Source organism: Sorghum bicolor, chromosome 2 (assembly GCF_000003195.3).
Source record: "Sorghum bicolor cultivar BTx623 chromosome 2, Sorghum_bicolor_NCBIv3, whole genome shotgun sequence".
Lineage (NCBI taxonomy): Eukaryota > Viridiplantae > Streptophyta > Magnoliopsida > Poales > Poaceae > Sorghum > Sorghum bicolor.
The window spans coordinates 10733483-10805571 of NC_012871.2; the positions used below are offsets into that span (position 1 = coordinate 10733483).

General features: G+C 44.2%; 3 protein-coding genes across 4 annotated transcripts; 2 read left to right on the forward strand and 1 right to left on the reverse strand.

Annotated features, from left to right (window-relative positions):
• LOC8054463 lies at positions 24922–37766 on the forward strand. Its single transcript, XM_021453374.1, has 7 exons — positions 24922–25213; positions 34640–36467; positions 36548–36811; positions 36902–37012; positions 37105–37189; positions 37275–37367; positions 37478–37766. Exons 1-7 carry the CDS (start codon positions 25105–25107, stop codon positions 37673–37675), a joined length of 2688 nt encoding a protein of 895 aa, XP_021309049.1. The 5' UTR covers positions 24922–25104; the 3' UTR covers positions 37676–37766.
• Positions 40170–41244, reverse strand: LOC110432614. The gene is made up of 3 exons (XM_021453376.1): positions 41218–41244; positions 40806–40892; positions 40170–40520 (listed from the first exon to the last, which is right to left on the reverse strand). Exons 1-3 carry the CDS (start codon positions 41242–41244, stop codon positions 40170–40172), a joined length of 465 nt encoding a protein of 154 aa, XP_021309051.1.
• Positions 40248–48850, forward strand: LOC8054464. 2 transcript variants are annotated; one of them, XM_021454541.1, is made up of 12 exons: positions 40248–40263; positions 41234–41309; positions 45180–45343; positions 45417–45558; positions 45632–45869; positions 46332–46424; positions 46503–46601; positions 46676–47011; positions 47101–47790; positions 47879–47918; positions 48026–48092; positions 48543–48850. In XM_021454541.1, the coding sequence occupies exons 5-11, from the start codon at positions 45672–45674 to the stop codon at positions 48043–48045; spliced, it is 1476 nt and encodes a 491-aa protein (XP_021310216.1). In that variant the 5' UTR covers positions 40248–40263; positions 41234–41309; positions 45180–45343; positions 45417–45558; positions 45632–45671; the 3' UTR covers positions 48046–48092; positions 48543–48850. The 2 variants fall into 2 exon arrangements, with proteins under 2 accessions (XP_021310216.1, XP_021310217.1); XM_021454542.1 differs by lacking the exons at positions 40248–40263; positions 41234–41309; positions 45180–45343; positions 45417–45558 and adding an exon at positions 46041–46243 and having other exon boundaries at positions 45767–45869.

Genomic DNA, 72089 nt, shown 5'->3' on the forward strand with positions numbered 1-72089 from the left:
AGGGTGACCCTTTAGCACCGGCGCGTGTTACCAGCCGGTGTTAAAGACCCTTTAGCACCGGTTCCAGCCACGGACCGGTGCTAAAGGGTCTGCCTCTATATATGTGCGCAGGAGCCCTGGATCTGAACAGTTCCTTCGTCTTCGTCGAGCCGAGCCCTTCGTCTTCGCCGCCGCCGTTCGTTCGTCGAGCAGAGCGACGCCGCCGCCGTCCACCACCGTCTCCAGCGCCGCCGTCGACCACCGTCGACCACCGTCTGCGCTGCCGCCGCGCGCCGCCGTCCGGCCCCACGTATACACTGCACGCTCTCTCCTAATTAAACCAAGATCATCACTGCATGCGCGCAGTGTATATATATATATATATATGGCACTACTAGTACTGCTGCGCAGTTTTTATATATATATATATGGGACTCTACAATTTATTTAGTGATTTGCATGTATATATATATATACACTAAAAATAATAATAAAATGCTAGTATATTAAGTATATATATACATAAAAATTATAGAGTATACATGTGATAGTAATGTGAATGCTAGCTAGTATATGTAATAGTTTTAGTATATTATTCTAGCTAACTGTTATAGTATACATGTGTAATGTTTTGAATTGTTATAAATTATAGTATATTTGTAGTATATTAATATTATTCTTGTATTATTTTGTAGTATTATATTTTAGTAAATACTTTATGAATTAGATTTAGATTATTCTAGTCTATTACTTGGCTTAATATATTCTAGTAGTGTTTACCTACCAAATTTATTCTAGTAGTGTTTTGTATATATTATTGTTTGTACTATATTATTCTAGTATTGTTTTTTAGTATATTATTCTAGTGTATTACTTGGCTTAAAAGATTCTAGTATTAATTTTTAGAGCACTCCATTCTAGCTAGTATACATTGTAGTGTTTTGAATTGTTATAAATTATAGTATATTTGTAGTATATTAATATTATTCTTGTATTATTTTGTAGTATTATATTTTAGTATATACTTTATGAATTCTAGTCTATTACTTGGCTTAATATATTCTAATAGTGTTTACCCACCAAATTCTAGTCTAGTAGGGTTTTGTATATATTATTGTTTGTACTATATATTATTCTAGTATTGTTTTTTATTCTAATGTATTACTTGGCTTAAAAGATCCTAGTATTATTTTTAGAGCACTCCAACACTTTCATTTGTAGTAGTATTAGTGTATTTCTTATCTTATATAGAATATATATATATGTATGGTTGCAGACATAGAAATGGCTGATCGTCCTCATGATGATCCTGATTATATGGAAGATGCCATTCAAAATATGATCGACGACGGTAGTCAGTACTTTGCTGATTACCACGACATCATGCAAGGTAATCCTACTGAGCAACAAGAGGGCAATGCCCCTGAGCAACAACTTGTCGTGCAACAAGAAGAAAATACTGGCGAGGTATGTAAATGTAAACATATATAAATAATGCATCTCTTACATTAGGTTTTAGACTTATTACTTGGTTATTAATTTAGTATTTTTGTTTCTATATGTACGTGTAGCCTTCTGGATCGACCTCTACGGGGAGAAGCGTACCTCCACGAGGACCAAAGAAGCCGTTGGAGGGCCGCTATGTAATCTCTGAGTTTGAGATAGCTACAGGCAGACCACTTGGTGAGCATGCAAATAAATATGTTAATCACTGTGGATATCTTGTGAGAGATCAAATACCGATCAGTTGTCGTGAATGGAGAGAGAAGCGAGGTGCTCCTGAGATCAGTTTTGTCTCTGATCGTGACAAGGAGTTAGTTTGGAAAGCCGTCACAGACGTTTTCACCTTCGACACCAACGATGAAGAGTTGAAGGTGCGAATTTATGACTGGACTATGAAGAAGATGGCAGTACTCTTCCAGAATTGGAAGAAGTCTTTGTACAATAAATATGTCAAGAAAAACGAGACTCCAGATTTCAACCTCAAGCAATATGTAAAGCTGAGGGCCTTCTGGGATGACTTTGTGCAGTACAAAACATCAGAAGAGGGCGAGGAACGAGCCAATAGAAACAAAGAGAATGCCAGTAAAAAGGCATACCACCATCATATGGGATCAGGTGGTTATAAGAGTGCTGCTCCCAAGTGGGACCGAATGGAACAGGAGATGCTTGCTAGGGGGGTCACACCCGAGACAATAGCAAAGAATTGGAGCGAGCGCTCCAAGCATTGGTTCTACGGTCATGGGGGAAGCGTGGACCCAGACACCGGGGCGCTAGTTTGGGGCCAAGAAATCTCTAGAGCAGCAGAGAGACTAGTCCGTGCACGTGAGGCGGTTCAGTCTGGTGAGTTCAGGCCTAACAGGGAGAAGGATGAACTCACCTATGCGCTTGAAAATCCTGAGCACGGTGGGCGTACGAGAGGCTATGGGGCAGTTCCGTGGCTGCAATCATTCCAAGCCGATCAAGATACCTACAGAAGCCGCCAGAGAAAGAAGGATGAGGAGGCAGAGCGGATCCGCCGCCTGGAAGCTTTTGTTCTGCAGTCACAAGAGCGCGAGAAAGCTCGTGAAGAATGGATGCAGGCAGAGATTCAAAGGTAAGTGCAAGCAGCACTTAGTCAAATGACGAAAGGGCAAGGTACATCACAGCCTGAGGTCAATGTTAGCCCCCCAGGCCAGTTGAAAAGCAGCTGCGCATCCACGGAAGTACCAACCATTCAGGATGACACGAAGCTACACTTCCCCGTGGATGATGTCACAGAGGCTTTTACTACCTGTGAGCTGCATGTACCAGATGGGAATGCCACCAAAAAGGTGGCTATCGCTGTTGTCAACCCTATCGACCGAACGGGCACTCCAAGAATCCATAATCGACCAGTACCTGGTGGATATGCTAGCGTCTCGGTTGATAGGGTTGAGAAAGGTTGTGGCAATGTGCCACTAGACATAGAAGGGGGAGACGGAGAGAAGACCTTAGGTGAAGCTGAGAAGACATTTATTTGTTGGCGCAAGCGCTTCATAATTATTCCTCAGCATAGGTTTGTGTGTGATTTTACTTCTTATATTATTTATTATGTATTGAAATTTAAAAAAAGTTTACTCACAAAACTTGTAATTGTTTTCTTTGCAGGGACTCCTCCAACCTAAGTCCAGTTCTCTCCCCAGCGCATCATAGTGCTGCGGGCGGTGACAATGCTGGATCTCCTCCAACACCTGCGGCGGCCACACCGACCCCGCCACCGCCTCCACCACGGTCTCCACCTCCTCCACCGAGGTCTCCAACTCCTCCACCGCGTTCTCCAACTCCTCCACCGCGTTCTCCAACGCCAAAAAGATCGGCCCCACCCCCTCCACCGCCTGCACCGCCCTCTCCAAAGAGTGCACGGTCGGTCCCCTCGCCTCCAAAGCGAGGTAGTAAGAAGCGGTCCGTCCAAGAAGGACCGAAGTCATCGGTCCCACCTCCAAAGAAGGCTGCCTCAGCAAAGAGAGCTAAGACGCCAGAAAAATTACCTTACGAAAAGAGTGAAGAGGAGGTAATTGCTACATCTAAAGCTGAGGTCCAACAATTTTTTGATAAAATAAAGGAGGAAAGGAAAAAACGGCTTAACCCAGAAAAGCCGTACTTTTATGTGAAGCCATCGGAACTGAGGCAGAAGGTGGCGGACCATCAAAAGAAGCAACGCGAAGCTCAGAAAAAGCCAGCACTTTCGGACTATGAGCGGTCTCTGGTCAAGTCTTCACAGCCTACTAAGAAGAGAGTAGGAAAGGGGGTCCCACAGCTCGGAGAAGTATCAAAACCGGTGCCCCCTTTGATTGTGCCAAATCAATACGGCTCAAATGAAGACTTGATGCCAAAGAAATCCTTAGCGTTGTCTGAGCTAGACTCGCTTGAGAGTTACTTTGGACAGAGCGGTTTAAATATAGAAGAAATTATCGCCATTCTTGGATGTCATACATTTGAAAAAGCCGAGGTAGTTGATCAATGGAGGGCAAGATATGAACCGGGCAGGAGTCTATTCGACCCTAAGCGTTTACACGAGCTCGGCACACAAATGTTTGCCATAAACAAATGGTGCATTGAGGCGTCTAAAAGGGGAGAGAATTGGATTTCTGTTCGTATTAGACAACATCACTACTTCCGTGGAGATGACCTCATATACGTGCAGTTCGAAGAATTGCACCAATTATGCCACCTCGACGCTCTTGACAAATCTCTTGTCAGCTGCTTTTGTCTGTAAGTATTTTTCCTTTTTATTATACTTCTAACTTCTTTAATTACATGTATATAATCCTTACACACTTAGGATTTGTATGTATATATGCAGGCACCAAATAAGAGAGCTCAGAATGAGAAATGACAATAGTATTGGGTTCGTTGACCCTTATATTGTTTTCAAGGCTCCGCAGGCAGTGTGGACAGCAGATTATGAGACAGAAATCTGCACCAATCTTATGAGGTTCTTTGTAAACCAAAAAGAAAAACAAAAAATACTCTTCCCCTTCAACTTCGAGTGAGTTATATAGTTATTAAGTGCATGCATATTTTATTTTACATTATAGGACTGACCCTATATATGTGTGTGTAAACAGCTTTCACTGGATACTCATGGTCATTGAAATTCCCAAGAACCGATTGATAATCTTTGACTCAATGAGAAAACCACAAGAAAATTATCAACAAATGGTAAACATTATTCAAAGGTACGTAATGTCGATCTCAGCTACAAAAATATCATAATATGACTCTGTAATTATTAGTTCACGATCCACAATGGCTGTGTATAGGGTTTGGGAAAGATTCATTGACCGTGAACATCTCAGTGGATGTAAAGCGCCGCTTAACATAATACATCCACAAGTAAGTTCTACTAGCTAACAAACTTTCGCTAACTTTTAGCCTTCTTATTGTCGTGGTTATGAATATTTTTATATATATATACATCGTACAGTGGTGTTTAAGACAAGAAGGAGGGAACAATCTATGTGCATATTACGTGTGCAAATTCATGATGGCACAAGTCAATCAAACACCCACAGAGACGCTCAGAGTACGTTACATGTCTCTTTTCATTATCTCCTGAATTATATTGAATAACTTAGATAACTAATATCTTTTTTATTTATTTCAAATTAAAGACGGAATGGCTGAGGGAAAAGGTCCTACAACAAGACCGAATCAAAGCTATCCAAGAGACGATAGCAGGATTTCTCCGCGACCAAGTGATCAATCCAAACGGCGAGTTTCACTTCAACGGCAACGAAACTCTTATACCAAACAACGATGATCATTTGTATCGTTTGTAGACATTGGGAGAACAAACTCTATGTATATATGTGTTACGAATTTTGTACATATTAAACTATATATATATAAAGCTTTTTACATATCTATTTAATTTTTGATGTGGTCTATTCATTTTATTATAGGCAAAGCTTAACTATTAAGCTTAGCCTATAATTTTCATTTATATATGCTTAATATGCGTGTAATATAAATATATTATTGTATCAGCAAAACATGTATTGAAAAACCTATTATTATATATTATATATAAACAATAAACAGAACCGAAGAAGTGAACTAAAAAAAGAAAAAGAAACCCTTTAACACCGGTTGGCCGAACCGGGACTAAAGGGTGGGCCTTTAGTCCCGGAAGGGCAGCACCGGCTCGGGAACCGGGGCAACAGGCCCTTCCCGACCGGTGCTAATGCCCGATCATGCAGCAGTGCGAGTCCCAGCGTGCGTGCTCGTCAAACACAGCATCACGAGAGACGATCACACGGGCACGGATGGGATCATAGAAGCGGTATGCCTTGCTTCCTGCTTCATAGCCGATGAAGACAGCCTTGACTCCACGATCTTCTAGCTTGCCTTGGTGTGGACGGAGGTGCTTGACGTAGGCAATGCACCCGAACACCCTGAGGAAATGCACGGGTGGTTTCTTGCCCTACCAAGCCTGGAACGGAGTCATGCCGTCGAGTGCATTTGTAGGCGATCGGTTGAGGAGGAACACAGCGGTGTGCACCGCCTCTCCCCAGAAATAGCCTGGCATGCCCCTCGCGCGTAGGATGCTCCTCGCTGTGTTCACGACCATCTGGTTTCGGCGCTCTACGATGCCGTTTTGTTGTGGCGTATAGGGCGCCGATTGATGACGTTGGATGCCTTCTCCTGCACAATATTCGCCAAACTCAACTGAGGTGAACTCACCACCATTATCGGTGCGAAGCACCTTTAGCTTCTTGCCGGATTCTCGCTCGACGCGCGCTTGGAACGCCATAATCGCCGCTGCTGCATCCGCCTTCGAGCGCAGCAGCGTGAGCCACATGTATCGGCTCATGTCATCGACAAGTAACAAGAAGTAGAGGTTCCCCACAGGCGTTGGTGGCGAGATCGGGCCGCACAGATCGCCATGGACCAGTTCGAGCTCCTCCTGAGCCTGGTATTTGGCAGCCTGCGGGAACGGCGTCCGCTTTTGCTTCGCCAGGACGCAGTTCTCGCAGACTTGGTTCACATGGTCGATCGGCGGCAGTCCTCGCACCATGTCCGCGCGCCTGAGTTTGCGCAGCGCCTGGAAGTTGAGGTGGCCGTAGCGCTCGTGCCAACGCCACGCCACGTCACCGACCCGTGCGATGAAGCACATCGGAGCAGTGATGTTCATGTCGAGGAGGTAGAGCCGGCTCGGTGTTCGGTGCACCTTCGCCAGCAGTTGCCGCTGCAGATCGTACAAGCGCAGGACGCCTGCTTCGATGTCGATCTTGAATCCGTCCTCGTCCATTTGGCCGAGGCTGATGATGTTGGTGGTGAGCCGCGGGATGTAGTAGACGCCGTCGAGCCGGCGGTGTTCGCCAGATTTGCAGGCAAACAGCACCGTGCCCTTGCCTTGGATTTCCATCAGGGACCCATCTCCGAACTTGACGGTGCCCGTCACGCCGGAGTCCAGCTCGGCGAAGACGTTGTGCGAGCCCGTCATGTGGTTCGTCGCCCCGGTGTCAAAGTACCCAGCGGTGAGGCACCACGGCCGCTTGCTCCTGCTCCTGGCTGAGGTGGAGTAGTACCTTGGGTTCGGTGATGTGGACATGCCCCTGCATCTCAGCTGCAAACGCCGGAGAACTGGAGTGGCAACGTGACACGGGTGGCCTGATTACCTCCATGTCTGCGCTGATGTACATGCTCATCATCCTCCTCGGCCTGCGCGACGTGTGCCGTGGCCTTCTTCTTCCCGCGGCAGTCCTTGGTCCAATGGCCTTTCTTGTCACAGCTCTTGCAGCGGTCACCAGGGGGTGGGCGCCCGCCACCGGCGTTCCCGGTTTCAGCGGTTTGGCCGTCGCGCGACGAGGAGCCAGAGCCACCACGGCCGCGGCCACGTCCTCCGCGCTTGCTGCGATTGTTGGAGCCACCGCTGCCACCGGAGCTCTCCTGCTCACGGCGGGCCTTGCGACGCGCCTCCCAATCTTCCTCGCAGAGCATCAGGCGCCCCATGGCATCCGTGACCTCCTTGGGCTTCCCGCGCTCCTCGAACACGCGCAGCCGCCCGATGACCTCCTCGATCGACACCTTGTTCAAGTCGAGGAACATCTCAAGGGAGACCGCGGCCTGAGACAACCGGTCTGGGACAACCTGCAACAACTTTTTCACTACCTCGGCGTCCGTGATGTCGTCACCGAGGGTGCGGAGGTTGGTGGCGAGCGCCGTGATGCGGATCCCGAACTCGGTGACGCTCTCGCCCTCCTTGAAGGAGAGGGCGCTGAATTCACGGCGGAGTTGCTGCGCGCTGGCGTCGCGCGCACGATCGTCACCAATCCGCAACACCTTGACCGCGTCCCACGCCTCCTTCATGGTCCGCTTCCGGGCGAGGGTGCTCCACATGTCGGAGGGAACCAAGCGTAGGAGCCCCGCCATCGCCTGGCGGTCGTCGTGGTACTCATCGTCGTCGGAATCTTCGTCGATGCCGATGTCGACGGCGTCCCAGACGCAGAGCGTTTGGAAGTTCACCTCCATCACCAACGCCCACTCCGGGTAGTTCGTCCGTGTTAGCATCGGCCACACGACGTTCGATGATGGTCGCTCGATGATGCGCTCGACGACGCGCGACCCAGCGTCCCGGGTGCGCGATGGATGGCGGCGGTCGTTAGAGCGGCCACGATGACGTGGTGGCGAACGCGACGGCTGGACCTTCTTCTCGCCGGAGCCGTCACCGGTCTCAGCCTTGGTTGGCGACTTCGACGACATGGCGGCGGCGAGACTAGGCTCTGGTACCAAATGTTAGAATTCAGATGACAGTAATTCACGAACGAACGTAGAGAGTTTTGGTGCTGCTAATGTGGCAGCGTTTTCTGTTGTTCTCTATTTCTATATAAAGAAGATACATGCAGTATTACATGGTAACTAAATCACGGCACGCTCGTGATCGGCTACTGCCATCCCAGCACCCTGGGCCGTGCCGTGAAGGACGCGCGACATGCGCGGCGTGCGCGAGCACCTGGAAGGCGATCGCGTGCTAATCTACTTGCTAAGAATAGAAAAGCTAATCTTGGGCTTACTATAACACACTGTAGATGCCATCCATCACTACTAGAAGCAGATAAAATATAAGGAATGGAAGAGATAAGGCATGTTGGTCCCACAGTTCGGGAGAGGTCAGCCACACATTTGTTTGAAACAGTAGCATGAGACGGAATATTTTGGTTCTTAGGGTGCAGTAGTTTTTAGGGATGAAAAACATGATCCACCTCTACAATAAAATCTGTTTTCTGAGGGTGTGTTATGAAAGTCTATTTCTAGAGGCGGTCCGGTTGGCGGAACCCACGCACCTGGATGAATCACTGGCAGAGAGCCGACCTTTGCCGTGTGTCCGTCCGTTTGCCGTGAGCAACACACGGCAAAGGTCAAGTTTGCTGTGTGTCTAATCCAAGCACACGGCAAACGCTAGGCACACGGTATACCTGTCCTTTGCCGTGTGTTGCACACGGCGAACTCAAACTTTTGGCGTGAGCAACACACGGCAAAAACAGGGCACACGACAAAAGCTAACCCACGCTAACGCCCACCTCCAGCCGTCAACGTTTGCCGTGTGCGGCCGTTAGGCACACGGCAAAGCCTGGGTTTGCCGTGTGCTTGAGGCTAGCACACGGCAAACACAAACTTTGCTGTGTGCCAGGGGTGCGACACACGGCAAACAATTTATTTTTTTTCTAGTTTTTGCCCTCCAAATTTTTTCTCCTCTACACATTCACCATTTGTAACTCCATACTCAAAGTTCATAAAATTTGAAACATGTTTGCTATATTTTTGCAATTAACATTATTTATTTTCATTTTTCCGGTTACGTTCAAATTTGAACTACGAGTCAGTGAAATAGTTGGAAAAAAATATCAAAAAAATGATATTCATGTTACCCAACCCTGAGAACACACATTCGAAACGGAAATGACTTTTGAATGCCGTGGTTAGGAGATACGACGCGGAACGTGCGTCGGTACATTTCGAAAATTCTAATAAATGCTATTTTATTCGGTAAATCCTGAAACTTATACATATGTCATGTTATCAAACATAGAGACCATAAATAAAGTTTGGAAAGATTTCAAACAAGTTGTCATGTATGATGTATAAAAACCAGACAATCTTCGAAGAAGTTCTATAGAGATATGAGTGAAAAAGCATGAGTTGGAGTAGATTTGACTTTTATATTTGAATTTGAGTTTAAAACTTCTTCTATAGGCACTGCACCATATAGGTTGTGTCGTGTCCAAGTTTAGAATTTTTTCGGAATTGTTTACTATTTCTTGATTATTTTCAGCATTTTAATTGAAAATTTTAAAATTTCAATTTTTAAAATAACCTCGGATGGAAAAACTCTTTAAATAAACTTTGTAGATCTCAAAAAGTTATGAAACTTTGTAGTTGACAACTTTTTATTTTGGAATCATCTTGTCATGCAAAAACTACGTTTGAATTTCTCAAATTTAAAATTCAAATTTTGTAAACGACCTCGGATGGAGAAACTCCCTAAATGAAAATTGTAGATCCCAAAAAGTTATGAAACTTTGTAGTTGACAACTTTTTGATTTGAAATTATTTAGGAGCTCAAATTATCAATTTACACATAATTTGATATAATATTTGAGCAACCGAAATGCAATATAAACACAAGTCATAGTGTGGTGCAGTGCCTAAGAGTGAAGAAACGCGAGAGGGAGGTCATGGGTTCGAATCCCATGGGCTGCATAAAAATTCAGAAGTTTAGATTTTTTTCGTTGGGGTTTGCCGTGTGCTCAACCCTGGCACACGGCAAACATTGAGACTTTGTCGTGTGTCTACATGGTGACACACGACAAACCCTACTGTTAGGCCGTCTCCCGCCGTTCGTTATCGCCGTGTGCCCATAATTTGGCCGTGAGTAAAAATAGGGTTCACCGTGAAAGAGTTTGCCGTGTGTTCTTTGCCGTGAGCAACACACGGCAAAGTCTTGGCCGTGTGTAATTTGGGACTTTGCCGTGTGTCTACATGGTGACACACGGCAAACCCTGCCGTTAGGCCGTCTCCCGCCGTTCGTTATCTTTTCTTTGCCGTGTGTCAAGATTGACTCACGGCAAAGTTTCGCCGTGTGCCCATAATTTGGCCGTGAGTAAAAATAGGGTTCACCGTGAAAGAGTTTGCCGTGTGTTCTTTACCGTGAGCAATAAATGGCAAAGTCTTCGCCGTGTGTAATTTGGGCTTTGCCGTGTGCGCCAGACACACGCCAAACCCCTGCTATCCGGTAGTGAATGTCTATACTGATTGATATGTCTCAGCAAAACATGAAAATACAAATAGTTTTAAGAGACAACATCTTCAATTAATAGGGCTGGTGAAACACTGTTACTGTCTCCCAAAGTATATATTTCAATAATTTTCAAAAAATAAATGGTGCATTTATGGATATAGCGAAGAAACATCTATTCTCTATAAATCATCTTTTCAGAGGTGGGTATCTTAAGATGTCCACCTTTGTATATGGGGGCTATATGGTAGACACCCTATGAGTCCCGCCTCAAGAAAAAGCCCAACCCATTATACTGTTAAGAACAAGTATTATGGTGGGCTGTAAGCTGGCTAAATGCTGATGTGGAGGAGAGAAGGGAGGAGAGAGAAGAAGCAGGCTGTAAGCTTACAGTCAGCTTAGACATAAAAACCAAGAAACTTTGTGAGAGAGATAAGTGGACCATATATTAATAGTGAATAGCTAACTATTGTATGGGTGGGCTGGAAGAAGACTGTAAGAAACCTTACAGCCAGCTTGCTGGCTGTATTATTAAACTTGCTCTAAGTGTTAACGCAAACTGGCCTCCTCAGACTAACCCATTTCACCGCCCGATGCATGTGCATTGATCTCTCTCCCTCTCTCATATGCCTCCGCATCTAGTACCTATGTATGGCCTACTCTAGATAATAGATCTCCAGCACACAGAGGCCACTACATTCAAACATTGCTGTGAGAACCCTAATGGATGCCCATCGAATTGGCATGGAGGCCCAGATCTGGTGTGGAGGCCATGGAGTGGGGGCATCTACGACATTCTTGCGGTGGGGCATGCATGGTGGCCTTAATGTAGATCCATTCATGGCTCTTATCTTGGCACCTACAGCGGTGACGTGTCCATGGTGGCCTCACCGTGGATCCAAGTGTGGCATCTTCTGCGCGCTCGGTAGAAGATGCAGACAGGGCGTCCAAAATAGCACGGCAGTGAGAAATGATCTTGGTGGCTGCTTTTTTAAGTTTTTTTATTTAATTAATAGAGATAGGGATTTGGGCCATCCTATCATATATAGGCTCCATTAGGCCCTGTTTAGTTTCCTACCTAAAAATTTTTCATCCATCCCATCGAATCTTTGGACACATGCATGAAACATTAAATGTAGATAAAAAAATAAACTAATTACACAGTTTGGTTGAAAATCGCGAGACGAATCTTTTAAGCCTAGTTACTCCATGATTAGCCTTAAGTGCTACAGTAACCCACATGTGCTAACGATGGATTAATTATGCTTAATAGATTTGTCTTGCAGTTTCCTGACGAGATATGTAATTTGTTTTTTATTAGTTTCTAAAAACCCCTCCCGACACATCCGATGTGACACCCAAAAAATTTTCATCCCCAATCTAAACAGGGCCTTAGGTGGACTTGCTCAGTATGCCAGTCTCTGAAGTTGATTTTATTAGTAGTGAAATATATGAAATGTCTTTGAAGAACATTTTTGAAGTAGTATTGTTTTCTCTCTCATTTCTTAGAGAAACTACAACGTTTTTGCTATTTTTGTTGTGGAGGCTATTTTAGAATTGGGGCATTTGGCTACCGGACATGCAAAGTGGCGCGCATTAGCTGAAAGACACTTTTTCATGTAACACTCACCACCAAAACAGTTGCCAGTTGTAAACCATAAGGCCAATGCATGACTATGAAATTTTAACAGCAACAAGATATGATAGTTATCTATAAATCATCTAATACTCACTTCCATAGAAAATCTTGTTAAGGACATGAAATCATGTCCACCAGCAACCTTAACAGCCATGATTTGCTGGTGGACATGATTTCGTGTCCTTAACGAGATTTTCTATGGAAGTGAGTATTAGATGATTTGTAGATAACTATCGTATCTTGTTGCTGTTAAAATTTCATAGCCGTTGGCCTTATGGTTTACAAATGGCAATTGTTTTAGTGGTGAGTGTTACATGAAAAAGTGTCTTCCAGCAATGGTCACCACTTTGCATGTCCGGTAGCCATTTTTCCCTTGTTTATATTTGTATAGCTGAAAGTAGACTCCAACAGATGGGTTATCTAGTTTTGTAATATAGAAAGTTGGTTATCCCTTAATTTTTGGTAGCCATATATAGCCAAGCATTGACACTATATTTTGTAAATAACAGAGCTATTGCGAACCTCTTCTTTTTTAAAAAGTTTTCTACTTTACAAAATAGCTAAATAATGGAATTTAACTACTAATAGTAATGGATTGATTGATTTACAATTCTAATAATTCTTCAATAATCACTTTTAGTGAGTTCAGTTAATAAAGCGGAGGATACTTTGGTAGGAAAGGACCACAATATATATAAGCATGATCTGTAATATATGGATTACTATTGAATGGATGCATATAATTTCTCGTCTACTGAAAATAAATATGCAACAATTCATTTGTAAAACAAAAGTAACAATGTGCCATGATTTTTTTCTGTCCACTATATAACAAGCCACGATTTCTTGAGTGGACATCAAATTATCACAATAGATGACCTTATCTCAGTTCCGAGTATTATGTGATGTGGAAGAACGCAAGGAGACGATGATAGTCATCGAGGAATAAAATACTACTGTATTTTTCTTGCAAAGCTCGCCTAAAATGAGAACAGACTTTTGATCCTAATGTTTAGTCCCGCTCTAAATTGAGCCCAGGACTAAAAGACATTTAGTTCCGGTTGGAACCACCGACCGGGACTCAGGGCCGTCCCCGACAAAATGGAGGCCTTGTACGGAACTAAAAAATGTGGCCTATTAGCCTAGAAAAAAATATAGCCAAATGTATAATATGAAATAGAATAATTTGACTAATTTCTCTAGTCTCTGTTTTTTCTTACGCTTTTCTCAACCCGATTCAAATTTTCTAGAACAATCTGCGTAAGACATAGCTTTAATCTTTGAACACAACTCCAGTACGTGTCTAGTCTCTAAATGAAAGAAATCAAAAAATAAAATTTAGTGATCGACTCACCAGGCACCACTCATAGTTCGATGCTTTACGCTGTGATTGTGAATGAATTGAAAAAAAGAATGATTAACATTACCTTAGGGCCTCAGCAGGGGCACCTCGCTATGTGTTGACTGTTGTCGTCAGTTTCTCGTGGTTGATGATCGCGGCCGGAGCCTGGCGGCAGAACTGGCGGCGATAGGAGATGATAGACGAGAGGCGAGACCTAACTACGACCTGTGAATTTGGATCGTCAAAACAAATTGATGCCGGTGCCCACCGTCCAGACAGTATAGCGCTAGCGGCTGGCCAACAAGTTATTGGGTTGTAGTGCCGTATGCTGCATAATTTGGCTTGCTAATGGACCAAAGGTCGTAGTTAATGATGTGCTTATCTATATAAAGTATTATATATTTAGAGGCCTACAACATTTGGAGGCCGTGAGCCGTCGCTCATGCTGCACTTGCCCGGGGACGGCCCTGCCGGGACTAGGATCTCCTGCCCAACGGATAGTGCAACAGACTTTTGCAGTACGGACTTTAAGGGTGACCTTTTAAGCCCGGTTGAAGTCACCAACCCGGATTAAAAGTCTCTAACATGGGACTAGAGGTCCCCCACGAGTGAATTCAAAGGGAGAGTGTCCAAGGCATTGTCACATGTGGTGTGTAATTGAGCTGGTAAGGAAGATACGCGCGAGACAAGAGGTCTTGGGTTCGAATCTCACGCATGTAAGAGGGAGGTCTGCAGGATTTAAATTATTTTTAAGTTCCCAAAATGGGTTTTAATCCCGGTTGCATGACCCGGGACTAAAAGCGTGGTCCCAAATTCCCAATCCCGGTTCGAAAAAATCGGGACTAAAGGGGTTTCTTAACCGGGATTACGACCCATCTATCTACTAGTGAGGCATTTTTTAAGGTGTCCATAAGCTCATCATGCAACAGATACAGCCTACAGATGTCTATCCCATGTCCAGTCAGTTGATCTAATCAGCCTGCGGCACATGATCAGTAGCAGCTTTGATATACAAGAGCTGAATCATCTGCATACTTCTTGTAAGTGGCACCACTGCACGTGGTGTTTTTCCATCTACGTGCTTTGAGTTTTGTCTGCTGGTCCTGGTTTACTCGGCCGGCTTGGTCTTCGGATGGGCCAGCCACTCTCAGTCTGTGGGTGGGTGCTTCTTTTGAGGTCGTACACTTGCTGACTATATATCTTTCCCTTGGCTTGCTGTCTCCATTCTTCTTTTATGTCATCACCTCAACCACTTCCTCTGTTCCCAAGCTGCGCTCTTAGGTCATCCGCAATGGTTATCAAATAGCTAGCTAGAAGGAATTCTATTGGCTCTCAATAGTACTTTACAAATAGCTAGTGAGATGACGTATAAAAATAATAAAAAAGTAGCACTCTCATTGGCTATCGAGGAGAGAGATCAAATAGCTAGCGACTTCCTAATAGCTAGCGACTCATAAATAGCTAATCTAGCACGGTCTTCTAGAAATAACTCTCTCACAATACTCTCCACAATAGCTAGTGACTTTCTAATAGCTAGCGACTTTTTAAGCTAGCTATTTGCAAATTGCCATTGAGAGCCAATAACATTCTTTCTAGAGATCAAATAGCTAGTGATTTGAACACCATTGTGGACGCCCTTAGTTGCATCGATTGTGGCCTTCAACCCCTCAAATAAATGTGATCAATGTTGACAGCTCAAATAATTGATTATTAGGCAGAGTATAAATATTAAAATACAATACATTAATAAGAATTATGAGGTGCATGCCTTTTTTCAGTTGCTGTAATGAGCATCTTATTACAATTAAACGAATATGACAACAATAGATTAAATTTGTTTTTTAGTTCATTCGATCTATTCTGCATCCATGCTTTTTGTTTGGATATGTCTAGCTCACCAGGCGGCCAAGACACTGCTTGCAGTTTTCGCAGATCACGCCAAAACAGAATCTGACCATGAAATTAATTCTTCCACCAATTAGATCACAAAACATTGGCTATGTCCTTACCACCTCAATTCACGTGTGTTGGTGCCAACCGTTTTACAACAACACATTGTCTGCATTCAACCTGAAGCAATGACTGATGTATGTGGTGGTACAGATGCTAGTGTGCCTCAACATGGAAGAGGTGTGAGCTGAAACCCACTATCCGACAATGTGGGTTCCTGATGCTGCTCAATCGTCAACCCCTTTATTGAGAAGATACTGCTGCATTTTGGCACCACCTTTTGCTAGCCAGCAGAAATTAACCTCCTACCTTGAGTAGTAACTGGTCCATGTGCAGTTGCTTGGGTTGTCACAACCTAATGATCCTGAAACTAGACTAGTGTTTTACAAAATTGCCAACAAGGATAAACAATTGCTGTCAGTTTTTACACTTTTCCTTGTTGGATAGGATGCAAAGAAGAAAGTGAACAAATCTGGATAAAGGTTGTATCCCTGTGCGTTTGATACTGACAGGGAAATTATTTCTGATGGTGAACTCACAATGAAATTAAATTTCCCTATCAAGCTAACCCTGTTGGTATTTTTTGTCGGTTTGCCATCAGAAAATGGTTTCTCTATCAGTATTCGATTTTTGTGTCAGTATATTCCTCAGTAGGTTCAGTTTTGGCGTTGTGGCTTCCTGATGCTTCTCAGTCCTGAATGTACTATTTAATTTATAGGTCTCTTGCATGCTCCATGCATTCTGCTTCATCATTTCATTTACTGGCTAACAAACAGGCTAGTATACCATATAGGAACTCGTCTATGGGCTCAGCTTGGCTTGTTACAACACAACCTAACTGTCCTAAAACTACACTAGCTAAATATTGATGCTTGAGCTTGTACACACAGGTATCATTTTTATAGGCTTGTTTGGTCGACATCCTTACGTATAAATCAACTATTGTTGGTACTTTACATTCAAAAAAAACTATTGTTGGTACTTTGCAGTTATAAAAGTAAAAGAGTGAACTGACACTAACTTTGCAGTTATTAAAGTCCTCATATCAGGGAGCACAGCACATGCTACTGCACATCCATTTCCGACCTAAATTGAACACACTTCTGCTTCTTGTCGGTGAAGTGAAGAAACTGCAAACTTGTATATGATCCCTCGCTGATACGGTGCCATTTGTGATGCAAACTTTAGTATAGTTGCAGCCTAAAACTTATTGGATTTTCCATGAAGATCGCACATAGTTTGACTGTATCAATCTTAACTGAAGTCTCAAGAATTAATTGCAGCAGGAAAAACATGAACATCTGATAAGAAGTAATATTTCTTTGTCTAACTAGTAAGGGCACTCACAATGCAGACTCTATCATAGAGTCTAAAGTTATTTATTACCTCGAATAATGTGGACTTGGAGTCTAAATAAGATTTGGAGTCTTATTTTTTCTACCTCTTTCTTCAATAAATATGCTGCCACATCAGCAAAATATCATAAATAATATAGAATTAAGTGTCTTGAACTCTGTGATAGAGTCTTGCGTTGTGAGTGCCCTAACTGGTCTATGTACTCTTATGCAATGTGTAGTGAGAGGTCACAGGGATCCTCAAACTAGACACACCAGTAGTGCTTGGTCTAGACGGTTAAGCCAATTAAATCCAAACATAAGCTCCGCACATGCTCAACAGTCATGATACTGCACGTCCATATGCCATATAAATTGAGCACACTACTGCCACCTGTGGTTGATATGAATGTAGTAGGTAGCTCCATAACATAAATATGATCCCTAACTTTGAGTTGTCTGTGAAGCTAAGTTTCAATAGATGATGCCTGAAACTTATTTGAGTTCACGATGATCCCACGAAGGTCGTATGGCTTGAAGAAATGTGAAGCTCTAATATGAGAAATTTTTGCGACCATGCTTGACCACATTTCATATTAAAAAGAAAAGAATGTTACTAACACATGATCCTACTAATCCTAAACATAACCGGACCAACACCACCAACCTTGTGACACTAACCTCACATGGTTTACACACAAAATTCAAGATCAAACTACATAAAAACCATTTGCAATGTGTCCAATTTCAAAACTAAGAGAAACAGCTACTACAATAATATAACACTACACAACAACTCTTTTGCAAGGCATTTTGAAATTATTTTTGGAGGCAGACAGCACTTCCAACCGTCTCGGTTAATGTTTGAATTAACTGAGGTAGTTATTTTTTTATTAACCGAGGTGGCAAAATAACCGCCTCCTAAAGTCCATTTACCGAGGTGGTCATTACAAGAGGCCCGCCTCCAAAAATACCACTATTTTTGGAGGTGAGCCTCTTACAAAGGACCGCCTCGGTTAATATCGGCCGAGCCTAGTTAATATTGGCGAAGCCCATATGAGCCTAGTTTCTGTCTCTGAGTATATGAACGAAGGAAAACCCTAACCCACTCACCTTCCCTCCGTCTCCTAGCCGCACTCAACCCTCTTCCCCACTCAACACTCGCTCCCCACGGCATCTCTGGTGTGGAGCGGCACCTCCCTCCTTACTCCTTTCCTCTCTCACAAGCGCATCCCTCCTCACTCTTCCCTCTCTCCCTGGCGGGCTTCCTCAGCCCGGCGCGTGGGCTTACCTACCCATGTTCAGTGCACGGGCACCATATCAGCGGCGGGCGAGCCATGGCGGGGCACACGGTGCACCCACGGTGGCTCTCCGACGCGTGGGGGCTTTGCCGTTAGCAGGTGGACGATGGCGGCCCTGCAGGCGAGTGGCGCCCATGCGTGCAAGGTGTGCTCGGGATGGCAAAGGTGGTGGCGCCCCTTCGCTCATCGACCATGGATCCGATGAGGTGCTTGGGACGGCAATGGTGGTCGCCCCTCCCTCACCAGGGAGCGGACCACGATAGGGTGCTTAGGGAGGCCGAGCTCCTCCAACACCGGTGGGTTCGGCAAGGAAGAGCAGGATCCGGTGGGGAGGGCTTGTGTGGCAGTGGCGGCGGCACGAGGCCTAGATCGAAGCACTATCTAGATTTGGGATTTTTTTCTTTTTTTTAATTTCATTAACCGAGGAGGACAACTAATGCGCCTCGGTAAATCAGTGATTTACCATGACCTTATGTGGGTGGCGGACAGGTTGCCTACCGTAAACCCTTTTTGCCCGCCCTGCAAAAAGCTTTATGTAGTAGTATAACAAGCATCTACACTCCTAGCAATAAAGACTGCGTCTCATTGCCTATCAAACGAAGCTTGCTCAAGTGAAGCAGCAACCAACCTTCGTGTGACCATGGCACATCATGATGACCCAATGAAGACCCAGCCTCATCTCAAAGCGTGGAATGTTGCAATACTTATTTTCAAATGGAGATTGTCTTGATGTTGGTGCCTTGTCCGCCCAAAAAGGTCCACCAACCTTGTTCGAGGCCCCGACCAAGGCAACCTAGTTGAAAAGAAGAGACGAGAACAAAAGGTGAGGGCAGCTTAGCTGTGACCTAATGTGAGACGTCACCACTAGGAACTATGACCAAGATGGATCCAGTGCTCCCACTGCCACCTCAAGGCATGGCACAACAGCAACAGTGTGATAGTGCTCCCACTGCCACCTCAAGGCATGTCACCACTAGGAACTATGACCAACATTGTAAAGCTCGATTTCCTTGTGTGATAATGCTCTCAGATCACCTTACATACCAAATAAATATGAAGCATCACCTCTAGTGTGATACAGACGCCTAACATGGGAGATCACACAACACAACAAAGACTCAAGATTTGTTAACAACACATTTGGCCAAAGCCAACATCCTCTAGGCATCATAAGACTACTCTTCCCTGAAATCGCAACACCGGCTGCTCAGGGCACCTATGAAAGCTACCGGCAGCCCCCGCAAGCCAGTCACTTTGCGTTGCTTCTCCTCATATGTTTTGTTACAGGTGCAGCCCCCTCCTCCCTTTATACAGGATCTAAGTTACAAGAGCAAACACCTAGCTCTACCAACCCTATACTCCGATTTACAACACAACCTTTTTGGTGATTCGCAATCAATTAAACATGATGGATAGTATTCTGACTCCAAAGCAGGCCACAACACAGTGATGTCTAGGTTATCGAACTATGCTGACTGGGATGGGAGCTGCATCGACCACGACCATGCTAGCGGCGACAGAGTGAATGCTGTAGGGCCTAATAGCGGAGCAGCTCTCTGCATGACAACGATTTAGTTTCATGATGATTTAATTTGAGCTTGCGAGGTTTATTTGGTGGTGATAGCATCGTTTAGGCACCCACATTGTTAAAATTCAGTTTTGTACCGTGGCAAACTCAGTCCCATATATCATTATTTCATTTGCATTGAACTTGTTTTTCATTGGTTTGTAAGCTGGAACAAAGGTATCAGCCAGTTCACCTGATGATGAGGCTCCCGCTTCAGTTTTCTCTGTAATCGCTCACCATTCACCAAGCCCGACAAAAAGAAGACCAGACATGACAGAGTTAATTTCATGGACTTGTAACTACACCAACCCAACAATCACACGGCCGGTGTGCATGCTGGGCGCGCACTGCACACCCTCGGCATGCATGGCGACCTGGAATCTGACAACCAAATGAGCTGCCTTCACCTCTTGTAAATATGGAAGCGAAGCTACTTTGCCTTGTCGTCAAAGATTTCGTCAAGTTGAAGGGATACTGACAGTACTGTGGGTTCCTCATGCCTCTCAAACATAACTACTATTTCCTTGCTGCATTTTTGCTTCAACAATTCCTGGCAATAATTAAGCCAACTGGGACCTGGTAGCAAACCATCTATGTGCTCACACACGGTATGCAGTGCCTTTCGCTTGTTGCAGCCTGACAATGCTCAAACTAGAGGTGCTTGAGCTTGTATAAATCGTTTTATATAGGCATGCATGCCTTGCATCGTACAAACCAATTATTATTGGTACTATTCATACAGTCATACATGAATCTAGCTAAAGAGCGAACTACCACTGTGTGAAAAAATGGCATTAGGCCCTGTTTAGATTGCTGATAAAAATTTTCTGGGTGTCACATCGAATGTGTCGGAAGAATGTCGGGAGGGGTTTTTAAAAACTAATAAAAAAACAAATTACATAGCTCGTCAGGAAACTGCAAGACAAATCTATTAAGCATAATTAATCTATCATTAGCACATGTGGGTTACTGTAGCACTTAAGGCTAATCATAGAGTAACTAGGCTTAAAAGATTCGTCTCGCGATTTTCAACCAAACTGTGTAATTAGTTTATTATTTTATGTATATTTAATGTTTCATGTATGTGTCTAAAGATTCGATGGGATGGATGAAAAAATTTTGGGTGGGAAACTAAACAGGGCCTTACAGTCGCGCCTTACCTGATATGACAGATGCTCCTGAGTGCGTCAGTGATATAAAGTCTGTGATAAGTATTTAATAAGACCTTAATACTGACGCACTTCTAACATCTGTATGTAAGTAACACATAGACACGTCTGTAGCTAGTAAAGCTTTTCCAGCGACGCCTATCTAGAACACACGTCATTAAGGTCCAGCTCGTCAGTACAAAATTCTAACTGCAGACGCTTCTTCAGGAATAGGAGTCTGTAGTAAGGATTAAGCCACAGACGCATTATCCAGAGACGCGTCTATAGTATGAATTAAATTGTAACAGTACCATCGGCATATCTCTGTACTAAATACCTCAATGAAACGACATAAATACACATCAACATCTCATTAATTAGTACACATCTTTAACACAATCAAATACAGATCAAAGTTTAATCACTAAATTAAATGTGTAGCTCTAATAAATTACGTTATATATAGAGAGAGAGTATACTCTGTAGCTAGCTACAGAATATTTTATTCTGTAGCCATCTTCATTTACGATAATTTTATATACTAATTTACGATAATATGTATACATATTTACGATAGTTGGGTTCCTATAATACATGGGCATATTTACCATAATGTTATAGTAAACCACTTAGTAAGGAGTTACTATAATCTTATAAATTAATATAGTAATTATCGTTACTCAAAGTGGCTACAAAATAAGTTATTTTGTAGCCAGCTATAGAGTATATATATATATATATACGGCAAGTCAAAACTGAGCAGAAAAAATACTGAGCAATACTGAATCCAGTCGTACATCCAGGACCGCGAAATAGTGAATAATACTGAAACACGGGTACTGAAAAATACTGAAATTTGTTCAGTATAACACTTTGGTGTAGAATATATATATATATATATATATATATATATATATAGAACTCATACCTTATGGCTGGCTACCGAATAACTTATTCTGTAGCTTGATCAAAACTGGCTCGTGGTCACCAGCGCACCATGTGTGTCCATTCATCCATGGCAGCTTAGGCGCGTGGCTTTGGCTTTGTGCCTTTGTGGTCCCTTCTCACTAATGCATGCATGTATATCCCCCAAATTACGTCCGCTTTACTAAATCCTTCAGCCGTTGCTTCGACTGTTGCTTGCCTTAATCGTAAATTAAGGGGTTAAATTGGACAGCATCTCTGATCCCGCTAATCATGTCACTTCCTTCCCGAGGGCAGTCACGAACAAAAATCGCTCTGCCGCGCCACGGATCCTCCCACAAAAGTGCATGGCACGGCGGCTCCTCCCAATGGATCATCCCGGTGGCGGCAGAGTCGAGTCCTCTCCAATTCAAGCACGGGCGGCGGCGTCCTTCCAACCTCCCGGTGGAGGTGGTGTCCCCGTGGGCCACGTCTGTCCTCCACCACCGGCGCGGCGCAGGTCACCAACTGGTGATGGCGGCCACCGGCTTCACATGCTCGGCGAGCAGCGCTCCATCCACGACGGCTCCCGCACTACCCAAATGATGTCCCAGCCACGACACGGCTCCGGTACCGGCGGCGGTAGCAACAAGCCAACAACAACACCAGCGACGGCAACCCATGGCGACACCTTCCCCGGATCACGGCGGACTCAGCCTACACCCCGAGGGTTTTGATCTTTAGCCACCGGAAAGACCACAGACATAAGTGTAGAATATAGAGTGTTATTTATAGTTGTTCATGGTTCGCTAAAGACGTTAGCAAAAGGTTAGTGTGGGGAAACTTGTTGATGGCTCTTAACACACCTTTTTGCCATCAACATAGCATCAAATAAGTGGTCAAAAACAACATATGCCTAATGTTTTATGTCATATTTCACTTGGTTCCACTTGTACATTTGTGAGTGCAGGGGTAGAACAGGTATTTTCTGGGCAAAACAAGGCAAAATCAACCAGAACGGAGACACCTGGCATAGTTGGCATGCTGCCAAGTGGCGCCTGCCAGCCAGGAGATGGCCCCGCCACTGACAGGTAGCGCCTGCCAGCCAGGAGGTGGCGCCCGCCAGAAACAATCTCACGTCAAACAATCAGCTTGCAGATGGATTTACAAAGTCTATAACCCCGTCGAAGTTGATTAAGTTTAGAAACAATCTCAACCTCATGGCCGGCTGAGATTGAGTGGGGGTGTTAGAATATGTCTAGATACATTGATGCTGGGTTGTTGCATATTGTTGCTGGTTTGTTATCCGGCTTGTAATCCAAGTTAGCTTGTAGCATAAGTCTTGGATAGATAGGATAGATATATATCCTGAATTTGTTGTAACCGACTGTACATTGTATTCCCTATTTAACGTGGAACCGAGAACCCAAGGAGGGCATCTCGTTTTACTCCATCTCACACCTCGGCGTGGCGACGTGGAGCCTGACTACCAAATGCGTTGCCTTCAGCTCTTGTAAATACGGAAGCGAAGCTACTTTGCCTTGTCGTCACAGATTTCGTCAAGTTGAAGGGATACTGGCAGTACTGTGGGTTCCTCATGCCTCTCAAACATAACTACTATTTGCTTGCTGCATTTTTGCTTTAACACACTACGTGAAAAACTTACTAAGAGAGCGCCCCTCCCCACACTGTAGGGGCGGTTAACATTTGAACCGCCCTTACAGTGGGTGGGCAGCCAAGCACAAAGCCAGCCGCCCTTGCAGTGTTCTCTGTAGGGGCGGTTGGTGTTACCAGCCGCCCTTACAGTGGGGGAGGCACTGTAGGGGCGGCTGGTAACACCAACCGCCCCTACAGAGGTCTGTAGCATAAGTAGCCAGCCCACTCTTCTTCCTCCCCGAGCCACTCACTTCCACTCGCAAAAAAAAGGTTTGGGAGGCCTTGGGCACCTCCCTAAAATCACTCTAGGAAGGGGGGAGGTTTTGAACTTAAATCCTTTGGTGGGGAGCTTGTTTAAGGTAAGAAAATGCTATTCCCACCCTCTAATCCATGTTTTATTGGTTGGTTAGTGAGCAATTTACATTTTGGTTTTCTCTCTCTTCCATGGAGCTTGAGCTTTGTGTTGACCAAATTAGAGCTTATCTATGATGCTATTAGTGTAGAATAGGTAGAGACACCACCTTGCACCATCAATTAGGTGATATAGCTTTATTTTATTGGAGATTAATTGTAGTTTCATGTATGGAGAGAAAAGACATTCTAGATCTAGGGTTTCCTTTTTTTGTTTTTGTTTCATGAATTTGGAATGTGGTTGGCATGAATAGTTATTGGTAAACTAATAGTTATTGTTAATATTAATTGTTTCTAATAATGGTAGATCATAATTGGTAAAATTAATTATGTCTAATAATCGTTTCTAACACAATTATTACTAATAATGATAGATAATAATTGTTGCTAAAAATGGTAGATAATAATTGTTACTTATTAATTGTTGCTAATAATGGTAGATAATATTTGGTAATATTAATTATGTCTAATAATCGTTTCTAACACAATTATTACCAATAATGATAGCTAATAATTGTTGCTAATAATGGTAGATAATAATTGTTACTTATTAATTATTGCTAATAATGGTAGATAATAATTGGTACTTATTATTTGTTGCTAATAATGGTAGATAATAATTGTTACTTATTAATTGTTGCTAATAATGGTAGATAATAATTGTTACTTATTAATTGTTGCTAATAATGGTAGATAATAATTGGTACTATTAATTATGTCTAATAATCATTTCTAACACAATTATTGCTAATAATGATAGCTACTAATTGTTGCTAATAATGGTAGATAATAATTGTTACTTATTAATTGTTGCTAATAATTATTCTCAACTAATTAATTTTTTTATTTATGTAAAGATGGAGAATAGGGCTACTTGGATGTATGGTTTGCCTAGGTACTCACAAGCCTATGCTGATGAGATGGACAAATTTATTACAATCGCAGTGAATCATGCAAAGACGTTGTCAACAGGAAATAATTGTTCAGTTATTTGTCCCTGTAAAGATTGCAAGAACCACTTAGCAACTTATGATGTGGAAATCATCAGATCACATCTGATTAGGCGAGGATTTGTCCCGAACTACACAGTATGGCTTCATCATGGTGAAGTAATGTTTCTTGATGGCAACGATGATGACCAAGAAGACGATGCTGAAGAAGGCCAATTGTTGTCCCAATACGCAGACATGTTTGAAGCACAAATGCAACATGATTCAGCAAATGAACAAGCACATGGTGATGATGTCGGTGGTGTCGACAATAATGATGGGGATGTTGGCGGTGTTGACAATAATGATGTTGGAGCATGTGAGGGGGATGCAGAAAACTTTGACAACTTAGAGGAAATGCTTCGGGCCATTGGACCAGAAATACTACAACAGAAGAAGGGTCTAGAAAATCTAGAGCGGGTGAAAACAGCGTCAAAGGAGACTGTGTATGGTGTTGAGAAGGGCTGTCCAACACATTGGACACTGCTCCGTTTTGTGCTTGAGCTACTCATCCTGAAGGCTAAGTACGGCTGGTCAGACTGCAGTTTTGACGATCTGTTGCATCTTCTTTCATCTGTGCTGCCACTGCCGAACTTAGTTCCCTCCAACACATACCATGCTAAGAAGGTCATAAGTCCATTGACAATGGGTGTTGAAAAGATCCATGCATGCCCCAACCATTGTATCCTTTTTCGTGGTGAAACGTTCGAAGGTCTGGATAAATGTCCTCGTTGTGGGGCAAGTCGGTACAAGGACAATGACCTTTACAGTGGTGGAGAAGCCTCCACCGGGAACAAGAGGAGTAAGAAGGGTTCCAAAAAGGTGGTACAAGAATCTCGACCTCCAGAGGACACCCCATTAGGCAACGACGCAAAGAAGAGAAAAATTCCTGCCTTGGTAATGTGGTATCTGCCAGTGACCGACCGCTTGAGGCGTATTTTCCTGAACCCTAAGGAAGCCGCGCTCATGACATGGTGGGACGATGAGCGCAAGGTCGATGACGATGTGATTGCACACCCGGCCGATGGCAGTCAGTGGCAGGACTTCGATAATAACAACCCACTGTTCAGTTCGGACCCAAGGAATGTACGGTTTGCCTTGAGCACCGATGGAATGAATCCCTTCAACGAGAGGACGAGCAACCATAGCACTTGGCCAGTGATCTTGACCATGTACAACATCCCAACGTGGTTGTGTCAGAAGAGAAAGTATCTTTTCCTCACTGTTCTTGTTTCTGGCCCTCAGCAACCAGGCTTTGATATGGACGTGTTCCTCGAGCCTGTGATGGAAGAATTCGAGAAACTATGGAGGACAGGGGAGCTGATGTATGATGCTTTCCAAAAGGAGACCTTCACATTAAGAGCAATAATATTTGTGACTATCAACAACCACCCTGCATTGTTTGCCTTGTCTGGACAAATCAAAGGCAAGACAGGATGCTTAGTCTGTCTGGATGATACTAAATGGGTGTACCTAGATGGATCTAAGAAGATTGTTTACATCAGGAATCGTCGCTTTTTAAAGCAAGGTCACAAGTACCGCAGCAAAGTGTACTTAAAGTATTTTGGCAACATCCCAGAGGATGAAGATCGACCTCCGGAGAGACGTCATGATGGACAATATGTGTTCCAAATGGTGAAAAATATAAGTGTCATCTATGGAAAGAAGAAAATGGATGGAACACCTAGAGATAGAAGCACACCTCCTATTGAAGGCGTGCCTTTTAAGAAAAAGTCAATCTTCTTTTAGTATCTTGAATATTGGCAACAATTGGAGGTCCCCCATGCCATTGATGCTATGCATGTGCAGAAGAATGTCTTTGAGAGTCTCATCGCTACCTTGATGGACACACCGAAGTCAAAGGATAGTCTCAAAGCAAGGAGAGACATGGAGCAGCTACATGTGATGCCAGAGCTTCACCCGGTACTTGAGACAAAAACTGGAAAATACACCCTACCCGCGGCTAGCTACAACCTGGACCTAGAAGAGAGGAGAGGTTTATGCACTTCTGTGAAGGGGATCAAAGTCCCGACTGGGTTTTCGGCAAACCCGAAGAAGCTAGTGTCGATGAAGGACCTATCATTTCCACACTGCAAGGCTCACGATTGTCATATGATGCTGACGGTGTTCCTACCAATCGCAATAAGGGCTATCAAGCCAGAGTTTTTGAAGATGGCTATCACCCGCATGTGCTACTTCTGGTCGAAGATCTCACAGAAGAAGATTAGCAAGACAGAGCTGAGTGACCTACATGATTTTGTCGTAGAGACCCAAAACCAACTAGAGATGTGTTTACCTCCCACTTTCTTCGACCCTATGGTACATCTCATGATTCACATGGTTCATCAGATACAGGCGTTGGGCCCTTGCTACTTGCATGAAATGTGGTCGTATGAGCGGTTCATGTCGGTTCTAAGTCGATATGTGCATAATCGTGCATACCCAGAGGGCTCTATGATAGAGGGCTACAGTAGTGAAGAAGTCATCGAGTGCTGTCAAGAGTACCTAAAAGTACAGAGAGGGATTGGTATTCCCGATTCTCACTACAAGGGTAGGCTGGCCGGGAAGGGCACAAATGGTAGAAAAATCTTCATCGACAATGAATACGCTGAAGTGAGTCGGGCGCACTACGCTGTCTTGGCGAGCACAAAACTGATGGAACCATATATTGATGAACACATGGAGATCATCCAATCAGAGAGAAATGGTCGTACAGGTGATTGGGTCATGAAACAACACAAGCAACGCCTAACTTCATGGTTGAAGGACCAAAACATACAGCCTGGAGAAACCATAGATTCTATTACCATCAGTAAGTTGGCAGCGGGGCCATCAAGACAGGTGACATCTTGGAGTTCTTATGAGATCAATGGGTACACATACTATACCCACGCAAAGGATAGTAAATGTGTGAACCAAAACAGTGGTGTTCGAGCAGTGGCTATCGGCGCAGGGGGACAAAAGATCGATTACTTTGGCATAATTGAAGATATATGGGAACTTGACTATGGAACTGAGGCACTAAATGTGGCCCTATTTCGATGTCGCTGGATCAAGCAACATGAATTCAATGAAATCGGATTGAGGGTCGTGGACCTTCACAGCATAGGCTACCAGGATGATCCATGGGTCCTTGCTTCACATGTTACACAGGTTTTCTATATGACCGACCCGCTCAGCATTGCCCCCCCAAAGAAGAAACCTAAGCATGTGGTTATCCCTGGAAAACAGCACATTATTGGAGTTGATGGCGTTGATGATGTTGAAGCCTACAATAAGTGCGATCAGATGCCGCTATTCACAGACTTTATTAACAAGATTGGTGTTGTGGAAAAAAGCCTACCCAAAGATGTATTGCCATGGGAACGAAAAGGTGTGAAGTGGAAAACTGTTACGGCGGCGGATACTAATAAATAGTCATTTGTATGTGTGTGAGACTTTATTTATGTATCCATGTGAGACTACATTTATGTATGTGTGTGAGACTACATTTATGTATGTGTGTGAGACTACATTTATGTATGTGTGTGAGACTACATTTCTTAACGCTTTGTCAAATGCAAAAACGTCCTATATATCAAATGTACATCTTGATGAGTGGAACAAAGTTGCTATTCATGACTTTCGGAGTTGGGGCCATTCAGGGTCCCGAAAACGTGCGTGTAGCAGTAAAAATTTGAAAGTTCAAAATTTGAGTGGTCCAAACCATCTCATATGAAAAGTTTACCATTACACCAAATGTGTGTCTTGAGAAGGGGAACAAACTTTGTATTCATGACTTTTGCATCTGAGACCATCTCGGGTCCGGTCAAAGTGTATTTTGTCAAAAATCCAATGTTTGACTTGGTCAAAGTAGACAAAAATGAATAAACTTTGCATATATATATATATATATAAACTAATCATAAAAATGTATGAAATAATTCAAAATTATTACATATTAGGTCAAGTGAGGCACTAAAGAATTTTTAAGTTTACACAATTTTATTTTTTAATTCCAAACCAATTTAGTTTGAAATTATATAATGTATATAAATTAAAGATACAAAAACTTGGAATAGTTTGAAATTATATAATATATATAAATTAAGTATAAAAATACATGGAATAAATTAAAATTATTATATAAATACATTTTGAACTTTAACTAAATTAAAAAAATGATTTTAAATTTCAAGAAAACCACAATAAGGGCGGTTCACATCTGAACCGCCCTTACAGTGGGGCTGCCCTCCATAAAACCCCCTTCCGTTCGCAGCGCCTAAGCCAGGGCGTTCTCATTCGCAGTTGGACGCCGTCAGGCTGCCCGATTCCCCCCGATCGGAACCCTAGCCGCCGCCGCCCGATTTCCACGCCACCACTCTCCTCCCCCTCCCCCTTCGCCGGTGCCGTGCAACGCCACCACTCTCCTCCCCGCGCTCTCCTCCCCCTCCCCCTTCGCTGGTGCCCGTGCCACGCCACCACTCTGCTGCCGCCGGGAGCCAGATCTGCACACGGCCGCCCGCCCACGCGCGCCTCCACGAGCTCGGCGAGTCTGGCTGAGGACCTCGGTCGTCCACGAGCTCTTCGTCGGCGCGTCCACGAGCTCTTCTTCCGCGAGCTCGGCGACCTGCTTCCGTCCATGTGCGAGCCCGTGCGCTCCGCCCTGTCAGAACCCTAGACGTCGCCGAGGGCCGAAGATCCACGCGCGGCCGCCCGCCCGTCGGTGAGCCTGGGCACTCCGCCTGCTAGGAACCCTAGGCGCCGCCCGTCCGCGACTCTCTCCTTCTCCTCCAAAGGTATGTGAGTTTGCTCACTTTGCTTTTTTGAAACCATCTAGTTTCATAGGCTGCTCAGGTATGTGAGTTTGCTCACTTTGCTTTTTTGAAACCATCTAGTTCTATATGCATGATCTGCAGTAGATTTTAGGTGCCTAGCAAAGTCACAAAGGTATATATACTTGTTGTCTGTACTGGTGTCTGCGAGGGTTATAACTATGTTTGAAATTCTGGTAGCTCTGTGTTTGAAGTCTTGTAGACATTGCTGCAGTAGTTGAAGCAGCTGGATGGTTTTACCTTTGCACGTTCTGAATATATCAAACTTTTGGTAATAGAAGTCTCTTTCATTTCTGCTATCAGCAGATAGCTATAATCCGGGGCTCTGATGTCATAATCGATGTCGATCATACTACTGTAATTGTCTTTTAGAGCTATGTTGTCTGGTTAATGATGCTTTTGCCTGAGTCATATTTGACATGAATATTATTATAGATTCAGGAAATGTTCCCTCAATCATCTATTATCTTTATGTTTGACTCTGAACTCTATTTGTATGATCTTTGACTTCTAGTTTGTTCCATTATCATTTTATAGACAATCTGTTTACTTTGACTTCTATGCCTTGCATTAGCTTATCATTTGATAGTCAATCTGTTTCTTATTTCTCCCACAAGTTACATAGTTTAGTCACTGGTTACCTATTAATGGTTACGTTCTGGTGGCTTACTGTCATTTTAATTTGTGGCTTACTGTAATCCTACTACTACTGCTTTTGTACTACAACTGTACTACTACTCTCTCTATGACAGTTTTATATACTGAGGCATAATTACTGTTGTTTATATAGCAGGCTGCTTATATGCCACTCCTCTCTACTACTACTACTACTACTACTCTACTGTTGTGGTGGCTTACTGGGATAATTTTGAATTGGTGACATTTTTTGAACCGTGCCCCTCTATACTACTACTATACCCTCTCTCCTCTACTATTGTTTTGCCGATGATGAAATTGTCTAATTCAATACATTATTTTAGAATATGAGCTGATGATCCAAAACTTATGAGTAACTTGGCATCATTACTAGCCGCCTCTATAGTGCCTTGTTCTCTATTTTGATGCCTTGATGCTCCAAGTTCTTGATCAAATGATGCTAGACATGTTTCTGAGGCCTTTTTTAAACCTTTCCCTCTCCTCACCTCTCCTTCCTCTCTGCTCCTTCTATCTCTCTTCTATTCTCTACTCTCATCCTCTCTCCAACACTACTGCACTGCTCCTTTTAATTTGTGGCTTACTGTAATCCTACTACTACTGCTGTTGTGCTCCAACTCTACTACTACTGCACTAGTCTACTACTAGTGCTAGCTGCTGCTCTACTCTAGTCCTAATTCTACTACTCTTCTCTCCTACTTCTATGATTTTTCTTCTCTCCTTTGTTTTGCCGATGATTAGATTGTCTAAGTCCATTCATTATATGGAATATGAGCTGATGATCAGGAACTTGTGAGGAACTTGGCATCGTTACCAGCGGCCCCTATATGACCTCATCTTCTCTATTACGATGCCTTTATGCTCCAAGTTCATGATCAAATGATGATTGACATGGTACTGAGGCCTTTACTACTTGTAATACTTTTTTTTTCAAAATTTCTTGCTCGATGATACTAAAGGTGTAGTGAGACAACATGACAGTCAAATACCCATAGCTTCTCCTAGACCAAAAGCTTCTGGGGGAAACTCGTCTCGAATGGAGTGCCATTGGATACTAGCCTCCCCCAGAGGTTTTCGGTCTTGTAGTGCAAATGGGTTTTCTCTTAACCTATTACTGACTGTCATATAAGTCTATGATCTATGATCACCACAGAGCAGCGGATGGCTCTATAAAGCAGCAACCCGCTAATTTGAGGGCACATTTGTTTCTTCTTCTTCTTCTTCTTCTACTACTACCAAACTAATTTGTCTCCTTTGTGTGTTCTCTCTCCTATCTTCTCCTCTCATCTGCTGCTGCTGCTACTACTAAAGCACTGCTGCTACTACTAAAGCACTGCTGCTCTCTCTTCTCCTCTCTTCAACCTACTTCTCTGTTTTGATGCCTTGATGCTCCAAGTTCTTGATCAAATGATGGTAGACATATTTCTAAGGCCTTTTTAAAACCTTTCCCTCTCCTCACCTCTCCTTCCTCTCTGCTCTTTCTGTCTCTCTTCTATTTTCTACTCTCATCCTCTCTCCAACACTGCTGCACTAGTCTACTACTAGTCCTAGCTGCTGCTGCTGCTGCTGCTACTACTACTACTACTACTACTACTACTACTACTACTACTACTACTACTACTACTACTACTACTACTACTACTACTACTACTACTACTACTACTACTACTACTACTAATACTACTACTAAAGCACTGCTGCTCTCTCTTCTCCTCTCTTCAACCTACTTCTCTGTTTTGATGCCTTGATGCTCCAAGTTCTTGATCAAATGATGGTAGACATATTTCTAAGGCCTTTTTTAAACCTTTCCCTCTCCTCACCTCTCCTTCCTCTCTGCTCTTTCTGTCTCTCTTCTATTTTCTACTCTCATCCTCTCTACAACACTGCTGCACTAGTCTACTACTAGTCCTAGCTGCTGCTCTACTCTAGTACTCTACTAGTACTACACTACTGTTGGGGCTTACTGTCATTATAATTTGTGGCTTACTGTAATCCTACTACTACTGCTGTTGTGCTCCAACTCTACTACTACTGCACTAGTCTACTACTAGTGCTAGCTGCTGCTCTACTCTAGTCCTAATTCTACTACTCTTCTCTCCTACTTCTATGATTTTTCTTCTCTCCTTTGTTTTGCCGATGATTAGATTGTCTAAGTCCATTCATTATATGGAATATGAGCTGATGATCAGGAACTTGTGAGGAACTTGGCATCGTTACCAGCGGCCCCTATATGACCTCATCTTCTCTATTACGATGCCTTTATGCTCCAAGTTCATGATCAAATGATGATTGACATGGTACTGAGGCCTTCACTACTTGTAATACTTTTTTTTTTCAAAATTTCTTGCTCGATGATACTAAAGGTGTAGTGAGACAACATGACAGTCAAATACCCATAGCTTCTCCTAGACCAAAAGCTTCTGGGGGAAACTCGTCTCGAATTTGAGGGCACATTTGTTTCTTCTTCTTCTTCTACTACTACCAAACTAATTTGTCTCCTTTGTGTGTTCTCTCTCCTATCTTCTCCTCTCATCTGCTGCTGCTGCTACTACTAAAGCACTGCTGCTACTACTAAAGCACTGCTGCTCTCTCTTCTCCTCTCTTCAACCTACTTCTCTGTTTTGATGCCTTGATGCTCCAAGTTCTTGATCAAATGATGGTAGACATATTTCTAAGGCCTTTTTAAAACCTTTCCCTCTCCTCACCTCTCCTTCCTCTCTGCTCTTTCTGTCTCTCTTCTATTTTCTACTCTCATCCTCTCTCCAACACTGCTGCACTAGTCTACTACTAGTCCTAGCTGCTGCTGCTGCTGCTGCTGCTACTACTACTACTACTACTACTACTACTACTACTACTACTACTACTACTACTACTACTACTACTACTACTACTACTACTACTACTACTACTACTACTACTACTACTACTAATACTACTACTACTACTACTACTACTACTACTACTACTACTACTACTACTACTACTACTACTACTACTACTACTACTACTACTAATACTACTACTAAAGCACTGCTGCTCTCTCTTCTCCTCTCTTCAACCTACTACTACTACTACTACTAAAGCACTGCTGCTGCTACGACTACTACTAATGCTGCTGCTGCTGCTACTACTACTACTACTAAAGCACACTTTATTCCTTTCATCTGTTAGAACAAATCACGAAATGACACGGACAACAAGCAATGCAGCCCGATCCAACGAACATGAAGAGCACCCTAGCCCTAGAGAGCAAGAAATACATGATCAGTTTTCTCAGGAACAGTTTGATGAAGAAGTGGGCAATGGTGTAGCATTTATGCTTACTCAGGAGGAGTCTGGCGAGGAGCAAGGGGGAGAAGCGGGAAGAGGAGAGACTGATGAAGGATCTAGCAAGGACGATGACTCAACCTCGGGATATGAAAGTCCTGAGGATCCACACCCATGTGAACCTAGACGGAAGCCAACGACGGATGAGTTGGACAAGGACTTTGACCCAAACGAGGAGGTAGGGATATGAAGGTCACTTAGTAAACCATAAATTTTGGTAACGATATGGTTGTGTTACCTCTACTAACACTTTGACCTGTTGTTTATACAGGTCCCTCCTAAACCTCCAAAAAGACCACGTCGGCGTCCGACACGTTTCGCCGGACACGACGGGGCAAGGGAAAGGAGGGCAGAGGCAACAGGCACAGAGACTACGATTGTGGCCTCTGCTCCGCAACCTGAAGGCACAACCTCGGCCTCGACTACCAAATTGAAAAGGAAAGGAGGGGTCAGAAAGCCAAACCACTATCCAAATGCAAAAATGGTTTATGTGATTGATGAGGTTGGGGAAGAAGGGCAGATCCTTAAGCCAAAGGAGTTCCAATCAAAATTCCGCAATGCAATTGGGGCCCTAGTCAGAGACAAGTTGAACCCATCAATCCGTAATTGGCACGACTATCCAGAGGACATAAAGGATGACCTATGGAAAAATCGTCTGTTGGTCAATTTTAATTTTAGGATTCCGGCAGAGAAGCTACCCCTAGTAAGACGACGTGCTATGAAGATGATGGGAGAATCCTTCCGACGTTGGAGGAATGAGCTGAACACCGAGTACATCAAAAAGGGGTTAACTCCGTACCATAAGTATGGACACATGACTCCTGCTATCTGGGCGTTGCTCGTGGCTGAGAAGACTGCACCAGAATCTTTGGCCTTAAGTGAAAAGAACAGCTTGCAGGCGAAGAAGAACATCCACCACCCTCGTCTAGGCCCCGGTGGCTACGAGGGCAAGGAAGAGATGTTTAGAAAGATGGAAGAGGAGGCCGTAGCTGCTGGGAATACAAAAGTAATGAAATTGAAGCCACGCACCAAGCGTTGGCTCTTTGCCAGGAATCTTGAAGAATCAGGCAGCAGTCTGAAATTTGCCAAGCCAGAGACCGAGGAGGCAGTGTCAAGGATAATGAAATATTCTGAAGACATCGAGAAGGGCTCATTCACTCCTTCTAGAGAGAAGGACGAGCTTAGCCTTGGCTTGGGAAACCCCGAGCACCCAGGCCGTGTCAGGGGGTTAGGGAAACATAAGACCTGGAAGGAAGGATTTCGAGAGGATGTGGAGATGTACAAGAAACATGGTAGAAACCGGGAGGAGAGTCTTGCCACCCTAGTGAAGACCCTAGTTGCCAAGGAACTACAGGAGCAAGGACTGTCTACTGAGCGACGGTCACAAATGGAGCCGCCTAGGGATTTGGTTCTAGTTGGTAGCCCTCCAAATGTTCAAAGCAGCCAAGGTTCCAATGCAGCCTCCGCCTCAGTCGATCACATACGGGTGCCAACTCGTTGCATCCTGTTGATTCCCATCGGTAGGGGACAGGAGATGGCTGAGGTCGCAACGGGTCTGGCACATCCTCCAATTCCAGGCGACATCTGGCACCATAAACCGGTCCCGGCCGACTATAGTAAGGTTGAGGTGCATACCGTGAATCCCGAGTACGCGAAGCATAAGATTGAACACCCAACTAGCGAGGGGATTCGTGAGCTTGGACTACTCATGAAACAGTTTATCCTATGGTACAAAAAGGATATTGTGTTGAATGTTTCCTCGCCAACTCCAAGTGATGTACACCTGGAGAGAGTCCACCTTGAGGATGGAGCGGTGTATTCACCGTCTCATGAGGACCACTTGATGCATGAGAGGGTACCGGCTTCTCCAACCGCTGGTGAGCAAGGGGTCGAGCCAGGGCATGATGAGACGCCACATGAGCCTCAAATAGGTGAACCTTCTGTAGCTCGTGCGGAGCCAGAGCATGAGATGCCACATGTGCCTCATAGTCCGCATTCTTCTACAGCTCGTGCCGAGCCAAAGCGTGATGAGACACCACATGTGCCTCATAGCCCAAAACCTTCTACAGCTCGTGCCGAGTCAGAGCATGACGAGACACCACATGTGCCTCCTAAGCCACAACATTCTCCAGCTCGCCCCGAGCAAGGCCATGATGAGATGGCACAGACTTTTCAACAAGCACCGCCGACACATGAAGAACTACTCCCTCTAGTATGTGAAGCTCGTGAAAAGATCCCCATCATGATAAGGTCGACAGGGTCAAAATCTTTTGTGGATATGAATGTCTCGGGTATGTACAAGTGGTATGCTCATGACCAGTTCAAGCCTGAGAACCAAGGCCCGAACAAATTTGCCTACAGGATGCCCACTGACACCTCAGACTACACAACGATAACAAAGTATCCAGATGTTGAAACCATCAAGTGGTCAAAGGATTGCCCGAAAGAATATGTAAAAGGCAAACGTTTCCTACCAAACCGGGTCTTGTGTAAGATGCCATATGGAATGAGAAGGTTCCATGATTGGTACTACTTGCATGTTTCACGTACAGAACTGAATGTGTTGGAAGCAGTAATACCTGCTCGCACATTTGGAGGCCCTGCTTCGGGTATTGCCTTTGACTTCAGCGACATCCAATCATGCTTTCACCTTAGTTCAATGTCGATGAATCTGATTCGCACTTGGTGCCTGTAAGTCCTCTTCCTCTTGATATGATTTGAAAGTAACCTAGTTGGATTTTGCTAAAACTAACTTACGTCATGATTTTTAGAATGCAAGCAAACTTTATGAAATCTACACGCTCAACGAAAGCCGGGTATGTAGACCCTATGCCAATAGCACAAATAAATTTTAATTACCCATCGAGATGGGAATTGGATGCGCCACAGCTAGCTGCTGGAGGGACGTTGGCGGAGAAAGAAAAGATCCGTGCGGCCAAAATAAGAGAAGAGTCTCTTAAGGTTGCGGCATGGCTTGCCGTATGTTTAAAGAATCTCCAACACTTCGAAACAATATGGATTCCATACCACTTCAAGTAAGTTCGATTAATTGTATACTTAACGATTGTTCGGTTTATCTTATTTTGATGCAAAGGTACTTATGTATTTATTTAAAATTGTTGTAGCAATCACTGGATAGTCATAGGTCTCGATGTCGGGATGAACATGGCATGGATTTGTGATTCTGCAGATTTTGACCCTCACACATATAAAGACTTCATGTCAATTCTCATTACGTAAGCAAATTTGTAATCCTAGTAACCTTATATGATTCACTTTAATATCGACTTCTGCATACTACAAGTCACATCGATTCTCATTCAAACAGGGCATTCAGGGCCTATGTCAAGAATCACAAAGGAAGGCATGATCCAGGTCTGGGGAGCCACTTGCGTTTCAAATCTCTATGTTCGGTAAGTGCGACTTAGTTTGGCATAAAATTACTAATTTTTTCAGTACTTGTACTTGACACATCTCCATTTGCAAATTGAAACAAAGTTTCCCAAGCAAAGGCCAGGGAGTCTGCATTGTGGATACTATGTATGTGCTTTCATCAGTAACACAAAAGGCTACAGGAGACACCCTGAATTGGTAAGTTTGAATCTCTTAGTGGGTTGTAGTATGAAAACATAGTATTTCTCACTTAGCTTTGCAATCTCTTCTTTACACTAGACCTAAACTTGTCTTTTACGATCTTGTAGTGGAAAGAAGAAAAAGGACTAAAAAGGGATGTCTACAGGGATGATGACCTCTTAGAGATTGTCGGTGACCTTTGCAACTTTATAATGGACCATGTTGTTTATTACAAAGGTGATTACCATAACCCACAGTCCGACTTAGGTAGCAATCCTCTTTACCAGCACCTCCGTCAGTGGGATAGGCTATGTCTAGGTCGTTGATTACATGTGAACTTGTTGGAATGGACTGTGATCGATTTGTATTAGTACCTGAAAAATTTCGGACTCTTTTGGATGGATTTGGACATGGAAACATTTTGGACTTGAAATGTGGTGCTGTGTATATGTATGGATATTTATGTTGTGAATCTGTGATGTTTTCTGTCTCTGATTATATATGTATATATGTATGTGGTGCTGTGCTGTGCTGTCAACTCGATTGTTGTAATTTTTATTTTTTTTTCTGAAAAATAACTGTAGGGGCGGTTCTAGATAGAGCCGCCCTTGCAAATACAGATAATAGAGGCGGCTGAGACACAAGCCGCCCTTACTAAGGCTCACTATAAGGGCGGTTGGAAGCACCAACCGCTCTTATAGTAGGCCACTGTAAGGGCGGCTGTTGTTTCCAACCGCCCTTACAGTGGGCCTCTGTAAGGGCGGCTGGTGTTGAACCGCCCTTACAGTGAATTCCACTGTAAAAGCGTTTGCATAAGGGCGGCTGGGCCAGCCGCCCTTACAGAGCTTATTTAGCCGCCCCTGCAGTACCTGACTGTAGTAGTGACAATTCCTGGCAATAATTAAGCCAACTGGGACCTGGTAGCAAACCATCTATGTGCTCTCACACGGTATGCAGTGCCTTTCGCTTGTTGCAGCCTGACAATGCTCAAACTACATCACTAGAGGTGCTTGAGCTTGTATAAATTGTTTTATATAGGCATGCATGCATGCCTTGCTTAGTCGTATCCAGTTACGACTATTCATACAGTCATACATGAATCTAAAGAGCGAACTACTGTAAACTTTGGATTGATTATGAGGTTGACAAGTACCCAGTTACGTAGGCATCTATTAGGCTTTTGGTTTACAGAAACAGACCAGCTATACAGATTCTTTCCTAAGACAAATTACAAAGCAATCTAAAAGATGTGTAATTTAGTCTCCAGATTAGTAGTCATTAGATTGCCACTATCTTCTTCTGTGTGTATTTTTAGTCAGGTAGACAGCGTACATTAGCGAGGTGTAGGAACCTGCTGGAAGCGACACATCCAAGGGCTACCCTCTCACAAACAAGAGGTGAAGGTGAACGTTCGAATGCATTGGTGCCTTGACACTGAACCAAGACGAAAGACATGCAGTGTGGCCCAATGAAACAATGTTTGAAACTCGAGTACAAGCTGGTGCAACCATAAGGCCTCACACTACTACCAAAACCATTTTTAGCAAGAGAGATGATTCTCTTAGAGGTGGCTCAATCAAAATACACCTATAAACATGGTTTCTTATCGAACGAGCCGCCTCTAGAAATCCATTTTGAGAGACGGCTAACATTAGATCGAGCCACCTGTAGAAATTGATTTCTAGAGGTGGCTAGATCTAGAGCGATCTCTAAAAATAGTTGCAGCACAGTATAGTTCTTACAATTTTTAAAACGAAGTCGAATGAAAACAAACTTTATGTCATAAATCTAAGGCATCTACAACTTTGTAGATGAAAATCTTATCTTTTAAAATCATTGTGATTACTCAAATTCTGTTTCAAGGTCACGTTTGCTGACACCTCTGAGCTTCTCTCCGAGCACATGGTGGATGCGGTGGCTGGCGCCTCGCTGCGGTTCCGGCGTCGCGCGCGGCGAGTGCTGGTGGCGGCACATCTGGATCTCCAGCTAGGTGCACGGCGTGGATCTTCCCTGGCGCGTATCGAGCTCCCCAACGGCTAGTGCGACGGCGGCAGTGCACAGTCCTTGGGCCTTGATCTTGGCTCTGGGGTTTCTTCTTTTTTGTTTTTTTTTAAATTTATTTTCGGAGGCAGACAAACAAACGCCTCGGTTAATGTTGTATTAATCGTGACCTTTGATCGTAGGCGGTTGGAATGCCCGTCTCCGGAAATCCAAAACACCCACCTTGGTAAAGAATATTGTAGTAGTGGAAGAAACTTAGAGAACATTATTATTTAAAATTTTGTTTGAACTCCTCACATATATATATATATATATATATATATATATATATTAAATTTCCAAACAACCTTGTATCGAGTAATGATAAAAACAAAAGTTGTAGATCACGTAGAGGTAGGAAACTTTCACAATACCACAGCCAAAGTACAGCGTCAAACAATGGTCGCTAAAACATAATATTAACGTTGAACAATCGGTCGCTACAAATTGGTAACCAATGATCGGTCGCTTTTATTCCTCCTACCGACAAGACATCAGTCACTATATATTTGCGTCAAATGATCGGTAGCTAAAAACAAATACTAGCGTCAAATGATTGGTCGCTATAGCCCATTTTCGTTTTTGGCGCGCTCAGCCCAGCCCACTCGCGCGCAGTGAAATTAGTGCGGCCCACCAGTCAGTGTACCAACCAAAACCCTAGCCTATCTCCAGCCAAATTAACCACAGCCGCACAACACCAGCAGCCGCCCACATCTCATCTTCACGCGCCGCACGCGAGCTCGCAGGCCGCCACACACGAGCTCGCAGGGGCCGGTGCCCTCACCGTCGCGGCCTCCGCCCTCGCCGTCGCGGCCGCCCCGCTCGCCGTCGCGGCCGCCGTCCTCGCCGTCGCGGCCGCCGTCTCCTCCGTCCGGTAAGCCCGTGTCCCTCCTCCCACCCATCCTGCTCGTAGCCCCCAAGCCCTACGCGGTTGGTTGGTCGCATCTTATTGTTCGGGGTTCGTAAGAGAAGTGTTGAAGCCTGGAACATCGTAATGCTTTGGCCATGGAATATCAGGTCAAGATGATACTTAGTATCAGCTGAAAAATCAGCCGTATGTGTTGTTTCCATCAGTGGCAGGTTCTCGTTCTTTCCTCCCCACTCCGCCATTCTGACTTCTGCCAGCGCCGCCTGCAACAGTACGTCACCCAGTTTCATATAGTACATAGTTTTGTGACAACTTATTCACCAGCTAGGAATGTTTTAAGCAGCTGGGTTTCCTCAAAAACACTACTTAATCCATCACAAATTATTTTTTTGTCGTGGCTTGGTTTATTAATAAAAGGTTTTCAAGTTTAAATTTTATTATGTTTATATAAATTTTTTGAATAAGACAAAACTTAAGATAAAAAGTTCAACTCTTATAATTTAGAATGGAAGGAGTAATTTTCAACAGGGAGTAAATGTGGTACATACCTGTTTATCCCACTTTGTTGTGAAGATAATGGCGAGAAGTATAGACATTTGGAGAAACGTGCCTGTCAACATGCCTATCCATATTCCCTGCAAAGTTGAAAAAAAAAACACAGATAAATGAACACAAACATTGCTTCAGCTGATCAAACAGAGCTAGCATTGTGGTCAATATATACCGAATAAATAGGTAGTCATATTTATAACTGGATTTTTAGTTTACCATTGCTGAATCTTTTTGGTCTGTTCTGTGAAAAAAATTCTGAATTTTTTTTTGCTTCATTTCAGTTCAGCTTTGTTTCTTTCCAGACCTGCTACAACTTGTCAAGTGCTTGCTCCTATATGTTATGTTACATCCTGGTTCTATTCATCTGTACCTATGTTTTGAGATATATATGCATTGGTCTGATCTCACCGTATTGTAATTGCAGCTGCTCCACATGTAATTGGACACCTCGGGAAGGCATTTGAACGTGCTCTTGGCAGCAGCTCTACTTGTTTGTCTCGGTAGGTTTCTATGTCCCTAGTATGTGACTGTTTCAATGGTTGTGATATTTTTTATTTTATATTGAAATCTAGTCGATGTCTTGTGTGAAGGTTGACCATGGATAAAACATGGATCGATGATAATGCTAGGTAAAAAACAATTACTTTACAAATATTGAAAGTTATATATACATGTCAAATGGTATTTAACCTAAAACTTTCACATAGGCACACCAAGAGATATTTGCAAGGAGTGAATGGTTTCTTAGCTTTTGCTTTTAGTAATTCTGCAGTAGGCAGCAAGATATTATGCCCTTGTAGAAAGTGTGTGAACTCATTTTGGAAAGAGGCGAGTGAAGTCCGTGAGCACTTGATATGTGATTGGTTTCTAAAAGGATATAGAACATGGAACTTACATGGAGAAGCTAGCTCTTCTATGAATCATGGGAATTGTGATGCTACTGAGGTCTTAGAGGATTCTACTGAGGATGATGAAATATCTGATTTGCTTAGAGACTTAGCTGCTGGTCTAGATGATAGAGGAGATTTTGAAGATGATAGTTCAACTTTGGAGACTTGTCCTGAACTAGTTGCCCTTCAAAAGTTGGTAGCAGAAAATAGCAAAGAGCTATACCCAAATTGCAAGAAATATACACAACTAAGGTTTCTAATTAGATTGCTCCACATCAAACTCCTTGGTGGATGGTCTGATAGATCTATGAACATACTACTAGATCTACTTAATGATGCACTCGAGGGTTCAAATCTACCTAGAAACTTCCATGAAGCTAAGAAATTGGTTAAATCTATTGGAGTTGGTTACAAAAGTATTCATGCTTGTCCAAATGATTGCATTCTCTACTGGAAAGAGAATGTGGATAAAGATCAGTGTCCAAAATGTGAGGTTTCTCGATGGAAATCTAATAGGAAGAGTCTAGATGAGAGACATGTGTATAAGGTTCCTAAAAAGGTTCTCCGCTACTTTCCTATAAAGAAAACACTCCAAAGGTTATTTCTATCCTCTAAAACAGTAAGTCTAACGAGATGGCATGATGAGGACCGAAAAAAGGATGGTCTGCTAAGGCATCCTGCAGATTCACTTCTATGGCAGGATTTTGATGAGAGGTATCCAGAATTTTCTGCAGATAGTCGAAATATCCGTCTAGCATTTGCCACGGATGGGTTTAATCCATTGAGGATGAACAATGTTAGCTATAGTGTTTGGCCTGGTATTTGTATTCCACTCAATTTCCCACCTTCCATGTGCATGAAGCAGTCAAATTTCATCCTTTCTTTGCTCATTCCCGATAAACGTGCCCCAGGTCATGATATGGATGTCTTTTTACAGCCACTTGTTTATGATTTGTTAGATATGTTTGAAAATAGAGTTAGAACCTATGATGCTTCAAAGGGTGAGTTCTTCAAGTTGAGGGCGGCAGTGTTGTGGACTATTTCAGATTTCCCAGGTTTAGGTTATGTGTCTGGGTCTACCACATCTGGTGAAGCAGGATGTCCTGATTGCCACCAATTCACATGTTCACTTAGACTTCGTAATGGTACGAAGACATGCTATATGGATCATCGTAGATTCTTGGATGAAAACCACCCATTTAGATTTGATGCTGATAAATTTGGTGGTAAAACTGAGTTTAGGCCAGCACCTACACCACTATCCGGGGAGCAAATTTTGGACTGCACTAAGGACCTTAGTACAAGTTTTGGCAAGGATCCATCTGGGAAGCAACCACAGTAAAGAAAAAAAGGAAGGAAGGGGAGCCCTTAGTCATTTTCAAAAGGAGATCTATTTGGTTCAAACTTCCATATTGGAAAGATTTGATGCTGCGACATAATTTTGATGTCATGCACATAGATAAAAATGTGAGTGAAAGCTTAATTAACACATTCCTAGGCACCACTGACAAGTCCAAGGACAATTTGAATTCTCGTCTAGACCTTCAAGCTCTAGGTATTAGAGGTGATCTTCACCCTATTGAAGTTGATGACCCACTTTATTTACCACCTGCACCATACACAATGAGTCCTGATGAGAAGAAATTATTTTGTCAAATACTAAAAGGGGTCAAGTTTCCTGATGGTTATGCATCTGATATACGACACAACATCCATGTTAATGAGAAAAAGGTATTTGGACTAAAGAGTCATGAGTGCCACATTATTCTTCAACACTTGCTACCCCTTGCTGTGAGAAAAATATTGCCTGAAATTGTTAGTGCAGGAGTGATTCGTATAAGTAACTGTTTCAAGAAACTTTGCTCACCTGTTATTCAAAGAAGTGATATGGATATTCTAGAGGCCAATATAGCTGAAACCTTGCGCCTTCTTGAGGTTATATTCCCTCCGTCATTTTTCGATATGATGGAACACTTGATGGTACATCTTCCTGCTCAAGCAAGAATAGCTGGTCCTGTCCATTTCCGTAGCATGTGGCCAGTAGAGAGGTAATTTTCATGGTCATATAAATAGTGTTACATAGTTAACAGAATTTATAGCTACTTTTTTATAACATTATCTATTTGCTTTGCCTTTTATTTTTGCATATAGATATCTAATGAGATTAAAGGGTTCTATTCATACAAAAAGTCACCCTGAAGGATCAATTATGGAGTGGTCTATGTTTAATGAGTGCCTTACACTTTGTGCTCGCTATCTACATGGTGCAACTCAAGTTGGCTATCAAGTTCTAACCCATGAAGATTGTAGCACAACCCCTTTCTTTCGTACTATTGGTCGTGGACTGGCTGGAAAGTGCACAATGAGTATAGACCACAAGGCATGGCTGCAAGCCCATAGATATGTTTTGTTCAACTATGACAATATAGGACCATACTTGGAGTAAGGCATCCAAATTATTTTTACATTTCACATGATGAATTACTTAATACATTCTGAACTGATAAAATGGTATATACAACAAGCATTCTCACTACCTATCCTCAATTGGTGTTCGAAGTAAACGGGACATCAACCGCATGCATCATGAATCATTTCATGAGTGGTTTAGGTTGCATGTAAGTAAGAAGAAAACTCAACAAATGTAACTTCAGATGTATTCCATATTTAGATTCATAGAAATTTGTCATAATCACAGGTGGAAGAGATGAGTGAGGAAGCAACAGATGAGATTAAGATATGGGCGAAGGGGCCAATGATGACTGCACAAAAATATAGTAGCTATACCATAAATGGATTGAAGTTCCACACAAAATCCTATGATGAGGGTAGAGCTATTCAAAATAGTGGGGTTGCTGTAGTTGCAGAGTCAGCAAGCTTTGAGAGGGGCAAAAATGATCAGATTATAATAGGAAAGAAAATCTATTATGGTGTTATAAAGGAAATTCTTGAACTGAACTACCATCACAAAGGAAATATGGTGCTTTTCAAGTGTGATTGGGTTGAAAACCGTGTGCAAAATAAATGGGTAAAAACTGATCAATTTGGGACCACAAGTGTCAACTTTAAGCATTTATTCAATACAGGTGAAAAGATTTCAGATGAACCTTTCATTCTAGCTTCGCAAGCACTTCAAGTATACTATGTTCCTGATAAGGTTGATACTGAGTGGGCCGCCGCTGTTCAATCAATACCTAGTGGTTCATATAGTTTGGATAATTTGGAGATTGAACATGCCGATAATGATAATGGTCAAGTTATGCCTTCTGTGAATGATCTTAGTGGCACTGTGTCTGTGGATATTATTAATGGGGTTATCCCTTCTATTAGAACCGACATAGAGGGTATAACAGTTGACAAAAAGAAACCTAAAAATGGGTCTAGAAAGTAAGTATTATTTAAATTGTATTGCTGCTATATTTTCCTAATGCTTTCTTGCGAAAATTAATGATTTATTTGTTTCTTCTTTGTCATTTTTAGGAGGAAAAATGGAAAGCGCTAGAAGAAACAATACTTGTGCCCCTCTCAATGTGTACGAACAGCAGAGGAATGCAAACATTGCAATTGTTGATGCGAAGCTAAAATCTCTTAATATCCCTAGGCTCACAAAAGAGTTGAAGGATCAACCTAAGAAAAGGAAAAAGGTTCTGTAAGAACTTTGTTGTTAGTGTTTGCATGTTTCATGACAAGTTAATTATGCCATTGTGTTACTTGCAGAGAACTCACACAGTTGTTACTGAAACTGAAGCCCATAATTTGCGTCCAAGGCCACCAAGAAATTCAGTTGAGAATGCAACTGAGGAGATTGATGAAGATCTGGATTGTGAAACAACTGGGGACTTTTTATGTCCCAATGAAGGTATTAAAGACTATCTTTTGTTATATCTTCTAGCAAAATAATATCTTACCACTCTAGTTGTTTCTTGTTATAGATATTCCACGCAAGAAATTGGAGGGAGGGGTATCACTAGAATGGAAGAAGTATTTGCAAGGACACCTGATATGGCAAAAGTGAAAGTGGATCTTAATGAATTTGATCAGCCTGTAGGGTCACGTGCTAGGGAGCTTGCTAGTGTTATTGGTTGTTTGGTGAGGAAGATATCAGTTCAGTGCTCTGATTGGAGGCTTGTTGATATTAAAAAGAAGGATGCACTTTGGAAAGAAATAAAGGTAATTTATGGTATTATGCATTCAGTTTTCAACTATAATCTTAACTTGGTGTTATCTGCTAGAAAACTGCAGTTGGTGTAAAAAATAAGTGTTCTTTTTGTACAAAACCATGCTGTTTTGAAACTTCAGTGACCTATATTGAAACTATGTATTTTCCCATGGAAAAATCAGGCTAAATATGATATTCATGCTGATGGGAAGCATTGGGTTTTAAAAACTGCTGGATATAAATGGAAGGACTTTAAGGCAACTTTGAAGAAAATGTATTTTGATAAAAAATAACAGATGAGCAACTGAAGAAAATGTATGGTGATAGAGTTAATGACAGTGATTGGGAGTATCTTGTAGCTCATTGGATGTCTCCAGAATTTGAAGTAAGGCTTGTTAATATTAAAATATTATTATATGCTTGTGGAACTTGTATACACCTATTTGTGCATAATCTAATAATTTCTCACTTAGGTTCGCACGAAAACTGCCAAAGCAAATCGTGCTAAGTTGGCCATACATCATACATCAGGCACCAAGAGCTTTGCTCGTGCTAGACATGAATTGGTATAGTTATCTGCTTTCACTATCTTACATAGTTATTTTCTGTAGATTATTTATACTGAAAGCTAAAAAACCTTGTAGGGTCGTTTGCTACAACGCCCTCCTCGACGAGATGAAGTATATATTAAAACTCATACAAGAAAAAATGGTGTTCCTACAAAGAATGCAGAACCAATCATTGTAAGTTTCCATACATTTTTGCTGGACTGTGTTAGTAACATTGGTGTGTAAACATTGGTCTCTCATTCATGTAGAACAAACTTAAAGAAATTGTTGAAGCCTGCCCGGAGTTGAAGGAAAGAACAATTGAACAGGGCGATGCACTTGCTGCTGCTTGTGGTGCAAAGGAGCCAAGAGGGCGTGTACGAGCTTTGGGTCTAGGACCAACTCCTCAAGATATCGGCGTAGCAGGATTGAAGTGTTACCAATCTACAAGATTTCAAATGGAAGTTTTGGCCCGTAAAGAAGCTGAACAACGCATAGCTGAACTAGAAGAGCAAATGAAAAGGCAAGAGGAAAGGCATGCAGAGGAAAGGCAAAATTTTATGGAAGTCATGTCACATAATGGTTCTAATTCACGCCAACATGTGGTATATACTATGACAATACATCAGCCAGTTATTTTGGTCTCTTAATACCCTATGCAAATTTGTCACATTATTGCTCCATTTGTTTGTAGAGCCCAAGGTCTATAGAAAATATTGATGCACATCATCATGATGCTCATTTTGAAGAAGATGCAGATTGCGGAGATAATGAAGATCATGAAGAATGTCCCGAGGAAGATGGATACTTGTTTGTACGGAGGCATCTTGCAGCCCAAGTTATGCACTTTCATCAACATAGCCCCACTAGTGCAGCCAATACAGTACAGACCCATGCAACCTCACCCCATCAATGCACCCCCAATGATACAACCCTTGTTACGCAGCGCCATGCATTCTTCTCTGGTAAACGCTTCGCCAACAATGCAGCCCCTACGGTCCAGCACGGTGCAACACATGAAGATCAGCCCCATGCAACCTCATCCCGTCATTGTATCCCCGACAATGTTCTTCCTGCAGTCCAGCCCGATGCAACCCATGAAGTGCAACCCGATGCAGCAAAACAAGCAAAACACGTGCAACCCCATGTTGGAATGAATGTGATATTATATGAAGTGGTGAGATCCAATGCACGTGTGGCTCTCGGAACAATTGTTTCAACAAATCCTAAAACCATTATTGGAGGTGTAGCACTTGGAAAGCAATATTGTGAAGTTATTGTTAATCATGTGCTGAAAAGGGATGCAGCTCTGCCTCGCACTTATCCTGGTGTCGAAAAGATGGCTGATGCTCATAAGTTGTCGATTGCATGGCCATACAACAGAGTATAAACTACCCTTGTCATTGTTTCTTGTTTTCTCATATATGACAAATGGTTAAACTTACAATTACTAATATTTGTGATAAATGAAGGTTAAGCAGCAGGCATCAAAATTGCCTCAAGCTATTTCAGGTATGTTATTCTTAGTTCAGATTCTCCTCTTGTGGCAGTTGAAATGTTAGCAAATTTCATGATGCTAATTAGAGCCTATACTGTGTTGTTTTTACACTGACTTGCAGAAGGGAGAGAGAAGAGCTAGAACTCAGGTGGGCAGTCTATATGTGACTTCTACCTTTTTCTATAGAGGTCGGTCAGTATTCTGTTTTATCCTTTTTAAGCTTGCATGCAAACTGATGACCTGTGACTAGTAGGGAAACTGCATGTAGCTATACAAATTTTGATGCGGATAATAATCATTTGAACTTGCACTATACAAATTCAAAAGGAAGTTGCATTCTGTGCAAAGTCGTGTTCCTATTGCCCATTCGTTTCCTGTTCCAGAACTCATGTTTTGTGCCTTGCGTGTAATAATGAAATTATACTATACCACAAGTGTATGCAAACTACTATCCGAGGCCAGTGTTGGCACTCTTTTGTTTTTGCTGGTTCATCACTTGTATGCATTTACTTAAGGTCATGTTATTTTTCCCTTTGCAAAAACAATATATTGCTGCTACTTATGCTCTAGTCATGTTTGTATTTTTATCATGTGCTCTCATCTTTAACTTCTTGTGTGTGCTATGTTGTGGTGTTCAGGTGGAGGGTGGCCTTTTGGAGGTGTACATGATGCATGCTGGATAATGACACCAGGAAGCCAACATGACATTTTGCTTTTGATGAGATAGAGATGAGGCATTTTGTAATCAATCTAGTTACATTGTGCAAGCAAACATATGACTTGTGCTTGCCATTTGACCTAGCTAGGTTGTATGTGTGCGTGTCCTTTTGTAATGATGACATATCATGTATCAAGATGATCTAGAACTTGATCTATTGCTAAATGTTGGCTTCAATGAAGACTTGAGAGATACCTTTATCTAATATAATGTGGTTAGTGTTGTGGGCAGCTAAAGTTTATATATGTATGTATGGTTGATGAATAATGTGACATGTTATGTATGTTTATTAAGTTTGAAATCTGGTTAATATGAAATTATTATTATACATAATTGTGTCAGTTCATAGTGACAGAATATTAGTAGCCAAAAAGTTTGATATTGACAGATGATCGGTGGCTATAAACATGTGACAGATGATCGGTCGCTATAAATATTAGTATCCAATCATCGGTGGCTATAAACCCTATCTGTCGCTATATATTTATAGCGACGCCACTTACAACGACTTATACATTGGTGGCTATAAATTTATAGCGACCGATGATCGGTGGCTATAACGGCTTATAGCGACCGTTTTGCTGACGCTATACTTTGGCTGTGGTATAGTGTTTGTATTTGTAACTTTTTCATTGAAATTATGCTAGAATTCTCATATTAGAAATTAAAACTTTCAAACTACCTCGATTGAGAAATGACTAATATCAAAGTTGTAGTTCTCGATTAATTCTACAACTTTGTAGTTGAAATCTGTCGTTATTTAAATACGTTAGGGGTCCTAAAATTTAAGCTACCTTGGATGGTGAGTGGACCAAATAAAGATGTAGTGCTTGATGATATCTACAGCTAACATTTTTCATTTAAATTTGTTTATGGACCTAGATATTTATTTCAAGGTGAATATGATCGAGGGGGATGTATATGCCCTTTATACATAAATTACTTTAGGGGAGCTACATGTGAGGTGGAAGATCTCGGCTCGATATCTGGTGCGTGTCTATAGGTGAAAACTCACGTGACTTGTGACTGGTGGGTGCTTTGTTGGTTAAAACATCTTTAGCTATTTTTGGCCACGATTTCAGGTTTCTTGAAAACATAATCATTGCCTAATGGTAAAACAAGCCAACGGTGATAATCTATTATCACTGCCTGTTCCCGACTGGTGGTGATCATAACTTATATCACCATCAACATCCACCACTGAGGGGCCAAAAACTGGTAGTGATAGACTTGCTACGTCAGCAATGAAGGTTCTATAGTAGTAGTAGCATGTTTTGAGGATATAGATATATAGAAAGCCCGCAGACAGATATGACACCATTAGATATGACCATTGATTATAAGGTGAGCTCCTTCCTACATCTGCATAGTGATTTTTGGTACAATTGACTTGGTTCTACATGTACATGTCATTATTGGCTTGGAGGTACGAATGTGTCTCAATGTGCAAGTCCATCAAAGTTGAACTTTTAGTTCATCGGCTGCCCAAAAATACTTCATTGGGAAGGTCATAACTCATCCCCCACTTTTGGTCCTTTGGACCGTGTATCGTCTTTTAGCTCATTAGGGGTGTGCGTTAAGGGGGAGCAATGACCCTTAGACCTTATATTTAGCTGCCTCTGCCATCATTAGGGTTTTGGTTTTGCTTTAAATTAATCTATCTTTTGGTCAGTCGGCATTATTAGTTTGTGAAACCCCACGTTGACATTTTAATCGTACATCTGCAAATTGTCACTTAACTTGAGTTGCATTTTACCTTTTTCTTGCTTGTGTTCTTGGATTCATAGCAGGGATTAGCTTTCATGGTGATGTCAATGAGAGGAGATGTGGTGCTAAGGTTACAGGGTTTGGGTCTTTGTGATCTGAAGCCGAATTTGTTTGTTGCCCTCTAACCAAATCGTTGTTTTTCTTGAACCTGGCGGAAGATCAGAAATCCCGTCCCCATCAGCTAGCCTAGCTTGAAGCCCTTTCTTTCTTGTCCCAAGCATGGCATGGCGCGACGGTGACCGTGCCTGGCCAGCTTGGCATGATGACCTAGGCTATGCTTCGGCTGCTCCATGAACACGACAAGGCCAGGTCTTTTTCGCGATCCTGGTAAAAGCCAGTGTCTAGGTGGAGGGCACAAATATACCTCTCCAAAACCTAAATCCCTAATATCCATCCTCTATTCCTGTTGCCCCCTACCGGCCACATTTGTTCCATGTAAATCATGAACCTCGAACCAAGATTCTCCTCCCTTTAGATTACACTCCTTGCGAGGTTCTCTCTCTCTCTCTCTCTTACTCTTCGCGAGACTTTCCTCTCTAGAAGAGTTGCGAGCAACCTCCTCTCCCAGCAACGATTCTCCTCCCCTTTAGATTACTCCTTGCAAGGTTCTCTCTCTTACTGCTCACTAGATTTTCCTCTCTAGAGGAGTTGTGAGCATCCTCCTCACCCAACTAGTTGTGGGCCACCAAGAGGCAGTAAGGATCCTCCTCACCAGGTCTTCTTGTTGATTTGAGATGGAAGACTGCCTCCTCTGGCAAAGCTGGACCAAACCATGTTCCAAGACGCTGTTGCTCGACCACGTCGCGCAGTCCCTCACCCTACCGTTGTGTTGGTTTCTTCTTGGCGTGCCGCCATCACCTCAACTTCTCCTCATTGTGCCTGGCATCAACGCCATAACTCCTCCTTGCCTCATGATCACTATTGACTGCTTGCTCTGGGTTGCTCAGTCTACAATCGCGCAGCCCTTGCCCTACCATTGTGCTGGTTTCTTCTTGTCGTGCCCCACATCACCTCAACTTCTCCTTGTTGTGCCCGACACTGTCGCCTTAGCTCCTCCCTACCTCGTCATCATTGTTGGTCGCTTCCTCTAGTTTGCTCGGTCTACAATAACATACCATGCTTATTGGGCTGTACCATGCTTATTGGAGTGTACCAAGCCGAGGCTGAAAGTCAGGGCTAGTGACCTGGCATTCCGTGCTCGGGGACCAATGCCTATGTGTTGTGCTTTCTCCAGGCCTGTGTAGTGTCGTGCCAGGAGGCCTATTTGGTTGCCATCTCAAACTAAAGCTAGTACAACAACAAAAATAGGGTAATCAACCCCTTTGTTTTGGATAGCAAAACAATTGATGTATGAGAAATAATGTATGCATCTCACTCTCATCTGTGGCGTCGATTAGATGTGTGATTTGAAGTGAACTTTCAAAAGAACAAAAGCAAAGCAATGCCCTGACTCCCCTCGCCTCCCATTGCAGCGAAAGCAAAGCCACAGAAAGAAAGGCAGCCATGTCATGGTTTGTGCATCCAAATCCACGCAAGTGGTCTGGATTAATGAATCCATTATCTAAAGTAAAATCCATGCACGTGGTGTAATCTTGTATCTAATTAAACAGATGTTTTCACGTAGTAATGTTTGCTCATGTACTAGGTGACCATGTAGTAATGGTTTCACGAATTATGCCTTTGCATACCACTAGTACAATGAAGTGTTGTACAATGGTTCCAAAGCCATTTCTACATGCGTTTCTCAAAACCGCCAGCGCTAGGGGTAAGTGGAAATCTATTTCCACAGGCGGTTGGCTAAGCCAACTGTATTTCCACTAGCAGTGGGCTTAGCCAACTGCCTGTGAAAATAAATTTCCAATGACGGTTCTACTATGCCAACCGCCTCTGTTAATTTTTTTTTCAAATGTACCAAACCCTATTCTATATACATAAATACCATCGATCATGTATCGTATGTCTAACTCTTTTCAGTATATTTGAAGAAAATACACTTCTTGAATGTAGCCCCGGAAATTGGTTTCACATTCTTTCTTTGTTTGTGTGTTTTGTCTTCTTTCCAAAAACAAATTTGTTTTTGCTGACTATTTGGAAAATTGTTTGGCCTTTACTATTACCTGATCGTGCAGTAAAGTGTAGGTCATCATTATTGTCGAAGTACATATCCATCTTTTTAGGCAGTACCTTTGTCCTTTCAATAAGAAGCGTCTATGCGTCATGTGCCCTATCTTCTTAGATGCATCAAGGGACATGTAAGCGGTTCCATCTATGCATACTATGCAACCAACCTTTCCCTTGAACCGTCTTGATAATGTGAAGAGAGCAGGGTAATCGTTGATCGTAACAAAACCAATTGCTCTTAGGGTGAATGAATCTTTGCGGTGCTTGTCCAATATTTGAACACCTGATTCCCACAATATTTTATGTCCTCCATTAAGGGCTCCAAAAAAATCCATCTCAAGTCCAGGTTGTGTAGGTCCAAAAATAAGGATGGTTAGCAAAAGATACTTTCGCTTATGCATCAACCATGGAGGAAGGTTATAGATGGCGAGGATCACCAGCCATGTGCTGTGCTTCTACTCCTCTCGGCAAATGGATTCATTCCGTTAGGACTTAGTGTGAACCTAACATTTTTTGGTTGGTCAGCAAAGTCTTGGTGGTTCTCTTTGAAATCTTGCCACTGCTTGCCATTGGCTGGATGCCTAAGCTTCCCATTATTTTTTGTGCTCATCAGAAGCATGCCAGCTCATAAGTTTGGCATTCTATGGGTTAGCGAACAAACACCTCAATCGATCGACCATGGGAAGGTACCACATCACCAAAGCAGGAATCTTTGCATAATAGTCTACCTTTTCTTTTTCTTTGCTGGCTAAACTCTGCTGGTTGTTCTGTTAGGTCTTCTTTTGTTTTTTTCCTTTAGACACGGAGGCAACACATTCTTCCTCTCTATAGTCTTTATTTGTCATGTACCTACTTGCACCACACTTTGGATAATTCTCCAAGTACTTATAATCATCACTGCGACATAGGCGGTTCACTTAATGGAACCGCCAATGTAAATACACCATTTACACTGTCGGTTCCGTTAAGTGAACTGTCTGTGTAAATGGATTTAAACATGAGGTTTTTGAGTTGGGCCGACCGATTTCTTTGCACTGACGTGTTATAACTGAAACCACCTATACAAATTAGACATTACCGCCGCTGTTGTGTTTTTCTGTACTAGTGTACTCTGTTGCCAATTGGCGTGCCTTGCTTTTTAACAATTGATTGATCATGGCACTAAAACATGGTCGCATGTACATAGGTGGCCAGTATGTTTGTTCTCCAATTAATGTGGCAATTATATATATATTTATTGAGTATATATGAAAGAAGGCAAATTCATCAACATAAGTGATGTTGTACACCACGACGAGTTTATTTGAACAGTGGATTAATTCTATCAAATTTGCTAGAAGACCATTAAAATAATGTTTTTTAGCTCGGCATACACATGTGTGCGACGATGATAAAGTGAAAACTAGATGCTTGGCATCGGAGAGTGGTTAGGAGAAGCAGCGGAATGGGGTGGGATATCTTGGTTAACTCATAGAGGGCCGTGACCCTGTGCAGTTTGCTTTAATTACGTAAGTTGGATTTGTGATAAATGTTTTTCTCTTTACAACACACATGGACGTATTTGCTATGAAACAACATAGGAGAAGACGCCTTAATAGCACGATTATTCTCATCATATCTGCACAAGCACAACTTTTGAGTGGGTCTACAGAGTGCTGCACCTACTTCAATATAAATACACAACAAATGTTTGCAAACTAAAGAGGCTGATATGCACTAGGGCACCTTTTCTCTGGAGCGACACCAAATTCTCACTCATAAAGAAATTATAGCTTGCTCCTCATAAGAAAACAAGATACGGCAGAACTTTTAGCTCTGCCCTGAGTCGTATCACGTGGAATGCAAAAGAAGGAGGCAAGGAGATGACAATTGAAATGAGAGGCATCGAGAAACAACATTGCTGGAATAGTTTTAGTCTAAGCTTTGCCTAAAGTTTCAGATTGTGGCACAGTTAATTAGACATTTCAGAGTGTGGCACAAATGCCCGACTATGGAAAGAAACTCATAGAAAAAGGCTGCTAGCAAGCCTGTTTCTGTCATAGCTCCATGCTATGTCATCGTTTCCCCCGTCCACCCCGGAATAGCTGGATCCTGGCACCAAGCAGCTAGGCCACGTTGGTGGAGGGGGAGGCAGAAGTGGAGCAGCTGCTGCAGTAGTGCCAGATCCTGTAGCTGGGAGAGTTCCCACCGCTGCAATGCCGGATCTCGCGACACTTGGCTCATCATGAGACTTTTCCCAATCCAACGCAATGCGCCAATCCCAAAGTTGCATCCACCTCCCACTGCCTCACACCCTTTCCCTAGGAGAGAGAAAGGGAGCCATGCACTGCAGCTGCCAGGAGTGGATTGTGTGCGCACCGTAATGGAGATGAGTCAGCGGATCTCCTTGAAATAGGCTCTCCGGACCTCCACAAATGATCGCCGCTGCTTGACTTTCAACCGCCGTTGCTCGATCTCGCTTTGTGGGGCATAGCTGCAGGGAGGGGTTGGAGGAGCGGACAGGATCTTGAGGGGACCGCTATGGGAATGGTTGTCGGATGCTCTGGAAAGAGAGAGAATGGTGACTGCCTTCGAAGATCGCTCAGACGGAGGTGACTAGAGGGTGCATCAGAGGGTGGGAGTTGAGATAGGAATCTCTCATTGTTTTATATATATACTATGAGTTTGTAGTGGACATAGATGTTGGTCAGTGGCGCTAGCGATAACGGGCTATGCTCAAATAATAGAGATGGGCCTTTTAAAAGGTCTGTAGATTTTGGTCCGTGGCGATAACGGGCTATGCTCCTCTTAAAAGGTCCATATTTGAAAATGGACTTCATTTTCATAGACACCTCTATTAACTGAATTATTTCAGGTGGAGGTATCTTTGTAAGTAGTCTAACCGCCTCTGTAAATCGTGAGGTACTAGGACATTTTTTTGTCTGCTTCTAAAACTAAAATGTGTGATCTTTTGAAATCATTTTCGTAGTAGTGTAACTGCACCATCTAAAGGTTGACCCACATCAGAATTTTATGGATCTCTCCTATCACAATTCCCCCTCTGTTTCCTGTGTCATTTCTACTTTGCAACTATGCTGCATCATGTAGGGCCTTGTTTAGTTCCGGAAAGTGAAAAGTTTTCGGTACTGTAGCACTTTCGTTTGTTTGTGACAAATATTATCCAGTTATGGACTAACTAGAATCAAAAGATTCATCTCGTGATTTACAGCTAAATTGTGTAATTAGTTTTTATTTTCGTCTATATTTAATAATTCATGCATGTGCCACAAGATTCGATGTGACGAGGAATCTTGAAAACTTTTTGGTTTAAGGGTGAATTAAACAAGGCCTAGGAGTCTGTGTGTGCGGCCCAGACGTTTTTGCAACTCAAGCTTGATGTAGATGTGATTGATTGATTTTACCATTATAATAATTCTTTAACAATCCATTTTGATGATTTCAATTATTAATAAAGCACGAGATGCTTGTATAGTAAAGAGTGATAGTTTTATTTTGCAATATATGGATAACTATTGAATGCATGCATATGGGGGTTGCTTGAATGCTGCCTGTCAGTCAGCTGTGCAGTTAAACAGCAATCCAGACCTAGGCTGACAAAAAAAAACATGAGCTTGGAAGCACTTCCATGTACGTGGCAGATTTCCAGTGACCCAAGAGCAAAACCATAATCGGCTATGAGAATGAATATGAACTGTTCTTTTGGAAAGTTAATGTAACGGGATATGCCAACTTTCTTTTCAGGCCAATATATAGGCACTATGACTTCTGATCGAACCAAATTACCATTCACATAGAACTTTAGCTCTGCCCTGGGTATATTCATGTGCAATGGAAGAATGCAAGGACCCGATGATAGATGGAAATGAGAGGTATCAGGAAATAGAATAGCTCAGAAACTTTTCTTGCAAGCTTTGGCTACAATGTCTGCTCGCAAGACCATGGGCGCCTGTGAAAGGCCAAGTACAACTGCTGCTCTGGCTCCTCTCGAAGCTCTACCGAAAGGGCTCCTGCAAAACTGCTTCACCGGTGGACCAGCAACGCACAGCCAAAAGAATAGTGGCGCTTCTCTCAGCTCCGTCGAAGTTCGCAAAACCAAAGAACTGTTTTCCCCCAATTTGGGGATTTGAATTTCTTACTGTTTTGCTTAAATTCATCTTTTTCCAGTACAAATCAGCTCTGAGTCCTTAAAGATGATTTGTAGAGCCTTTAATTTTCAACAAACCATATTTTGGCCAAATTTCAAGTTTTGTTCAAAATTTTGGTTTATTTTTGAATTCAGTAGAGAGGGGATAGGGATGGGCTACAGTAACATATGGTCGTGTTGGCGACCTGCATGGCCACAATGCAGCTCCTTGCTCGCTCGCTTGCTCTGTTCAGAACCATGCCCATCCTCATGCACAGAGCACGCCATCGCCACAACGCTATTCTCTTGCTCTTTCTCTGCCATCGCCGTCGTGCTCCTTCTCCGGCCAAATTCATCGTGGCAGTTGTTGGAACCGAGCGATGCTCTCGGTCCGTGGACTCGACGCCGGCGTGTTCGTGGTGATCGCGGCGAGAGCGAATGTAGATGAAACGAAACAGAGAAGAATACGAGATTATGGCGCTGCCAAAACGTCGCAGCTTCTCGGTCCTTTATTCATGCTATTTATACACATGATGCAGATACACCTTGGCCTTGATCGCCAAGTCTCCCCGCGCCAGATCACGAGCCGTGCGTGACACCGTTGCACCGCGGGTCACGCCGCGTGCGCAGCGCGTACTCTGGCGCGAGCATGGACCGACTCCGGGTTAAGTCCTGATCTAGCACGCCACCAATGAGGCTTATCCCCTAACAACCTATCCGACTCATGCATGATCCTAACCATAACAAAGATTACATAGATGTGCTATCAATTTAGCTAACAAACTCCCCCTAAACTTAATGCACCTTCACGACGCCCAGAGCTTCCCTCATCTCCAGAAACCTCACCCTTCCCAAAGCCTTGGTGAACATATCAGCGAGTTGCTCCTCAGTCCTGACATGATCGATCTTCACCGTGCCTTGCTCCACACATTCACGAATAAAATGGTACTTGGTGTCTATATGCTTGCTTCTATCGTGATGCACTGGATTCTTGCTTAGGGCGATGGCCGACATATTGTCCATGAGCAGCTTGATCGGCGTCTCCTTTGTTCCCAGTAAATCACCAATGAGTCGACTAAGCCAAACACCTTGACAGGCTGCTGCCGCTGCTGCCACATACTCCGCTTCACACGATGACAAAGCCACAATTCTCTGTTTTTGTGAAGCCCAGGTGACCAAGCTGTTCCCAAGGAAGAAGACAACCCCTGTGGTACTTTTCCTATCCTCGGTGTCACCTGCATAGTCGCTGTCACTATACCCCAGCAAGAAAGGTTTTAGTGCAGCACCTCGATCATACTTGCAGCCATACTCTACCGTACCCTTTAGATACCGGAGTATGTGTTTCACAGCAGCCCAGTGTTGCTTAGTTGGAGCTTCCATGTACCTACTAACCACACCAACTGAAAATGCTAAATCTGGCCTGGTGTTCACAATGTACCTCAAGCTCCCGATTATGCTTCTATATGCTGTAGGATTCACGACCTCATCTTCTGAACTTTTGGTGAGTTTGAGTCTTGCTTCCATGGGTGTTGCACAAGGATTGCAGTTCATCATACCTGCATTCTCCAGAATTTTTAATGCATAGGCACTCTGACTCAATGTGATTCCTTCACTTCCTTGTTTTACCTCAATTCCCAAGTAATAACTCAGAAGGCCCAAAGCACTCATGTTGAACTTTTTCTTCATCTCTTGCTTAAACTGAATGATATCACTCACATGTGGCCCAGAGATTATAAGATCATCAACATAAACACCCACCAACAGAAATGACTTCTTGTGATTTCTCCTGTACACAGCATGTTCATATTTGCTTCTCGCAAAACCGAGGTTCAGCAGCTCTTTATCCAGCTTGGAGTTCCAAGCCCTGGGCGCCTGCTTCAACCCATACAAGGCTTTCTTCAATCTTAACACCTTGTCCCCTTTCCCCACCAGAAAACCAGGTGGCTGTTGCACATACACAACCTCAGTTAAGTCACCATTGAGGAACGCAGACTTCACATCCATATGATGTACCTGCCACCCTCCCTGAGCTGCTAGTGCCAACAGGACTCTCACTGTTTCTATCCTAGCAACCGGGGCAAAAACCTCATCAAAATCCACACCTTGTTGTTGAGCATAACCCTTCGCTACTAACCTTGCCTTGTGCTTGACCACCCTTCCTTTAGGATCTTTCTTAACTTTAAACACCCATTTGAGCCCTATGTTGGCGCCTGAACGGCTTGAGTATCTCTGGAACGTTGAAGATCGTCCCGAACGTCGGCGTCGCGGTGATCGCGGCGAGTAGCGTGTCGATGGAAAGTAAGACACGAAACAGATAGGTTATGGGGCTGCCCAAATCGCAGCTTATTACGTCCCCTCTATGTTTATATTTATAGACTCGAGTTGTTACAAACTCCCCACATCGTGCCGCACCGGTGCGCAACACCGTTTCCTTGCGGTGTGCGCCACATGCGCCGTGCGCGCCACGACGTGGCTGACCGGGACTCATACGGGTTTGATCGTAATCGAGCATGCCTCCAATCACGTCATCCCCCAAACCTTAATCGACTCTAGCTTTCCTAACTGAAACAAAGATTACATATAATGTGTTTGCAACAAATTAGCTAACAAATCTCCCCCTAACTTGTTGCACCTCTTCGACACCGAGGGCGCTTCTCAGCTCAACAAACTTGATACGCCCGAGCGACTTCGTGAAGATGTCGGCCAGCTGCTCCTGTGTCCCGACATGTTCCACCTCCACCTTGCCTTCTTCTATGCATTCACGAATGAAATGAAACTTCGTATCGATATGCTTGCTCCTATCATGATGCACAGGGTTTCTGCTCAAAGCTATTGCAGACATGTTGTCCATGAGCAATTTCACCGGTGTCTCCTTTGTTCCCAGTATATCAGCTATCAATCGACTAAGCCATATTCCCTGACAAGCTGCTGCTGCTGCTGCCACATACTCAGCTTCGCATGATGATAATGCAACAATCTTTTGTTTCTGTGAGGCCCAAGTCACCAAACTGCCTCCGAGGAAATATACCACACCTGTAGTGCTTTTCCGATCCTCTGGATCTCCTACAAAGTCATTGTCACTGTACCCGAGCAGAAAGGGTTTCAGTTCAGTGCCCTTGCTGTATCTGCAGCCGTAACCGATGGTGCCCTTCAGGTACCTGAGTATGCGCTTGACAGCCAACCAGTGAGTCTTCCCTGGTGCCTCCATATACCTGCTCACCACTCCAACTGAATAGGCGAGGTCAGGCCTCGTGTTCACAATGTATCTGAGACTCCCAATAATACTCCTGAAAGCCGTCGGGTCAACTGCCTCTCCCTCCTTGCTCTTGTAAAGTTTCAGCCTAGGCTCCATTGGTGTGTCACATGCATTACAGTTCGTCATGCCCGAACCTTCAAGTATTTTCACTGCATATGAACTCTGGCTGATCACAATCCCATCTTCTCCCTGCTTTACTTCGATCCCCAAGTAATAGCTGAGCAGGCCGAGATCGCTAATGCTGAACTTGCTTTTCATCTCTGCCTTAAATTGAACAATGTCATCTGCATTAGGCCCCGAGATAATTAAGTCATCAACATACACCCCTACAATGAGTGGGGAGGTCTTGCTACTCCTCTTATACACAGCATAATCCATCTTGCTTCTTACAAAGCCAAGAGCCAACAGTTCCTTGTCGAGCCTAGCATTCCAGGCCCTGGGAGCCTGTCTCAATCCATACAGGGCTTTTCTCAATTTCAACACTTTGTCACTGTTGCCTACGATGAAACCAGGAGGTTGTTTCACATATACTGTTTCAGACAAATCTCCATTCAAGAATGCTCTTTTCACATCCATTTGGTGTACTTGCCATCCACCTTGAGCTGCTAAAGCCAAAAGAACTCTCACTGTTTCAATTCTTGCAACAGGTGCAAATACCTCATCAAAATCGATTCCCTGTACTTGGGCATACCCTTTAGCTACCAGTCTGGCTTTGTGTTTCACTATATTTCCATCAGGGTCCTTCTTTACTTTGAAGACCCACTTCAGGCCAATTGCCTTCTGATTCCTTGGGAGATCACTCACCACCCAAGTTTTATTAGCCTCAATTGCATCCATCTCGGCCTTCATGGCATTCCTCCAACAAATTTCTGACAAGGCTTGCTCAACTGAACTTGGTTCTTCTGCTGCTACCAGACACACCCCACTGTACTCCATCTGAACCTCTTCTGTTGTGTCAAGCAGGTTCGGTATGGTTCTAAACCGCAGTGGTGCTCCATCAGAGTCAACAGAACGATCAGTTGGTGGCGTTGCCTACTGAACCAAATTTCCTCCATTGGATCCCCCGAAAGATGGTACCGGGGTGTGTGGTGACTCATCACCATTACCCCCTTGAGCTGGAATTGAGTGTACAGGTGAAGCTGGCTCGAACTGATCGACCAAGTCGTCATCATCTTCTGTTGTCGGATCGGCTACAGTAGCCTGTGGTTCATCAGGATAAAATACGCTGAAACTGGGAGCAGTTTCAGTAGCCGCTGTATCCACTGTGCCTGTTCGCTTCTCCCCCCAATTCCAGCTCTTTTTTTCGTCAAATAACACATCACGAGAAACTATTAGCTTGTTGTTCACTGGATCATAGATCCTATACGCCTTCGATCCTTGCTCATAGCCAAGAAAAACTCTAGGTGTCGACCTGTCAGAGAGCTTCGAGACTCCTGGTCCAAGCTTCTTGGCATAGGCCATGCATCCAAAAGTTCTTAAGTGCCTGACTCCAGGTTTCTTACCAAACCAGGCCTCAAAAGGTGTCTTCCCGTTCAAACTCTTCGTTGGTGCCCTGTTCAGCAAGTACACTGCCACAGTCACTGCCTCCCCCCAAAATCGGCCAGGAACCTGCATGCTCTTGAGCAAACAGCGAGCCATCTCAACAACCAACTGGTTTCTTCGTTCTACTACACCATTCTGTTGTGGAGTCCAGGGAGCTGTCGTATTGTGTTTTATACCATGCTCATTGCAGTATACTGTGAATACACCTGAGTTGAACTCACCTCCTCTATCTGTTCTGAGAGCTTTCAGACGTTTTCCTGATTCAAACTCGGCAGCTGCCTTAACCTTCTTGAAGCTTGCAAACGCCTCATCTTTTGATTTCAACAATTCAAGCCACATATAATGGCTGAAATCATCGACAATCAACAGGAAATACAGCTTACCACCAGGCGTGGCTGGAGTAATCGGCCCACACAGGTCGCCGTGGACTAGCTCAAGACCTGTTTCTGCCCGATGTGCTGATGCTCGAGGAAAAGGCGCGCGATGATGTTTTCCAAGAGCACAACCATCACAAACCTGCTCTCCACGCTGGATTAGTGGAATACCTTCCACCATCTCCTTCACCCCTAGATCTCGGAGTGACCTGAAATTTAGGTGCCCATAACGCGCGTGCCATAGCCATGCTACCTCGTCCATCTTCGTCAACAGACAGATCGGTGCAGTAAGATTCACTTTTCTTCCTCTCCGCCTTGATTAGCACGTCCAACCTTCCTTGGCTACGCTGGAACACCTTTAAAACCCCATTGTCTATCTCTATTCTGCAACCAGCTTCCTCTAGCTGCCCAAGGGACACAATATTGCAACGCAGGGATGAAATATAGTACACCTCGGTGAGCACCCGATGATCCTGGTTCTTTCCTGCAATCGTGACTGCACCCATCCTGCAAATGTCCACCCTGGATCCATCACCAAACCGTACAGAACCTTTCACGGTTTCATCAAGTGATGCTAGAGATTCACGACACCCGATCATATGATTTGTTGCCACGGTGTCGAGTACCCACGCTCCTACATCGTAGGATGATGGGAAAACCTGTTCCTGATTCAGGAACACCTGCTGCACCGTGGTTCCAGTAGACCGACCCACGTTACACACTTGTGCCACCAGCAGAGCTCTGTTTTCTCCATCGGCATTGGCATGGTGCACGGCCTCCTGCCGCTCCTTCTGAGGTGCTTTCTTGCACTCCTTTCCCCAATGCCCGTAGACACCGCATTTGCGACATTTACCCTTCCGGCGAGGTGTGCCCATTGATGTTAGCTCGGGTTCACGTCCGTCTCCTCCGCCGTTGTTTTTACGCCTCTAGGACTTCTCCTTCTTCACAGAATGTCCAGTGCCCCCACTTTTTCCTCCGGATGAAGATGATTCAGACACCATGCGACTTTTGTTCTTCTCGGCCCACTCTTCTTCTGTAAGTAAGAGTTTCCCGACCTTATCCGTGACCTGCTCCACTGGGGTTTCAAACCTCTCCTCGGCCGCCCGTAGATGACCGATTCGTTCTTCAATAGTCAGAGTCTTGAGATCCTTGAACATCTCAATGGCGACTGCCACTTGCCTATTCCGTGGGGGTACCACACGAAGGAATTTCTTCACCACCCGTGCGTCGGTCACGCTTTCTTCGCCGAGGCCGCGAAGATCAGTCACAAGCTTAGTAATCCGGATTGCGAAGTCGTCGATAGCTTCCCCTGACTTGAACGTGATGGACTCAAATTCGGTCAGAAGCTTTTGGGCATTCACTTCTTTGACCCGATCTGCTCCAAGACGCATCGTCTTGATTCCCTGCCAAGCTTCCTTCGCAGACTTCTTGTTCAAGAGCATGGAGTGCATCTCTACCGGGACGCCGCGAAGCATTGCTCCCAACGCCAGGCGATCTCGGCGTCTTTCAACCTTTTCACCCGGCTCGATCGCATCCCAGAGAAACATGCCTTCGAGATTACACTGGATGTGCGACGACCAACCTTGGTAATTGGTGCGGGTTAGCATCGGCCACGTCAAGTTCCCCGCGGCCTGATTAAACGCCCGCTCCATCACGTCCTTGTCGCTCGTCTCACCCATGGCGATTTTCTTTGGCGTTCATGTCTTCTTCTTCTCTGATTCGATAACCTGAGCCACCAGACATCCACCACACCTTCTCACCGCCGGCGAACAATCCTCCTACAGCTCCGATACCAATTGTTGGTGTCGACGAAAGCTGGTCGGCAGTCTACCTTGGGGTATACCCACAGTAGTAGTTTATCGGTAGACGGTGCGCAAGCTACGAACTTGATGGTGACGCAAGACACAGACAAGGTTTTTATCCAGGTTCGGCTGCCGTGTGGGCGTAATACCTACGTCCTGCGTCTGATTGTATTGAATTGTGTTGAGAGAATAATCGTGTCCTAGGGGGGTCCCTTGCCCCTCCTTATATAGTCCGGAGGGCAAGGTTACAGATCTGGAAACTAATCCTAGTCGGTTACAATTGCCATAGATAGTTTGATATCAATTCCTATTCTAACCGACTAGAATCCTGCTTGATCTTCACGGCTTGTTCCCTTGCGCGAAACTCCAAGCTATCGGATCAAACTTTGAGCTTGTCTCGTAATGGGCCAAGTCTCCTGGCCCAAGTCTAGCCGTAAGGGTATAGGGGTTTATACCCCCACAGCTAGTCCCCGAGCACCATGTATTGTGAAGTAACACGCCATCTTGAGCTTCTTCGACCAATGAAATTTTGACATCTTCAATCAGCATGAAATTCACCCAGACAGTTGCGACGGTATTTTGACCAAATCTAAACATATTTGATCAACATTGACATCGAAGAAGCCAATTGTTCGAAGAATGCATGGTGCTCTTGAGAAAAAATATTTCCTTTCCGGTGAAGTGTGCCCACTTTACTTTTCTGAAAAGTACGGATCCTCAAAAAAGTAAACATATTCACCGCAAGGTGAAGTGTGCCCACTTAGTCCCCGAGCCTGGTAGTAGGTGACGTAGGCACGTGGTGCCAGGGTCAAAAGAAAAGTCCTCAAAGAAATTCTGAAACTGAGATGCATCGCCAGATGCATCGTACCGATGTAGTCCCCGAGCTTGCTGGAAGGCGAAGTATGAGCCTTGTAGCAAGGTCTAAAAAATTAAAATTATCCAGTCCAATTCATATGTAACTGAGAAAAGGAGTCCCCGAGCTGTGGTCGGAGAGTGATCGAAGCAAGTCCCGAGCACAGCGCAGGGAGTGATTGATGAGTCTCCGAGCACGATCGGTAGTCAGCACAGTCCCCGAGCACGACATAGAGACTGGTCGGCGAGTCCCCGAGCGTGGTTGGGAACGTAAACGTGCTCGGTGGTCGGCACAGTCCCCGAGCACGGCGTAGAGACTGGTAGACAAGTCCCCGAGCGTGGTTGGGAACGTAAACGTGCTCGGTGGTCGGCACAGTCTTCAAGCACAGCGTAGAGAGTAGTCGGCGAGTCCCCGAGCGTGGTTGGGAACGTAAACGTGCTCGGTGGTCGGCACAGTCCCCGAGCACGGCGTAGAGACTGGTAGACAAGTCCCCGAGCGTGGTTGGGAACGTAAACGTGCTCGGTGGTCGGCACAGTCTTCAAGCACAGCGTAGAGAGTAGTCGACAAGTCCCCGAGCGTGGTTGGGAACGTAAACGTGCTCGGTGGTCGGAGCAGTCCCCGGGCACAGCGTAGGGAATAGTCGACGAGTCCCCGAGCGTAGCTTGTCTGGACCAAACTCCTAAAAAATAAATATAGAGAATAGGTAGTACATGATGTATAAATAAACTCTAGATAAAAAATCAGTACTGAGATAAGTTTTAGATTTTTTGTTATAAAATTAGCACGAGTAGTTAATTCGTCCTAGAGCTTGTACCAGCTCTGGTCTAGCCAACAATCAGCATGAGGTGCGGAACCTAGGCACGCGTAGGATTGTGAGCCACGTCAGAGAGCTACTGCCGACCACCCGGAACGCAGAGGGCGGATCTCATGCACGTGTAGGGAGGAGTCGGAGACAGTGTAGGAGAAAAAACTAGTCGGCTAAAAAAAAGTTGTTTTGAAGAATAATAAAAAATATAATGCCAAAAATAAATAAAATATTAGAAGTGTACTTATCTTTGAAAGAAAGTTTAGTCAGTGACGACAAAATTGTCCGGCCTTCGAGCTTTTCGACTTGTCATGACGGTGGTCGCTGTTGTCATAGCGTCGTTCTTCGCGGCGATTATTATTGCGACTGGTGGTCAGAGCAAGTAGGCCAAACAATTTGGTCGATGGCCCGAGCAGGTCGGTGTTGTCGATCTGCCTCCCTTTGTAGCAGGGAAGCGGGTGACGCGTTGTCTGCGTGGTCGGAGACGTTGCTGGAGTAGTCGGAGTCGTAGCCAGCGTGGTTGAAGCCGCCGCCGACGTCGATGAAGAAGTGGTTGGCGCAGATCGGATCTACACCTCCTCCGTGGTCATGGCGGTGAAGTTGTTGAAGCTGACGGTGAACGTGAAGTCGCCCGCCATGGCCGCGAAGTCGGGGATGATGGCCATCTTGTTCGTCGGGAGAGTTGTACGCACACCCCCTACCTGGCGCGCCACTGTCGACGAAAGCTGGTCGGTAGTCTACCTTGGGGTATATCCACGGTAGTAGTTTATCGGTAGACGGTGCGCAAGCTACGAACTTGATGGTGACGCAAGACACAGACAAGGTTTTTATCCAGGTTCGGCCGCCGTGTGGGCGTAATACCTACGTCCTGCGTGTGATTGTATTGGATTGTGTTGAGAGAATAATCGTGTCCTAGGGGGTCCCTTGCCCCTCCTTATATAGTCCGGAGGGCAAGGTTACGGATCTGGAAACTAATCCTAGTCGGTTACAATTGCCATAGATAGTTCGATATCAATTCCTGTTCTAACCGACTAGAATCCTGCTTGATCTTCACGGCTTGTTCCCTTGCGCGAAAGTCCAAGCTGTCGGATCAAACTTTGAGCTTGTCTCGTAATGGGCCAAGTCTCCTGGCCCAAGTCTAGCCGTAAGGGTATAGGGGTTTATACCCCCACAGTTGGCGCCTGAACGGCTTGAGTATCCCTGGAACGTTGAAGATCATCCCGAACGTCGGCGTCGCGGTGATCGCGGCGAGTAACGTGTCGATGGAAAGTAAGACACGAAACAGATAGGTTATGGGGCTGCCCAAATCGCATCTTATTACGTCCCCTCTATGTTTATATTTATAGACTCGAGTTGTTACAAACTCCCCACGTCGTGCCGCACCGGTGCGCAACACCGTTTCCTTGCGGTGTGCGCCACATGCGCCGTGCGCGCCACGACGTGGCTGACCGGGACTCATACGGGTTTGATCGTAATCGAGCATGCCTCCAATCACGTCATCCCCCAAACCTTAATCGACTCTAGCTTTCCTAACTGAAACAAAGATTACATATAATGTGTTTGCAACAAATTAGCTAACACCCTATGGCTTTACACCTGGCTGGCAGATCACTTACTTCCCAGGTTCTGTTTGCTTCAATGGACTGCATTTCCACTTGCATGGCTTGTCTCCAGCATGCCTCTTTCATTGCCTCTTCCACTGACCTAGGCTCTTCAGCAGCAACCAGACATAGCCCACTGTATTCCACATCATGGACCTCCTCTGTTGTGTCAAGCAGATCTGAAATAGTCCTATACCTCCTAGGCCCTCCGTCTGAATCTGCCGAAGCACCAGTTGGTGGAGTTGCAAATTGAATTTGTGCAGTCCGTGGTAATGATCCCAAACTTCCAGAGATGGGTGTGTGAGGTGGAGTTTGTGGAACGTTAACACTCCCCTCACCACCAACCGGTGGGACTGATGCCGCAGACTGATCCGGTGCACCTACAGAATGATCAGCGCCAACCGATTCTGAACCTTGGTCCATTGTCGGACCGTGAACAGTACCGTCAGGATACTGAATGTTGAAAGTGTTGAATGGTGCTGCCGTAGTATTTCTGCTGTCATCTTTCTCCCCCCAATTCCACGGTTTCTGTTCACCAAAAAGCACATCTCTGGATACAATGACCCTATCATTGACTGGATCATACACCCGATACCCCTTGGTTCCTGTTTCATAACCAAGAAAAACACCTGGAGTTGTTCTGTCAGCCAGCTTGTTCACCCCCGGACCAACTCGTTTTGCGTAAGCCTTGCAGCCAAATGTACGCAGATGCCGCACCCCTGGTTTCTTGCCATACCAAGCTTCATATGGCGTCTGCTCATTCAGGCTCTTCGTTGATGAGCGGTTGAGTATGTACACCGCTGTAAGCACTGCTTCTCCCCAGAAACAAGCTGGAACATTCATTGTTTTGAGCAAACAGCGAGCCATTTCAACGACGGTCTGATTTCGTCGTTCCACCACGCCGTTTTGCTGGGGTGTATAGGGAGCGGTTGTGCTGTGCTTGATGCCTCGTTCACTGCAGAACGACACCACAGCAGCTGAATTGAACTCTCCTCCCCGATCTGTCCTGATTCCTTTCAGACGCCGTCCAGACTCCACCTCGGCTGCCCGCATGATCTTCCTGAAACACCCAAGTGCTTGATCCTTGGATGCCAGTAGTTCAACCCACATGTAACGAGTATGATCATCCACAATCAAAAGGAAATAGGACTTCCCACGTGGCGTTGGTGGCGAGATCTGACCGCACAGGTCTGTGTGAACAACCTCAAGCCCTGTTGCTGCCCGGTATGCTGACGCCTGTGGAAACGGCGCCCTATGGTGCTTCCCCAGTGCACACCCATTGCAGACCTGCTCCAGCCGCTTGATACGGGGCATACCTTCCACCATCCCTTTTGCACCGAGTTCTTGCAAAGCTCTGAAATTGAGATGCCCATACCTCGCATGCCACAGCCACGCTTCATCATCCATCTTGGTTAGCAAGCATACCGGAGAGCTCAGCTTGACATTCATTACGTAGAGCCGATTCTTCCTCTCCGCCCGAATCAGCACGGCCTGCTTATCATATGCAGCTGGCTTTCGGTCGAACACCTTCAGAACACCATACACCAGCTCCACCCGATGTCCGTTTTCTTCAAGTTGACCAAGACTAATGATGTTACACTTAAGAGATGGTATGTAGTATACCTCCGTGAGCACACGGTGCTCGTCGTTCTTCCCAGCGAGCGTCACGGCGCCGATGCCGTGGATCTCCACAGTCGACCCGTCCCCAAAACGTACAGCACCTCGAATGGACTCATCAAGTCCTGCCAGCGCGCTTCTGCACCCGGTCATGTGGTTCGTGGCCCCTGTGTCCAGGATCCACGTTCCGTCGCTGTAGTCCGTCGGAACCACGTGTTCCCGATTCAAGAACACGCGTTCGCCTGTCGCCACCTCCGAGCAGTGAGCCACCAGGAGCGCAGATTCAACGTCACCAGCGGCATGATGCGCCGCTTCCTGCCATTCCTCCTTGTTCACCTTTGTCCTGCACTCCTTGCCGTAGTGGCCATAGATGCCACACTTCCGGCACTTGCCTTTCCGTCGAGGTGGACCCGTCGACGTGTGTTGCTTGTCCCCGGAATCGTGCGCATCTCCCCCGCCACGTGCTCCGTGACGATCCTTCCTGACATAGTGTTTTCCACCTTTGCCACCGGATGACTGGGGTTGTTCCTGCACCATGCGGGACTTGTTCTTCGCCATCCACTCCTCCTCGATGAGTAGAAGTTTGGGCAGCTTCTCTGTGGCCTGCTCAACCGAGGGTTCGAAGCGGTCTTCCGCCGCCCGTAGACGGCTGACGAGCTCCTCCATCTTGAGAGTCTTTAAATCACAAAACATCTCGATGGACACGGCTATTTGATTGTAGCGCGTCGGCACCACACGGAGGAACTTCTTCACGACTCGAGAGTCGTCCAGCTTCTCCCCCAGCCCTTCCAAATCGATTGCCAGTTTTGAGATTCTGATGGCGAAGTCGTCGATCGTCTCCTCTGGCTTGAACTTGATCTGTTCAAACTCAGACAACAATTTTTGAGCATTCACCTCTTTCACTCGATCTGCACCCAGACGCATAGTCTTGAGTGCTTCCCACGCTTCCTTGACACTCTTTTTCTTCAGAAGCATGGAGTGCATCTCGATCGGCACCCCGCGCAGCATGGCTCCAAGAGCTAGTCGATCCCGGCGTCGCTCGACCTTATCATCTTCGATCGCGTCCCAGAGTGACATGCCTTCAAGATTGCATTGAACATGAGACGACCACTCCTGATAGTTGGTGCGCGTCAACATCGGCCAGATCAGATTCCCGGCTGCCTGGTTGAACGCGCGTTCCTGCACCTCCTTCTCCGATGCACCCGACTCGCTCATCTTGACGACAGTTCGGTTCTCGCCTTCTCCCTTCTTCAACCGGTGAAGTGAGTCACCGTAGCTTCTCTACTCCTCCTCTCCTCCCGGGAACACCACCCCAACCGGCTCACCGCGGCTCCGATACCAGTTGTTGGAACCGAGCGATGCTCTCGGTCCGTGGACTCGACGCCGGCGTGTTCGTGGTGATCGCGGCGAGAGCGAATGTAGATGAAACGAAACAGAGAAGAATACGGGATTATGGCGCTGCCAAAACGTCGCAGCTTCTCGGTCCTTTATTCATTCTATTTATACACATGATGCAGATACACCTTGGCCTTGATCGCCAAGTCTCCCCGCGCCAGATCACGAGCCGTGCGTGACACCGTTGCACCGCGGGTCACGCCGCGTGCGCAGCACGTACTCTGGCGCGAGCATGGACCGACTCCGGGCTAAGTCCTGATCTAGCACGCTACCAATCAGGCTTATCCCCTAACAACCTATCCGACTCATGCATGATCCTAACCATAACAAAGATTACATAGATGTGCTATCAATTTAGCTAACAGCAGTAGGCCAGTAGAATCCTTGCTGTTCCACTCGTGCACACATCCTCGCCTTGCTCTTGTGCACACATTAAGCTAGCTTACAGCACCCCACATTGCCTGTGTCATGCGAGCGTTGTCTTATTCCCCAAAGCCGGCAGGAACACCGCCGCGACCCTGTCATCGTGGGCTCGTGGCCACCCCTTCTCCGAGCTTCTCCATAGCCACCGAGCAGCTCGTCGAAGTCACGGTGAGCTCCTGGTGCTCTCACACTCCTCTATTCGCACTCTACTGGCTCCTAGAGGCCGGAGCCCTGTGTGCCACAGTAGCCGTGACCACGCTGTGGTGATGCTTGCGCTGCCTGTCAGAGTAGCTTAGGAGGTGCGTAGGAGGGGGACGAATGTGTCGCTGGCTTAGCTCCACCAAGGAGAGGCTCACCGGCATCTGGCCGGCCGGTGTGATGGCTCTCCGCCACCACGAGAGGAGGAAGACGGAGCTGACAGGTGGGACCTACCTGTCAGCGCCGGGAAGAGAGGGAGAACTGTGCGCACGCGGCCGATAAAACGGGCCAAGCAGCGCACAGTTCCGTTTTCCTTTTTCTAAAGTTTTCCAAAATGAATTTTGTTCGAAATTTTGTAGAGATATAAATACAAGTCCACAAATTTTACATATATTTGGGTATGCTCTTAGTGCTGAGTAGAACATAGGAACAATATGAAATGCCATTTTGGAGTATTTGTTAGATGTTCTAAAAATGTGCCTTTAGTTATTAAATGAAGTTTCCTTGATTTTTATAAATTATTTTAGTTATTACTCAAAGATCCCAAATTTTTTTGGGCAGTCACTGTATATTATTACCTTTCTTCACAATAATTTTGGTGGTATTTGGATAAAGTTTAAGTAGATCTTAAATTCACATTTAACTATTAATTAATAAATAATTATGTAATAATTAGTTAAATCCAAAAATTAGGATTTGAGTGACTTTGAGATTATGTCATGACCTAAGGTCATTAACCTTAATGACCTTTGCCACTTACTTGTTGTTTAAGCTTAACCTTTAATTATTACTTATTTATTCTTAATTAAGAATTAATTATAATAAGAAAAATCAAGCTATTTATTTGTCAATAGTAACCCTAGTTTAAGGAAAGCCCTAGGGAGTATCAATGCAACCTCTTGGATAAAAACAACATGAAAATATATGATCTTTAATTACTTTGGTAGTTTGCAATTATACCGGGAAGGAAAATAGTACACAACTAAAATTCTTCTCATGTTTAATCATTAGCATCTCATGAGCATGCATCCTTTTTACATATAGTGCACGTCAATGAGCGGGTGACCATTGAGGAGAACCCCATGCAAGCCAAAGTTGAGCGTGACCCCAGGGAAGCCCCCAAGGTTTTTGCTTACCCTGACAACCAAGGCAAGCCCCGGATGCATTAACCTTTCCTAGAATGTTTCGAATCTTTTATCACTTACGAATCTGATATGCTGCATTATGTGTTTAAGAGTTGAGCGTTAACCTAATTATTGCATCACCAAACTTGTTTTTTGTTATACTATCCTTGATACCTGTTTTATTTTAAACTGCATAGTGATGCTTAGTCCTCCTTAGTGGGTAGGTTTTCAAAGGTAAATATTTGAATGGTTGTTGTGGAATAACTTTGATGATTAAAGATGTTTCAACTTGAGACCAGACGGTGGACTTGCCTTGGGAAAGGAGTTCCAAACTAGTGTCTCCATCTGTGTTGTTACGGAACGTTCATTGGTGGCCTGCTATGATTGAGAGTTTATAGTACTGGCCACATGCTCTGGTAAGCCCTATCTTGGCTATCCTATCATGAGAACAGCTATTCGCGCAGTA

Bases quoted from the DNA above. Each gene is read 5' to 3' on its own strand.
- LOC8054463 (XM_021453374.1), top strand. From the start codon at position 25,105: ATGTTTCTTGATGGCAACGATGATGACCAAGAAGACGATGCTGAAGAA. The intron at 37,190-37,274 runs GTAAGTGCGACT...ATTGAAACAAAG, and splicing joins GTTTCAAATCTCTATGTTCG to TTTCCCAAGCAAAGGCCAGG. The intron at 37,368-37,477 runs GTAAGTTTGAAT...ACGATCTTGTAG, and splicing joins ACAGGAGACACCCTGAATTG to TGGAAAGAAGAAAAAGGACT.
- LOC110432614 (XM_021453376.1), bottom strand. From the start codon at position 41,244: ATGTGGAGCAGCTGCAATTACAATACG. The intron at 40,893-41,217 runs GTGAGATCAGAC...TCAACTTTGCAG, and splicing joins GCAGCTGCAATTACAATACG to GGAATATGGATAGGCATGTT. The intron at 40,521-40,805 runs GTATGTACCACA...GTACTGTTGCAG, and splicing joins CAACAAAGTGGGATAAACAG to GCGGCGCTGGCAGAAGTCAG.
- LOC8054464 (XM_021454541.1), top strand. From the start codon at position 45,672: ATGGAAGAAGTATTTGCAAGGACACCTGATATGGCAAAAGTGAAAGTG. The intron at 45,870-46,331 runs GTAATTTATGGT...TTTCTCACTTAG, and splicing joins CACTTTGGAAAGAAATAAAG to GTTCGCACGAAAACTGCCAA. The intron at 46,425-46,502 runs GTATAGTTATCT...AAAACCTTGTAG, and splicing joins CTCGTGCTAGACATGAATTG to GGTCGTTTGCTACAACGCCC.